This window comes from Mytilus edulis, chromosome 2, assembly GCF_963676685.1.
Source record: "Mytilus edulis chromosome 2, xbMytEdul2.2, whole genome shotgun sequence".
Taxonomy (NCBI): Eukaryota; Metazoa; Mollusca; class Bivalvia; order Mytilida; family Mytilidae; genus Mytilus; species Mytilus edulis.
Genome location: NC_092345.1, coordinates 6723475 through 6792170, shown reverse-complemented (window position 1 = coordinate 6792170; position 68696 = coordinate 6723475). Strand labels below are relative to the sequence as shown.

The following is a 68696-nucleotide window of genomic DNA, read 5'->3' as shown; positions in this document are numbered from 1 at the left end:
GCTGACCACAACATTTTAATTGGTCACTCATAATTTTGTCTTGTCAACCAAGCTGACACTTTAATCTAAATTATTGATTTTCGTATACCTATGTTGCGACAATCTTTGTAATTTTGACAATAGGCCTAATTGCCTACACTCTTTCTTTTATTCAAAATATAGCATGTATGGGTCATTTTCAAAAAATGTCGAATTTTCAGTACACCCATGCTAAAAGTTTTATTTCTAATGGAAATTTCAGTTGTAATGGTTTAAATGAAAGCTTGTCGGATTTGTGATTCAGAACATTAATAATAAACAAACCTTACATCTATTTTGATAAGATTAAACTGCATTTAAGGCCGATTTTGGGGGTATTTGTGTGCGTACATTGTCAGAAAAACACATTTCAAATGATTTTTTTCCGATTTTCTGATCGCCTTGATATCTGCAAAAGAGACTTTTTAAGAACGTTAATTATAATTCTAACGAAAAATCGTAGCTTCTTTATCATTGTATGTAACAGATTATCTACAAACTAAATTTAATCAGCGTACAGGAGGTTCATGTCTATCCTGTTACCGCTACTTAAATCAGTCGTTAAATTATTCTCCCTATGAATATTGAATCAGTCAGTGTTGATTTCAAAAATGCAAAGTAATCTTTACATTTAAAACGCATCGTTTCTTGAACGACAGTGTAGAGAAAAGAAATTTCAAGACATTTAGTGAAAAAAATAGAGCGTACTTTTTTTCATGTCTATGCTGTTACCGACCATTTTGATTAATTACACTAACAGTATGGTTGTAAAAAGTGCAATAACGTGTTGGAAACCAAATTCACAATAGAAAACCATAATCACTTCACCAAAGGGAGTAGTTATTTCACAACAGCAATCAAAAACGAAGAAATTTGTCTATCCTGTTATGTCTATCCTGTTACTATGGTTGCTATGGTTACAGTAACAGGATAGACAATTATAGACAAACACGTCGTTAATTTTTTTATCTTAACATGTAGGTGGAAAACGAATGAAATATTTCATTGTTTGAACTCATCTTAAGGTTATAACGTCTTAATCTTCCCAATTAAGCATTTGCAGGTGCAATACTGATATCGGTAACAGGATAGACAAAAAGGTAACAGGATAGACTTTTATATAGTGATATATCAGAAACGTACGTTCCTGTTACCAACGAAATAAAGAGAAAAGTAAATTAACTTATGAGGGATTTACTTGATGTTGGGTTTATTCGAAAGGGTGGAAAAAGGCCGAACAATATAAATTGCTATCTTAGACTTGCATTACTGGTGGTAATTTTTACAACCTTTGAAAACCAATTTTTAGAGCCATTTTTCAGTACAACCTAGAAAATTGGCAAATAATCTATTATTTTACAGAATGAATATATATAGAAGTTTATTCTCTTGAAAAGCATCTAATTGGTAACGTTAAACAAGCTTAACATTTTATCTAAACCTTTTCTTAATAACCCAAAATTTATTTTGAAAATGGTAACAGGATAGACAAAATATTGTACCACCGATCAAAAAATGTTTCAAGATATTCTTGTATGACATCATTAAGATTGCATCTTTTAATATGTTGTTCTTAAAGTACTGTTTGTTTTGATTTGCTTATGTGGAGGGTTGTTTGAATAAGTAACTTTTAATAAATTTTTCAATTTCAAAATTCGACATTTTTTGAAAATGACCCGTATAATTAATGAATGAATAATTATCAATATTTGTCAAATATCTGTAAAATCTATTTTCTTCTAAATTGTCCACTTTTACAAATTCGTTTTGAGAATAAAAAATAAAATATTTAATAAAAGAAAGTTTGCAAAGCTGTTATATTTCTTATTTTGCAAATTCGGAATTTCAAAATATATCTATAACATCTCCCCTCTGCCTTAATTGGCTTTGACCCCAAAGCCACATAACATCAACTACAAATATAAGACATATAAGATGAGAAAATCAAGTTAATCAATTTTATATACACTCATAAAATATATATACATTGTCACAAATATAATGTTCTATTGTTTTCTGCTAGTGTTGTGTAAGGTAGTATGCTCATTTAGCCACATTAATAGGTGCTGAATAAATGCCATTTATGTTTGAAAAAAATATCGTGAGTTTGCTGAATTTAAGCCAATATATAAGATACTTTAAAAACTCATACTCTGCATTGCTTGACATGGGTATCGTGCAATCTGACATTCGACAGTTTACTCACTTTTGTCAATACAATGTTATAAATACAGTGAGGTTTAATAGTAAAGTCGGATGGACACAGAGGCAGAATAAGGACTGGTACTGTAACACATGTACTATCCACGGAATTTTTGTTTTGTTTTGTGAAAACAAATTTAAATTTGGTTCTACACGCAGTTTGCCAAAAAAAAAAAATCAACCAAACTAAACCAAAATAAAATAGTCAGGTGAATATTAGCATTGTTGCTCAAAATTATAGAACCAATGGCTCGGAAGGAAAAGCCGTCGCGGTTTGAAAAAATAAAAGAAGGTACAAACGCACATGTTGCTTTCTTTTGTACTGTAAAATAACAAGTGTTGAAGTAAATGTTCTTGCTTTGAACCACAAAAATATAAGAAAATTATCATATTATATACAAATAAATTAAACAAAAAACGTACTTCAACATTAGTCATGACTCTATGTAACTCTTCGTAAAAAAAACTGTCCACAATGTGTGTGTACTTTCTCTTTATGCTTTGGCTTTCAGTCTGTATCATTCAAGAAAATATTAACACCATAAAAAAAAACTGTCATCAGTGGAAAGTTTCTAAGTGTTATTTAACCTTAACATGTAAAAATGAAAAAAAAAATGTGTGATGAGTTGTTAGATGAGCATGCGCATACTCTTAGCACTATTAGACAACAGATATAAATCTGTCAAGGGTAACAAAACACCACAATTTTGAATAAATAATTTATGGTTTTTGAAAACAATCTAAAGTTCCTAAAAGATATAATCTCCAGAATAACACTATAAAAACAATTCAAAGACTTCAGCACTGGTGCAAAAGAAAAAAATGTGTATATGCTAATTTGTTTATTATATATTTTTTCTTTTATTTCAAGGAATGAAAAATACTTTAATAGTTTTGTGTGACTAGTTTTGCCGTATGCATGTTTTTCTCTTTCGTTTAGCTCCTGTATTTGTATGTGTGCTGAAATATACTCTGATTAAATGTTCTGAAACATATTCCTCTGGTTCCCATGTGGGTTTTGAGCCGTCCGCCCATTTTACAAGGAAATGTCGTTTACCTTGTAAGCGCTTTAACTTCAAAAGTTTTTCCGCTTTATAAAACTGATGATCTTCTACCTGATCATCATTACCATCAGTGGTTTCATTCTCCCTATTTTGTGCTTGAGGCACATTCTCATCAGTTTGATCCTGCTGATCTACCCTATCAGCATTATTAGCTTGATTTTGTACCACCTCATTGGGTTGCAGCTGATGATCTCTTGGATCCTTGTAAAGGATTATTTCTTTTGCATTGATCATCGATTTTACCTCTTTATTAGTGTTGCACATTCTCAATTTGTATGTGTACTTTGGTCCCAACTCAGTTATGTAATAAGGCCCTTTGTACTTATCTACCAATTTCGGTGAGCGACCGACGGGAACCACATGTTGCCGAAGTAAAACTAAATCCCTTACTTTAAATTGTGGAATTTTTGAATTTCGGTCGTATCGCTCTTTAGATTTTAACTGTTTTTCTAACATATTTTTAGTGGCAAGATCTTGTGTGATCTTTAGATTTGATAGAACTTCTTCCATTTGAAGCTTGGCATCTGATGACAAATTCTGTTTAGGTGTAACAGAAGTGTCAAAAGGTAGATTCATTTCTCTACCAAACAGCAAATGAAAGGGAGAAAACTCAGTTGATTGAGTTGAAGGAGAATTGCGTAAAGCCATTAAAATTCCGGGTAATTTATCGGGCCAATTATTTTGAGCCTTATCACAGTATGCTCTGAAAGACTTTATCAGAGTTGAGTTGCACCTTTCTACTAACCCATTTGTTTGAGGATGGTACGAGCTAGTATGATATCTTGTAACATCAAATATCTCACATAACGACAGAACTAAATTATTCATGAAGCTTTTCCCACGATCACTAACCAAAAACCTTGCTGCGCCAAATCTAGAGAAAACCTCTTTGAACAAGACCTTTGCAACTTCAGAAGCCTCTTGTGTTTTCATAGCAAATGCTTCAACCCACTTACTACAACTATCAACCAAAACGAGCAAGTATGTTTCACCTTTGTTTGTCTTGCTCAGCTTTAAGAAATCCATATGCCATCGATCAAATGGACCTACCACTGGCAAAGGATTTAAAGGTGGATTTTTGCGTGTATGGTCAACCTTAATTCGTTGACACCTGTCACAAGAAAGAACATGGTCTTTGACTGTTTGGTGCATTTTTGGCCAAAAATATTTTTGTCTCAAAGCAGCCAAAACCCTGTCCAATCCTAAGTGTGCACCACCATAATTCAAGTCATGATAAGCTAGCAAAGCATGACGTCTGAGAGCTAATGGAAGACATAATTGTTTAATGTACTTTTCATCTGGACTCGTTTTAAACCTCTTCTGAAACCATTTATACAAAACACCATCACAAACCGAGTAATCTTGAGATTCTGCTAGAACTTTTTGTCGAACCTTTTCACTTTGAGGTAAAACGTCATTTTGCAAGTAATTAAACATATCCTGAAAATCTGGGTCAACTTGTTGTAACTGACCTACAGCAGGAATGTCCAATAACTCACTATTGACGACTTCAGGATCTAGAGGAGCAAGAAGTGTATAGTCTCCATAAAATAATTCGAGCTCTACACTCTCCAAGTCCTCGTCTCCTTTATTGTCTACCTCTAGATCTGTCTCACAAGCATTAACCTCAATTGTATCTGACAGAAACTCATTTTCATTTGCATTTGCAACAAACACTTTCACTGGCGATGTTTTATGTTCATCAGCCACTTCAGTATATGTGCGTCTGCTGAGAGCATCTGCCACCTCATTGTTTTTACCTGGTTTGTGGACGATATCAAAGTCGAAGTCTTGTAATTTAAGATGTTATAGATATATTTTGAAATTCCGAATTTGCAAAATAAGAAATATAACACTAGTATATAGTCCAATGTGGATAACGAATAATTAGAATAAAATCATATATATATATCCCATATTTTTTATATAAGAAGAGAGAAGAATTTACTTGTAAAACAAACTTGGGTAGTGTTTGACTCGTGCATTTTAAGTTAACGTAAAGGATTTTGTCTAGCTGAAAAAGGTACAAATTAAATTATTATGTCTGTAGCTGTCAAAGAGAATTATAGACCTCTTGACAGAAAGTTATCCATATTTTGAGTGAAAGGTGAGAGATTTTTCTATAATGCCCCCAAAGAGTAAAAACACTGTTTTTTGTTTTATTTACGTGAGGGGATCGGGTGTCATAGTGTGCTCCTTTTCCCAAATTTCTCTTTTCTTTTCTTGTCTTGCAAGACTCATTTTTGGATTATAACTAAGCTAAATTTCATTCAGTTAGACCTGCAATTGTAAAGACCTTTTTCAACTACTTCTCCGATCAATTATATATAATTATCTTTTATATTCCATTTTCCTTGTGATTACAATTTTTTATAGTCCTTTTCATAAGATTATACCATTCTTGAAAGTTCATAATATCGTGTTCCATTGTCAAATTCCGAAAACTGCAAAATTTATCACAAATATTTCAGCCATTATCTTAAAATTGAAAAATCAGTGATCAGATTACACGCGCCCCCTTGGTGCTACTGAAGATAGATGTTACACGCACTTCCGAACGCACATTATATGACATGCGCATTACAATGGCCGGACAAATAGCTCTGGCACTATTCGTCCGGCTAGCCGGACAAATAGCCACTCCGAGTTAATATTGACGAAAAGTTCCGGCTTCGCTAATACATGTAGTACAGGAATAACTTCCAGTTATAACATGAATAGCAGGACAAATTGCAAGGTAAAACATTCCGTGGACTTGTATTAAGTCTTTTAATATAATTGGCGAATGCACCTTACTGAAGAGACTACTTTAAAAGATCTATTTCGAAGTCCTTCCGCAACATAAATTAAAATTCGCATTTTACATTTAGAGGATTGTCTTGGTGTTTCCAATTTGTCTTTGCATAAGTTGAACGAAGTTCATGTAATGCGATTTAATTTCCCTTTTCACGATTCTTTTGAATAAATCGATAAAAAGCTATAAACGATCAATAAAAATTGCAAAATTTAACCTGTGTTGAATCTATATCCCGGTCGGAGTCTATACATGTAGCAACATGCACTATTATTTTTTTTCGGCAGCCATCATTATCTTTTTCCAAATTTCACCAAACGATATGTTTTAATTATCAGGAACATTTAATTGAAACTTTAGGACATGTAACGTCGGAAATAAGCGTTTTTCGGATTTTTCGACGTTTTTTGACGTTTGGACAAAATGGCTACCGTGTTGTAATGTGTTGAAAAAAATTATTCCTTAAAGACCCAAATATGTAGTTAATAAGAAAAGAATTTTGGCATTTTGTACTCTTCGTGTATCTAACTTTTGTTTTGATCAATTATAAATAACTTATTGAAATATCAGTTAAAAAATACGCGTTAACTGCTTTGAAAAATGAAATATCAACTTGGACAAAATGGCTACCGCTTGAAAAACGACTGTGTAGAGAAGATTTTATAAAATCTGCAATATTTGAACTCACGAACAATGAGGTAAATATATGTACTTTTGGTAGATGTTGTTATTGTCTTACTCTTTTTATTCGTTTTCCGCTATATCTACTTATAAAATTCACTTTCAGTCGTTAAGTTACCGAAAAACGTCGTTGGACATTTTTCTTATTCAAGCTTAATATGCGGCCACCGAGTCAAATGAAATTTGGCAAAATAACGGCTTTAACGCCACAAAGAACCGACACATACCGTTGTTCCTGCCAAGTTTCCGGAAGATCAGAGAATAAGAAATATGATCACTATACATAAGAGTCAAAACAGTTTTTCATAAATGTAACGTTGGACATCCGTTTTTTCACTTAGCTTTGTTATTTTAATCCTCAAATATACTAGATATTACTTAGTATATGATCAAGAGCTATAAAAACATAATTTAAAACATATATTGAATTTGTTTTATAGTGGTTCGTGTTTGCTAACATTTTTATTTTATTTTGCGGAGGAAATTTTGAAGATTGTGTTACAAATCCTAGGGGTTGTAGGAACAGCATGCGTAACGTTACTAGAAAAATCTCATTTTTTTCTGAATTGGAAAACCATTTTTATCGTTAAAGATTAGACAGTACTTCACATATGAAGGTACAACTCATGTTACGTAGTGGACATTTTGATGCGTTACGTAGTGGACAAAACCGTTTCGTAGTGGACAAAAAGTTTCGTAGTTGACATCAACCCTATTATATGTTAATAAAAACATAATAAAAATTACATGAAACTAACCCTTGTTATTTGTTTTGCACGAATATAATTGAAAAAAGATTAAAAAAAGACTGTATGGTAGTGGTAGTGTCCACTACGTAACGTTTTTCTCCCATACTTGTTTCGTAGGGGACATATTCGCATGTTTTATTTTTTTCCCCACAATCCCTATATTGCAATAGTAACAAGACTGATTGTATTCATCAAAGCATTTATTAAGCTGTACATTGATATTTTTTTTCATAATTTTAAAACCAGATACTGAAGGAGATTTGACCCGTTTCGTAGTGGACATTAACAAAAATACGGAATCACTCTGGTCCATTTGATGTGCTCAATTTTTCTTACCAACAATTTAATTGCCGTTATAAAAGCATCACCTCTTTTGTAAGACCCTCATGTTTATATCTCTTGCAAACAAACATTACATTGATTTTATAAAACTGTTTATTGGCAAATTTTAATGACTTCGTTTCCGGTCAGAGTGGACATTATGTGAGGGACACATCTTCTGAAATTAAAAATCCTATATTGAAAGCTGTTTATTAAAAAATGTTGGCTCTGAACATACTTCTGAATTATTAAAGAACTTATGTAAAGTAAAAATAACATTTATTTCTTTATTTTTTTACGATATTTTAGAGTATGAATGTTGAACAGGCGGTCTAGGGACATGCCATTTTGGTTGTTTTGGACCATTCAGGAGTCAATATCTTATCAATCCCTCTAAAAATAAACTGTTTCTTTGCTTAAAAATGTTAAATCTAATTCAATGTACTGACTGCAGAAAAAATTACTTGCAAAGATCAAACATATTTTTTTTTTAAAGTGGCTGGGACAAGAAAAAACGTTTTTTTGAAAAACGCCCAAATACGTTGTTTTCCCGCAGAGTGAACTTATTATTTTTACGAACCAACGCTTTACCAAAAAGAGAATTCCGAGATATCATAGTTATCATACTTGATCACCGTTACTAATTTTTAATCCGCCCCTGATACATCATATGATTAAATTCGCCCTAACCCGGAAAAGTTCCTAATTTTGGGATATTTTAATGAACATCTAAAACGAGTTTCCTAGATTTAACGTGTGGTCGCTCACATCTATGAACTGGAGTAGATCTGACCAAAAGGTCAATTTTTATATCTGATACTAGCGAAAAAAATGTGTAAAAAGTTCTCTTATAGGGTCCTTTAATGAGTATTTGTTTTATGTTATAACCAAATACATATAAACTGTTAAGGTTAGTGATCTGCTTACCATTTATTGTCATGCATCAACACAATCAAATAATTTGTAATGAATCTTCAAAGACTTTTTAAACACTATGAGAATGATTTTTTTACAGAAATACACACAACACGACATGACAATATGCATATATATTTATGAAGTAAATCAAATATTAAAGGACATAAATATATATTACGGATTACAAATGTGTCGAGGTTTGTGATTGGATAACAACACAGAGATGTCAGTATATATTCAGAAAACTGCCGGGGTATATACGACGTATTTATCCCCAATTGGAACCTCAAAAACGTCATCATAACACCGGTTACTATGTGACGTAGTCAAAAGCTTTCAGACTGTCAGAGGCTCACAGAGGGAAAATAATGACGTGCTTCAGTCAATAATACATTTTTGATACAAAATCACGCATTTTACACTTTTAATACTTAAATTTAATGTTAAAAGTGTTATTATAAATTATCATATACACGATAAAATTATGTTCACAGCAAATTAGAAAATCCTTAACGTATGCCGAACATATCAGGTTGGGTTTTTCAATATATATGTGTTGTCAACAAATATCTGCACTGGAAAATAACATTAAGTCAGGGGTAATCCGTAATATATGTGTAATTCAGGTCTCAGAAAGGGTATATACTGTGACATTCCCGGCTTAGGGCTTATATCCCCTTCGCCTTCGGCTCAGGGGATATAAACTCTAAGCCGGGAATGTCACAGTATATACCCTGTCTGAGACCTGAATAACATATAATATACTCAAGAGAATAAAAATTGTCTATTTTTGGGCTATAGAAAATCAGGTACTGAAGTCAGGAACTATCTAATGTGAGTTTTGATGAATATAAAGACATAATTATTTTTGAAAGAAAAAAAAAGAGTTAGATTATTTTTTTTTTTTTTAGAGGGGGGGGGGACTTATTACTCTTCATAAATATCAAAGCATTATTATCAATAGAAACAGAGTGAGTGACCGGCCATGCAAGACCTTCATGGGTAGTATGGGTAGTCAAGGTCGTTAAAATACCACCACACTCGTCGTGTAACTGTTTAAAAATATAATACTTTCTGGTAACGGCGGGAAACAGTATGAATAGTAAAAGCACCACAGACGTCATCACAATTGATATAACCTCTACGAGTGTAAACGTTGACAAACTGAACATTTTTGCGATCAAAAGAGATTTTTCTTTTTATGTAATGTAGTTTTACAGACATGGCGTGTTCACGTTACTTGGGATTTGATCCAGTTGAGCGTCCCCAATGGCGAAATGCACAACCGAACAACGATTCGATACCAAACGTTTCCACAATGATCGCACAGATTCTGGAATATAAAAGGGCATGGTTGAAGCTAAGAAAGAGAAAGAAGGAAAGGTACGAGACAGTTCAACAAGAGATGTATTTAGAATTCTTGTATCAAATACAAGTTGGAGAAGACATTGGAATTCTTCATAGGAGAACTTTTGATGAGATTGTTAACGATGAGAGTGCAAAAATGACCCCAAAACGAGGACTCAAACGACAACATTCAAACTCTGGAAAAGATAATCAATCTAGATATAAATGTAAAAAATCTGATTCAATCAATTCTTTGGAAGATAGAATGGAAAAATATACATTGTCGAGTTCACAGACGAGTAACAACTCTACTTACGACGATACGATGAATGGCGGGAGTTTGAGTAGTAATGAAAATAGCTTGCCGAGTTCTCAAGATGCCCAGATTTTCATAATGAATTCTCAAAATGACCAGACTAAGGCAACAGAAACAATCAACTTACTGAGAGGATACCATCATTTGAAAAACGAATTGCAGAAGATACCAAAAGAAGAACGACCCGGTTACGTAGGATTAATTGATGTTGAAACCTGTATCAAAAGCTGCCATGAGATTCTGATGTGCAATTTAATTGACAAAAGGAAGACACCTGCTGGAAAATTTAGCGTTTTACCCAGAACAGCTGAATTTGAAGGGAAGCAATACTTTTACCCCTCTTATAAAACAGAGGATGTAGCTTTCGAAGCTTTGCAGGCAGTAGTTGACCAGTATAACACCATGATTTCAGAAGTATCAAAAATAGACGACGAGAAAGAAAAGCTTAAAAATTCTTTCAAATGTGCTTCAGTTTTACTTTTCAGTTTCCTGACATTACATCCGTTTTCGGATGGAAATGGCCGACTAGGTCGTCTGCTTTGTAACCATTGCTTGAAAACATTCTGTCCATTCCCAACGGCTGTTTACAACAACGTCTCCCCAACCACAAGAAGTGATTATTTAAGAGCTCTTATAAATTGTAGAGAAGGACTAAATCTGAGTCCATACCAGATCCAGTTTCCTGATGATTCTATCAGAGAAGCTTTATCAATATTAGAACAAAAACCGGTTGAACTTTGTTCGTTAATCATTGAAAGCAACTGGTTTACATGGCGCTACTTCTTAAGGAAATTAGGAATACACATCCCCTTTATACTTGATTTTGAAGTGGCAGAATAGATATCCGTCTTTTATTATGTTAATACTTGTAAGTAATAAACCGTTGTATTTGTTAAGTTTTAATTCGCTTTCAGCCTTTAATTTTAAAGTTTTATAAATGTCCAAAGACCATTCAGTCATTTTATATTGTATTTAAACATTTACAAGGGGGGGTAGCGTTCATGGTGACAGTCAATCCAGAAAAGCGCTTCTCGCGCAATAATCATGTTGCGGACTTTGATATTCTTGCGAAATACCTTAGTACTTCCAAACGTAAATTTCGTTTCAAGTGATCATGATATTTTTTAATAATCGAAATATCAGACTTTCAATAATTTACCTTTTAAGAATTACAAAAAAAAAATTACAACAGGAAAAAAAAGTAACGTCGTTTGTTGGATTTCCACTATCATCTATGTGTATATAAGGGGTTTTGGTCACGGTTTCGAAAAATAACACAGAAAGCTTCTGATGAGAATGACCAATTCTAGGAACCAGCCACCAAGCAGGCTGATGTTTATTTTATTGATGTTTGTTGATAGATTAAGGAAGATGTGGTATGAATACCAATGAGACAACTCCGCTCCATCCAATAGATATAGGAAAATGTGGTATGAATACCAATGAGACAACTCCGCTCCATCCAATAGATATAGGAAGATGTGGTATGAATACCAATGAGACAACTCTCCATCCAATAGATATAGGAAAATGTGGTATGAATACCAATGAGACAACTATCCATCCAATAGATATAGGAAAATGTGGTATGAATACCAATGAGACAACTCTCCATTCAAGTCACAATTTATAAAAGTAAACCATTATAGGTCAAGGTACGGTCTTCAACACAGAGCGTTTGCTCGCATCAATCAGCAAGCTATAAAGGACCCTAACAAATTACTATTGTATCAACCATTTAAACGGGAAAACCAACGGTCTAATTTATATAAAAAACGAGAAACGAGAAACACGTATGAACCACATCAACAAACGACAACTACTGAACATCATATTCCTGACTTATAACAGGTGCACACACTTGCAGCGGGATTAAACGTTTTAATGGTACCAAACCTTCTCCCTTATCCGAAAAAATAGAAAGACGCCTTTAGATACAACACGATAAGTAAAATAGCCGATGCACTACTTTGTGATACTTGTACCAGACATATTGTGTAGTTATTCGTTGGACCATTTCAATCTTTAATATACATATATATATATAGCTAAATGTGATTCCCGATTAAACTAGAGTAATCTCTAGGCGGACATAAGCTTGCCGATTTGATGTATCAATATTTTGATTTAGAAAAACTGAAAACTTGTTACTGTAAGATGTTATATCGATAATACAAAAACGGGCTACCATTCTTTGGTCTATAAAAGATCTATGATTCCGAAATTTAAGTTGCTCATCGTAAAACTTTGTTTGAATACATGATCCATTTTTTTTTTAATATTCAACAAGTACAACAGAAAAATTGCCTGTTTTTCTTTTGTTTTTCATTAGCTGTAATTCTATTTATATTGATTTTTAATTTAAAATATGTTTGTGTTCCACGTTAATGCAATATCGCCGAATCGTCTTGAAAGCACACCTTGTTTCATAACGCCAAAGGACTTTAAGAAGTGGAACAACTGAGATGTATCGGTTTCTAATTTGACTGGTTAATCACGGTATTGCATTGCAAACAATTAAGGTTATAAGCCCGTATAATTTGTGTGAACATGTAATTTGTTCCTTTCTGGATTCTAGAGCCAATAATTCAGTGATTGTCGTTGGTTGCTTGCCTTTGTTTTTGGTTTTGAAATTTAGCTGAAATTTCGTTTGAATTTCTTTCACATTTTGTCATGTCGGGTTTATATGACTCTACGAAAAGTATGAATACAATTGAGAAAAAGGTATGTTACTACTGTATATATATCGATATAACGATATCTATGTATACTTTGTGTAGTTTATATGTTGTATGCCTATAGTTGTTATGACTTTGGTAAATAAAGATATATACTGAGAAATGTAAAGTAGACACTGGGAAGCTTGCAATTCGTTTGTCATATATCCAATTTTAAAGTTTAAAATCTGTGTCAAATTCAAGAAATTTGAAAAGCAGACAATCTTGTTTTTCGGTCATTTGCTTTATGTCCAGTGAGCAGGACTTTCTTTATGAGCAACAAGGACTGGCTGATATGTTGACTATTAATATTGTTATATTGTGTGTCTGGGAGGGGATGATACAATTGGTAGAGCCAACTGCTTGTTGAAATATTAGACAACCGTTAGCAAACTAGACGAATATTATTGATGCACTGCAAGTGGCCAAGATCTCTCTCTAAATGGTAGAGTCACTCCAAAGTATTTCTAGATAAAATCTGCATCATTTGTTTACATCTTAAAGTACACAATGTCGGTTAACCAAATTCTAAATTCTACAAACCCATTTCAGGACGAAGTAATTTTGTTTTAATGTAATATCAAAAATAAAGTAATTATCTCTCATCATTCAACTTTATCGACATAAAATCTTACTTCGTTTAAAGAAGAAGAGTGTGTGTGAATGCGATAAGCGAATTCGATTCGCATTCGATTCGAATTCCATTCGAATTATATGTACGTGTGAACGAGGCATGAAAACAAATCGCAACAAAAATATATCAATTTTAGTGTGTATCAATTTTAATGTGTATATATTTGGCAAAGCGTAAAACTATTGGCTAATAATGCACTTTCCAAAAGAATTTTTTTTTCTTTTTCAAAACTTGAAACTTACAATTTCATCTAAATTGATGAGTTCCGAAAGATTGTAGGAAAATAAAGTTCAAATCGCCGTTTCAGAATCAAATGCATTCCGGGTAATATTTCCAAAAGCGTACACCAAAACGTTGTTATTGGGTACGAACTATGAGATTACCCATTGTCCTCTTGGTTCTGAAAAGGCGAATTAGTATACCCATTTTTAGTCTGTTTCCCGGCCGTTATTGAAATTCTTTACAACGTTAATATTTGTTTATTCCGAAAGCCTACTGGATAGTTTACGGAGGGGACCAACTTCACTCATTTTGAAACGTTTTATAGCATGAGGTTCCAGAAATGTTAGCCTTACAATATAGGGCTAAAGTTAAATAATTTGGTAAACAAGGACTTATCTGCAGGTAAGACAAATAGCCCGTTATTGTATTAGCATTTCTAAAAACGTGATCCCTCACTTTACTATCTAACACCCTGACCTGTAGACTAGTAGTCTACATGTTTCTGCCCGCATGTGGCAAGTACTTAACAGAGGAGTGTTTTTATGTTCTACTTTGCTGTTCTAATACGAACGGAGATTGTCTTATTACAATGCGTATACTAGTATAAAACAAAAGTGCAACCTGGGATGAGTAATCGCACTGATATGTTTTGTAACAAATTATAAAAAATCCACAAATATGGTCTCCAATGTTACAATAGGAGGTCTACAAATACAAATACAAACTGTTCAACCAGAAAACCAGGGAGGGAAGAAAAGCTGACGAGTAACATTTTTTTCTTCAGCTCTCCTATAAAGAAATAAAATAAAATTTATGTTTCAAATCAGACAATTTGAAAAAAAATGCCACTCCACGACAGGTTGATGTCTATTGGGTTCCGGGCAAGATCATCGGCTATCCAAATTTTGCCTAAAACACTCCATAACTGTCAGCTATTTACTCATATTTACGAGTTTCAGTTTTTGCTTGAAAAAGTGTTGCTGATATCTATATATCAATGACAAGATCTAAAGGCCAGTTGTGTAGTTCTACATCAAATTCAAGATGTTGTATCCCTAAATCAAAGATGAAGGACGGAATAAAAATCAAAGGAGCTAAACCTGATGAGTCGACAGGGTAAGCTTCTCCTACTACGTATCCCCCTTATGTGAATTCACACCCATTTGAAATTTTATAATCGAGAATAGAAAACAGTCAGGAAAATTACAGAGTATACGACTTTTCTGGTCTCTTAAGATCTTAGACTGCGCTAGCCTAATGAGTTGAGACACAGATATATCGTACAGGTCAACCCATTTGTGATGGTGACTGTAAAACTTGTGTTGGATTTGAGACACAGATATATCGTATAGGTCAACCCATTCGTGATGGTGACTGTAAAACTTGTATAAGGATCAAATCCCTGATAATGAAGTCCATACATTGTGAACATGCACTAGCGTAATGTATTAATTGAGATGTAAACGCCATACGAAAAGACAAAGGGTATGTTATTGCTGAAAAATAGGACACTGACATTTGAAAAGTTGAAATCATCACATTTGTCATAAGTGTTAGTTTGAAGTCGTCCCACTGATAAGAATCGACATTGAGGAGAAGTCAAGTTATAAGGCAGACTTACTTTCGTAGGTAGTTGAAAGAACTCACTAATATGTGGGTTATTAAGAAACAGGACATAACCAATATATTTAAAAGTGAAGTAAAAGAATTTTGCAATCATATTTTGTCTTTTAGAAGGTTTTGTATGAGTTCTGCTTCACAAAGACTGAAAAATTGTGAACAGACGAGCTTTTATTTTCGTTATTGTACAAATAAAAATAAAAAAAATCAATTTAAAATACCTACAAGAAAAATGATCAATGAACTTTTTGATGTCATGGATATATGTGTTAAAATACTGGTAAGTGTATTTTTTAGCTTCTTTTTATTTTCTATTCTGGTAAGTGTATTTTTTAGGTTCTTTTTATTTTTTATTCATCTGTCGGTCCAATTAATCTTCCATTACTAAAAATGTGAGTCAAACACATTCAGGTGAAACTGACTTTTTCTAATTATTTACTTTTTTAAGTAAAGACATGAAAATTAATTCAATGTCAAAAATGTCATTAAAACATATTTTTATAACTCATTACTAGTTTAATTTCATTTTCAGACATGAGTGTTTTTATGTATAACTGATCAGATTAAATGTGTTGTTGAATAACATTACAGGAGTGAATATTTGAATAAATCCACAACATCCTTGCACAAAAAGGAATTTCAGCAAATGCAAGAAATGAACATTTTTTCTTCTTTCGCATCTTCATCATCCTCTAGGGTTACATTACATTAGAATTATTCTTTTTTAATTGCCTGTTGATTTTCTAAAACATTTCGTCGCTGGTCTTCTAAAATGTTGTAAATTACAAATTTTTCAAGAAAAAAATATCTCACAAACCGGCTTTGAAAATTTTGGCAAAATGCATGCTTCCAAAATGTCGTATGTGAACTTGGACATTTTTGTAAATAGCAGTGAAATAAAAACTTTGACATTTCTGGATTATCCAAGAACTTAAATTATTTTCACAGAAATAAAGAAATGTACAATTATTTTTTCCCCAAAGCCATTCTACAACGATTTTCAAGTTTCCATACATTTTGGAAGCAAACTTTTACAAACAACTGACATTGGCAATTTGTAATATGTCTTATTTCACACATTTTAATTGGTCTAACTGTATGTTATTTTGTAATACCAAAGATTTCCTCCTGCCCAGACCATTGGTGTCAAAAAATATTTTAAGCCAAAGAAGTCATATACGACATTTTAGAAGCCCAGCGACGATTTGAGAGATTATACACTTGACAAAGGATGCATTAATACATTTTTCTCCAAAATGCAGACAGGTCAGTATATTTGCGATGAAGCTCTTTTCCGTCTTTATAAACAATTATGTTCAGAAACTTTACATGACGTAATGAGGAAACCAATTCTTGTTTTCCAATGTTTTTGCACGTACTCTTTTGTTTTGTATCACCTTGAAAAGAAAGGAGCTGTATCACTTGTAGCCGGAGCCTTTCAACAGTCGGGAAAAATAATGGTTCATGATTGAAACTTTTTACAAATATCTGAATTAGTAATATTCTGGCTGAACATAAATCAAACCAAATGATATTCCATGGAACACACACATCAAATGCTAGTAGAGTGTTTCGTGTAGCAGAAGAGGACCTTGATAATTCGGGCGACGTTACTGGGTTGTTCTTTGTATTCATGTATTCATCATGTATAAAGTTACCAAGTTAATGATGCCTTCGGGGAATAATCCAACAGCAGCCTGACCGCGGGGAATAATCTAAGAGCAGTAAAGTTTGACATCGACAAAGGTGGTTTTTGTCATAATACCGTCGCAAAATTTGAGCCACATGAAAGTAAAGATAACCTCCATTTGTTGTGTCTTCGCGCGTCTGGCGTTTTTACAAAATTTAGTCCTGGTATCTATGATGATTTTTAATATCTTTTGATTATGAAGTTCCACAATAGAAGTAAATATGTTATTTTATATACCAAACATTTGATTTTGAAAATTATTAATGACGGGTTATAATTCTAATACGTCATACCATTAGTATATACTTGGTATGATTCTTCGCTCATCGGTTGACCTTCTTTTATTACTTTTTTTTAATTTCACTTTTATTTGAAACATTTTTCCCAAATAAGTGCAACAGTAGTATAACGCTGTCCAATAGTCATAATTTGATTGAGCATAAACAATTCCTGGTAACAAACTAAAACCGAGGAAAACACATCAACTATAAAAAGAAAACAACGGAACAAAGCTTGATTTAATAAAAAATAAAATGAATTCTTTATTTGTAATTAAATATAACAATTGAAGCTAAATGATAACAATGAAGATGGCAAAATTTATCAATACAAATTAACTTTTGCAATGAAATGGAAGATTTAAAATTAAATTACAATCATGTTTTTACAATAAAAAACACAAGACCTGCTTGTGTTATATATACACACAATAATCATATCAAGATATAATGATAGCTATGCAGATGAAAATATAATCCATATATATATATATGTAGGACTCTAAAGTGCGATGGGGACGCTAAAGTACGATGGTCACGCTAAAGTGCGATGGTCTACGCTAAAGCACGATTCCTCCATACGCTAAAGTGCGATGGTCCGCGAAAGTATAGACGAGAGAATTGTACTTGGATTATGACGTTAACAGTCGTTTATACAAACCAAAAATGTATATGCCGGAACATAAATTAAGAACATTTGATTCACAACTTTTAAACCAAATGTCCATGTTTTAATTTCAGACCTAACCGTGCTTCGTCGGCTGAAGCAACTGTGTTGATTTATTTCGGATGCTGGAAGAAGGACTTGTGTCCTGCAGTCAACCATTTTACTTTATAGATGCTAAATAGGTTGAAAATAGTATACGCATATAGGTATCGTAGATCCTGCTTCTATTGGCAGCGAACGGATGCACTGAAATTATTGTTTACAATTCAGTTTACATTGCGGTCCCCTTAAAAATATTTTCGATTTTATTAAAAAGTAACGTCAGTAAAATAAAGGTTCATGTTTTTCAGCGTAAATTATAAATTGTCGGCTAAAACATAGTTTGTACAGTGGAGGAAAATAAAACATGTCTTTTTTACGGAAAAGAGAAAGCTTGACGCATTTAAGAATAAAACACCTTGTACAAATAAATGTTACTTAATGTATTCCGACAATGTGGTCGGTCTTCAAAATAAATTTTAGAAACTATCACTTAAGCTTACCGATAAATCATAAAGCCTGTTACATATGTTACACCTTAGCATTCTAGCTTTTGCAAATAGACCAGTTTTTTTTTTAAATCCATGTATTTTAATGTTCTAAACCGTCGACCTTATCATATTGGTCCATCGCACTTTAGCGTGATATACCATCGTACTTTAGCAAACAAACAACCATCGCACTTTAGCGTGAGACAACATCGTACTTTAGCGTAGACCATCGCACTTTAGCGTGACCATCGCACTTTAGAGTACCATCGCACTTTAGAGTCCTACATATATATATATATTTAGTTTTAACAATAATTGTGGAAACATAAGCCTTTTTTAATCTGAATAAATGAATAACAACGAGTTGGCTGGTGAAATAAATATTATAGTCACTTTACTAAAACAAATAGTATGGGAATGTATTATCGTTTTAAATGAAGATACATTTACTGTAATAACAACTGTATCGCAAAAATCTTCAAACCGAGGCAATTTAATAACTGATGGCCACCCACAAACTTTGCTAGATTTTTATTTATAATTAAGAGACGATTTCTTATTAAAGAATGACGGTTTTATGTCTTGTTTATACTAACTAAGTCAATATTTTCAACCTTCACCCTTTTCAAAGTTCGATTATTAAAGAGACTGCATTTTATATCATATGATATGAAGTTCTTTCGTCTCATTAACAGTCAAAATTAATTATTTACTTAACGTCTAACTTTGGAGGTATTATGCATTAACGCTTCAATTACCAAGTTAATTTGTTCAAGTACAAAAAACTAGTAGCTCTTTTTCAGTGTAAAATTTATCGTAAGTCTAAAATATTCCTTAACAATTCAACCAAATATTTTTATCGTAAGATTAATTTTACACTTAAGATTTTTTTGTGAAAAGGGCTACAGGTCTGCTGCGCAAACACTGAACTTTTTATATATAAAGTATAATATTACGCAACACTTTTACATTTAAATAAATCTATTCATCATACAGTTAGATTATTCTTATTCGAAAAGTTGATACCTTTAAAATACAGAAAAAATCTAAAACTGAAAGATATTCATACGAAAAATTTACTTTTATGAAAGAATTACCATATTGAATCCGAGATTCAAACGACCTCAGTGATCCAATTATTTTTTTTCTGCTGTCTTAGTTTTATAAAAGAATAACTTCTCATATTTTACATCTGTGTCATTAAATACATCTTTATGAGCTTATCTCGTGTATGATTTTTAAAAGATAACAACAAACTTTTTCAGAGCATGAAGCTACAAAAAGCTCACATGTATTTGTGTATTATTAAGATTGTCACAATATCATATGAAACTATTTGGTAAAGTATATAAAATCCATATCATAAATATATATTTATATATTAAAAGTTCACAATAGTAAATTACTTAACATGAGATTAACTTTCGATTTTGATATATATTACAATTTAATCATAATTTTCTTTTTGCAAAAACAACTTGTGAGGAAAATACAGTCTATTTAACATAGATACACGTAAAACTGCTTTGTTTTTCATTTGTCCATGTACAAGAAATCAATCTTACATGTACTGATGATTGATTAAATGCTGTTTTATAGATGTCCAAAGACAAAATGCACTGATTAACTTTTACGATTTTAAATAGAATGATCCAATAACATTTCAACCTAAGTATTTTTCCAATTGAATAATAAAAGGAAATTTGCATAATGTGTGTCGTATCCTTTTGCCGTAAATTTATTACTCTAAGATTCAAAATTCTTAGGAAAAGTTCCAGTCCGAAACATTTGACCAATATTAAAATGTTTGACATACGTCGTTACCATGTCAGTCCAAATGCCTGATACACGTAATTAGAATAATGAAAATGTATTTGGACGGACAAATTTTCAAGCAGTGTCAGTTTTAATGTTCAATAAGACGAATTCTTATTGAAAACTCACAACGCAATGGAAGCAATAATAAACATGCTAACAGTTTACGAAATGACCGATTATTTTGCTATTATGCAGTGTATTTGATACTTATAGTACGTTTATTTTCGGACGTTTTGACAAACAATGTATATACGACATTAAAACATAAAGGTTTCCAGCGGTAATTCAACTATTATAATATTCTAAATACATTATCATTAGAAACATTTCAGTAATGATATGTGAAACAAAATATGCTCTAAGAGTACACAAAAATATAGAAATCATTCAATGTTTAATGAAGTATACATTTGAAAACAAGTTAGCACCCATATATTTCTGCTCTGTCTTCAGGTTTAGAGAAAACTCTCCACTGGAAAGTTTTTGACAATATGTTGCTTATCTTTGGTATATGTTGAAGTGCGCTTAATATGTTCTGGTTAGCAAACTAAAATAAATAAATAAACATCATTAATATACAATAAAATCAAAACATATTTAATTCGAAAAGTTTTGTGATGCTTTTGGATCAATTTAAGCAGAAAAAGATTTTTTCTTTTGAATCAACGATGTTAACCACTCCAATGTTTGATAGGGTTCACATTGCTATACTCCTCAACTTTACAGTACAAGTTTTTGGCAAACTCTATTGTCCTTACGTCTTGTGTTTTTCATCATGTGGTATGTCCTACTTATATATATGATTATGTGTACCCGATTGTATGTCCTCTCATTTGATTTCAATTTAAGCCAGCTTCATAGTCACCACTTTTCAGTTGACATTAAATATCATTGATATGCTATTTATTTGTAAATAACGGTTTTATTAAATATTGGAGTATTTGAAACACTTATGTTTTTTTACTCACATGGATAGATTGCCAAAGCACTTTTTGTTACATTTTTTTTTAGATTTAGGTTGTAATGCTCTTCAACTTTGTATTTGATTTTGCCTTGAGTTTTATGTAGACGAAACGCACGTTTGGCTCATAAAATTATAAGCATGAAGTCTGGCGTTGTTAATTATTTTTATTAGATTTTTAAATGTGTGCACAACATTAGTATTGAACCAGTAAAATAAACCGTACTTACCTCTTTAATCAAATCTTAATCTGCTCTTCATACACAGACAAGAGAAATAATATCAATGCTCCAATAAGTATTCCTATGTTGTTGTAGATCATACCAACAATTTTGGTTGAATTACTTCCAATATGACCATTTATCAACTCGGGGAGCTGCGAGAAAAGCACGTAAAACATATTAAACATGACAGAAAAGGAATACATATAATATATAGACTCTTAGAATTTAAAGAAAACAAAAATATATTACAAAGGCAATAAACAAGTTATTTTTCATGCCTTCAACAATAATGAATATTAACAACATTAGACAAAGATAATACCCAGTGCCCTTATTCAACTGAAAATATATATCAAAGTTGGACTTAAGAAATAGATAAAACACACTTAATCTATGTCAAATATATGGGCTTTGCTACAAAAATTCAGATTTTGTTCATATGTTTAGATCATGAGATTAATCATGCTGTAAAGACACTTATATATTGTTACAAATAATTCGTAATGTATACTTTTATAAGACTCCATCGAGGGTTACCTGCTCTAAGATGTTTAACTCCAGTATATATAATTTTTTATCACTGCAGATACTTTTTGGTTTAAAAAAAATTAAAGATACATACCATATCAACTAAAGATATGTACAAGAAAAGTCCTCCAGTTATAGCAAATATCCATTGTCGTATTGATTCGTCAGTTGAAACAGCCAGTCCAACATACAATCCAATGAATGCAGTTAATGCTGATAAAAAGTTCAATAACATTGCCTTCTTTATACTCAATCCGCTTTTTAACAAAATAGCAAAGTCACCTGAAACAGATTTTAATTGAAACAATAAAAGGTGGTATAATGCTAATATTAAGTGAGTGTTTACAATTTACACAAAAATATGACCATGTTTTTCATTAACTTTTATCTTTTTTATTCAAACAAAGAAATTGGTTATTTTGTTTTTCATCAATTTCAGTGGGATCTTTTCTTGGGTCTTTCTGGAATGCAGGGATGTAACCAATGTGAAAGTATTCTCAATGATAATATACACTTTGATAATCATATTACAAATTTTTAGTTTCAGTTAAAAGTAAAATACCCCCCCCCCCCCCCAATAAAAAGCTGAACTCACAAGAAAAATTAAAAACAGAAAGCCCCTCATCAAATTACAAAATCTAAATCTCCAATACATCAAACGAAATGTGGATAACAACTGTCACATTCCTAACGATGTACCCACTTAGGTAGAAAGTGTTGTATCTAACCTGGTTTTATAGCTAGCTAAACCTCTCACTAGTATTATAGCCGGATCAAATTTCATTATTTTATCATTTTTGTGTGAACAAAAAAAATACACACAGAATTTTTTACTCCTGCAATAAATATATATAATATGTTCATGATTTTTACAAATATCAAATTAGCACCAACATCTAACAATCAATACCTAGTTCATGTGGCAATTCATGGCAAAGGACAGTTATGCTGGTAGCAATTCCGACTGCACTGCCTTGAGTGAATGCAGCTCCTATGGCAAGACCATCAGCAAAATTATGAATACCATCTCCAATTAACACCATCAAAGATAATGATGATAGACCTGAAAATATAAAAGTGAACAAACTATGGATGCTGTTTATTTCCTTTTTTGATATTTCAAACAGTACATGCATGTATATCAATAACGAAGTAAAATTGTCGACAGTTTTCCAAATTGTTATACGTGTTTTCGCCACTTTGTTACCAGTATCTAAAATCAGATTATAAGGCTGATCCGCCAGGAGGATATCATTCTCAAAATAGACAGAGCTCTAGCATGAATTATGCCCATGTTTTATATAATGTGATGACTCTGCAATGATTTTCCTTTCACAAAGGCAAGTTTGTCTTAAAAAGTTGGTTGTTCACTTTTCATTTTTGTCGATTCCACTTGTACTATATGAGAAATATCCTTGATTAGCTACTAAAGTCAAATTTAGATTTTTTTAACAAATAGACCGCCCCTCCCACATTATAGGTTGTATAACTGTTTTTTTTTTTTTTGTTAATGTTAGTTTCTTTGTACACTATTTGTATTTATAACATTTTTAACATTCTAACAATAATAACATTTACCTTTGTTACTGAATTCTGTTTCAAACTGTAGAGAATTATTCATATCATTCTGACTGTTATACAAATCTTTTTTTGATTCCGTCACATTACCATTTGGCATCTGAAAGAATTTTATTAATGCTTTACATTCTTTCATTTTATTTAACAAAGGGCGTTGAAAACGTTAACAGCAATACAAAAGAAAATTGTCACAAAATCCTATATTTTTACGCTTCATTTTAGGCGTTTTGTCTTTGAAAATATTGTTTGATATAGATATTTAATACACAAATGCAGAGTTGTTAAAGATATAAAGCTTATGAAAAAAACATTTATACTATTCAGTTTTTAAAGTCTGATGAAAATAATATTGAAAGTATATGATCTCTGAATACTAGCATAAGTTTTTCTGTATTATATGTAGAGGAAATTCATTGTAAATTTGATATTTTATAGTGTGTCTTTCTATGTTGTGATGTTAAACTATTGTTTCAGAAAAGGGATAAGGTTTGGTACCATTACAACATTTAATCCGACTGCAATTGTGTGCACCTGTCCTAAGTCAGGAATCAAATGTTCAGTGGTTGTCGTCTGTTTATGTGGTTCATAAGTGTTTCTCGTTTCTAGTTTTTATGTAGATTAGACTGGGTTTTTTTTCTTTGAATGGTTTTACACTAGTAATTTTTGGGGCCCTGTAGAGCTTGCAAAAGCTCCACGTTGAAGGCCGTACCTTGACCTATAATGGGTTGCTTTTATAAATTGTTACTTTGGATGGCGGGTTGTCTCATTGGCACTCATAATACATCTTCCTATATTTATATAAAGAAGATATTCTTATTAGATTTTTTTAGTCTACTTGTTTTTTTTAAAATATTATGTGAAAAAATACAAGGACTCAAATTGTTGTAGTATCTTACATTTATATCTAATTCATATTGTAGATGTGAATGTCCATGTGCGGAGTTTGGATTTTTTCTGTAGAACGACATTACTAACTCCAGCAAGTAAAATCCATATATACCTGTAATAAATAGAAAAAAGAATGTCATATACTTAAATGCGTAAATAATTATCAATGGTACCAGGCTTATAATCTAGTACGCCAGACGCGCGTTTACATTTAGATTAAAAAAAATAAATAAAAAAAACATTGAAAACTTCTAATGTTATTATTTGAGAAGCTAAATAATCAGAACATTAGTATAATCTGAAGAATAACTGCCAATAGGCCAACATGGTCCGATTTTACTCTCACATTTCCATATTCAGTGGTCAGAAAAAACGAATTCCCTGTTATGGATATTAATACCATTAGGTTGACATCAGTGCTGTGCTGAAGGACTGCAAATCCAACAGGATATTACATCTACTAGTTTGATGACAATATTGGTATTATATGGATATTGCAATCATTATGGCATTATTGTTTATACTTTGTAAGTGATATTACTTTAATATTGAGACCTACTAAAAACAAGAGGCTCTCAAGAGCCTGAATCGCTCACCTGATTTTTTTTGGTTTAATCTCATATCAATGATTATTTTGGATTTTCAATTTATTTAAATGTTCTTTGAATCGTCCTATTTTCTTCAAAAGCAAAAAAAAATCATTTTCTCCTATGTTCTATTTTAGCCATAGGAGCTATGTTTCTTGAAATACAAGGAAATGAAATATAAAATTTATACTAGATACTCTGAAACTCTAAAACTCATTTAGCCTAAGTTTGGCTGAAATTGATACAGCAGTTTCAAAGGAGAAGATTTTTTAAAGTAAGTCAACATGATGAACAAATTGTGAAAAAAGACTTTAAAGGGCAATAACTCCTTAAGAGGTCAATTGACAATTTTGGTCAAATTGACTTATTTGTAGATCTTACTTTGCTCAACATTTTTGCTATTAACAGTTTATCTGTATCTATAATAATATTCAAGATAATGACCAAAAACTGCAAAATTTCCTTAAAATTACCAATTAAGTGGCAGCAACCCAACAATGGTTTGTTTGATTCATCTGAAAATTTCAGGGCTGATAGATCTTGACCTAATGAACATTTTTATCCCATGTCAGATTTGCTCTAAATGCTTTCGTTTTTGAGATATAAGCCAAAAACTGCATTTGACCCCTATGTTCTATTTTAAGTAACGGCGGCCATGTTTTTTGACAGATCAAAAATCGAAGCACACACTTTGTGCAGGATAATCTAAGGAACAATCATGCTAAGTTTCATCTAAATCCATTCAGCAGTTTCAGAGGAGAAGATTTTTTAAAGTTAGCAAATATGATGAACAAATTGTGAAAAATTGTCATTAAAGGACAATAACCCCTTACGGGGTCAATTGACAATTTTGGTCATATAAACTTATTTGTAGATCTTACTTTGCTGATCATTTTTGCTGTTTACAGTTTATCTTTATCTATAATAATATTCAAGATAATGACCAAAAACTGCAAAATTTCCTTAAAATTACCAATTAAGTGGCAGCAACCCAACAATAGTTTGTTTGATTCATCTGAAAATTTCAGGGCTGATAGATCTTGACCTAATGAACATTTTTACCCCATGTCAGATTTGCTCTTAATGCTTTCATTTTTGAGATATAAGCCAAAAACTGCATTTGACCCCTATGTTCTATTTTAAGTAACGGCGGCCATGTTTTTTGACGGATCAAAAATCGAAGCACACACTTTGTCCAGGATACTCTAAGGAACAATCATGCTAAGTTTCATTCAAATCCATTCAGTAGTTTCAGAGGAGAAGATGTTTGAAAAATTGTTAACGACGACGACGACGTCGACGACGACGACGACGGACGCCAAGTGATGAGAAAAGCTCACATGGCCTTTTAGGCCAGGTGAGCTAAAAATTACTAATTTTTTTTGTTAGTTAAACCCGTGTTTAGGGTTTGTTAAAGTTTTGACTTTCTTTCTTTATTGTTTTTTTTTAATTGTTTAATCAACCAATTTAGTGTTATATGTTTCGTATCGACGTCCTTTGGCGCCTTTTCAGGTTTTTACGTCAGAGTCCCCTATGAATCATCAATATTTTTTTTTTATCACGACTGATTGGAAATGTATTTAAAAAAAAATTATGATGTACAAAAACAAATTTTGGTATTACCAAAAACATAATTACTCCAAATATTTCATCAATCTCAATTTGCTATCATAACCGACAGTCACATAAAAAGTATCCGGTTAAAATCATGACAAAATATAATACAAACATAAATTGTATATCAAAAATAGCTTGTCCTTTGACGGCAATCTGTTCATGTAAAGTAATTTTGGAAAGCTGACAAAATATGTCACTTTCAGGATGTCTATTGTGCAAGTAAATTAGGTAAATACCATATCAAGTCAAAGTCATTAAATATAAACACGAAACAGCTTGTCCGTAAGGTATAGATGACATTGATGATGAGAACAGGTGCATTGGACTAGCACTGATCGTGAATTTTATTACCTGATTGATCTTTGGCCGATTAACGTGCGGTGGCAATATCGCATGCGTTTTCGTTAATAACATATTTAATAAAATATAATTCGGACTAGAACAAAATGTTTCATATGACAGCTGACAAAATGACGATGACCTATAGTTGTAAACATCCAAGTCATTTTAGCTCTGGTAGATAGTTTTCTCATTGGTGTCCTACCACATCCCATTTTATTTAATTTGAAAGCCTCATCGGACTTATGTAATTTTATAACTGTTACTCCGTGCTAACATGCCGTTAGCGACCCCTTAATATTACTTACAGTTTCTAAGTATTATTCTTGAATAAAGCAGTTGGTTGATTTTCTTACATTTTAACGTTGTTTCTTACTTTATGAGTATATCATTGTATATGTTGTTATTTGTTAAAGAGCAACAACTTATAACTGAAGATATCCGCTCGCAAATTGTGGTCCTGAATGGAAAGTTTTTATATTGTCAACCATATCTCAATTGCAATTTGAAAGTGAAGCTTATTTAAATGGTTTGGCACAAGGTTCTCAAAAATTAAAAGATATCAAAGCATTTGTGAATTCTCTTATTTCATTTGTTAGATGTATTACAAAGAAAAACGTGAATACACATATATACATCCGTTTTGTGACGCCCTGATACACAGGCGAAATATGTTTTTAGAAAAGTTTGCATATTACTAGTATTATTGAGATTTGATTTCAAGATAGAGAGGCGAAAAATACCATAGGGGTAATCAATCTCATATGTCGAATACAAAGCGACATTGCCATAGAAAACAGATTAAAGACAAACGGCATGCAAGTAGTGAGTAAGTAAAATATTCATTATAGTGACATTTGTAAAACATGTGTAAATGTGTACACGATAAAGATAAAATAAACGATATATATAAAAATACATAACCCAATGAACAATAAGTCACTACAAATAATAAAAATATCACGTTTTTGCTAAACACAAATTGTTCATGTGTGTACCTTTCTGTTGATTAGCGTTGCATATGTTAAAAATATATTTGTAGGTAATACATTAACTTGATTAAGTAACACATGATGTTTTCCTCTTATGAATAAGATTTAATCACTTTTTAATATCATCAAAGTGCAAAAATTATTTAACATTTGAAAAGGTAAATGGTCATGCTTTTCAGTATGTAAAAGGTATATTTGTACTTTTGCGTTGCTCTGATTGGAGTTTATAAAAGTCATCAAATGGTAAATGATGAATGGATAAATTGAATTAACACAAGTGCTTTAATGCAATACATGAATTGCGAATTATCTGTCGACATTTCATAATTTATCAAAATCGGTTTTAATACTTTTGAATAGCGGTTTACTACTGTTGCCTTTAAGAAAATTTATATAACCTATGCTCTATTTCGTCATGATCTTTTAGAAAGAAAAGCAAACGTAAAAAAAATATCATAACTTTAGAGTATACACTTCACCCTTCTATAATTCATGTTCTATTGAATGATCCACCATATGACATTTAACATTGCCTTTTAATCCCCCCAAAAACCTAGTTGATTCGCCTATTTTGTCTAAGATAATGAAATACCTTACTTTGTAATTTTAAATTGACACTAAACCCAGTCTGTACATTTTGTTTGGTGTCATATGAAGCAGAATTCATAGACCTTCTCACGGGATTAAATTGAAAATGTCCTAACAAGGTCTTTAATTTTAAGTGACATGTAGTGATAAACAGCCAAAATTTCAGTAATTTCATAGACAAGACAAGATAATTTATTACAACTTAGGCACACGTATGAGGCTACAAGAGAATAATAATTTTCTCTTGGTGTATTTTTCCACCGACCAACTTCGATAGGGATTTTGGTATTTGAACATATAAATTTACTGTAGATGTATCGATCTGCCACTTTAAGATTGAGTAAATATGGCTCTAAACAAATATTGTTTTGTATGAAGCATAAAACACACCTCTAGATGAGTTTGTCATATCAGCAGATAGACTCTGTCCGAATTGACCAACCAATTCTGTTTTATTTCTTTTTTAATATCCGACCTTTTGATATCACCCTGCGCATTCCAGACAAAAGAAAATCCTGTATCATCTAAAATTTGTTTCAGGGAAGATGACCATTTAAATGAGTTTTGGCCTGAGTTATGTAAGTTATACATTAACTGATACAAGATCCCAGATAATTTGTTACTACTTCTTTGCACTAGCTTTGACCAAAAGCAAAGTAGTTTAGTTTTGATATTAATTTTTAATGGAAATCTGCCAGTTTCCCCATAGACCATATAGTTTGGTGTTGTTGATCTAACATTCAAGACTCTTTTTAGGAAACTCAAGTGCACTTTGAAATTTCAATCATGTCAACATTTTCATGACCCCAGATTTCCGACCCATAAAGTAAAATTGGACTGACCATACAATCAAATAGTCGAAACTGCAGTGATACTACTACAACACGAGGTCTACTTCAAAGCTAGATATTTTTCTTGCATTTGACACAAATGGACGACTACAAATTAGAATTCATAATAAAAGACGATTTCAGTTTCCTTTAAATTATAATTCACAAATGTTTTCGCGGTCTCATGTCAAAAAAGAGAGAAAAAAAACGTAAATTAACCGAATTTGTCTGATATCCTGCATTTACATTTTAATAGTATGATTTTAATGTCAGTTAATACATGCATATCATACAAGTAAAATCTTATTCGGTTGAAAAACTCTGTTTGGGTGTTTTTTTCTCTTGAATGCATATTCAATCGAAATTTAATCGTCAGTAATTTACTTTTGACAAGAAAACGAAACTATGTCGTATGATTTGCTGTATAGTTTCTTCCAAAGATTGTCACACATAATAAACTACGAGGTTTGTTTGAAGACAGTTTTGTCAGTATAAATTCTATATGTAAATTTTATATTCAAAACATTTAACTTTGTAATTTCAGGGGAGCAGATTTAAAAAGATTGGCAAATTAAAATCTAACACAATTCTAATGGCCAAGTTTAACTGAAAGAATATAATTAGTAGAAACAACCTTCAATGAGGTCTTCAATGCACTACTTAGCAATGTGTTATTTTTTTCAGAGGATATGATAAAACTTTGAATTGTCGATTGAAAAACAGGTCAACGTTCTACCATCAAATATCAAATAAAGTGTTGGGTAAGGCATATCTGACAAAATCATGTTTATAATTGACTTTATAATAAGAACTAGAAAAAGTATATGATCCTAAATGACTCTTTCAGAATCACTTCTAGTAAATCATTTATCAATCAAAATGGGCACAACCAAATTTCTGGACATAATATGTTGATTAGGACTTTGCATAAAGTGAAAGTTCTTTTTAATATAAAATATGTAAATTATTACACAGTTATAAAGACATTGCGACTTCATTGGAATGAGAGAGTGTAACAACATTTAAAATGAACGAAATCAAGTAATTGATATCCGTTTAACAAAACAAAAACATATTCATATTTACCTGCTAAGGCTGCTAATCCAAATCCTATATATTTTTCCATGAAATCCTCTCCATGTGCATGTTCTTCTTCATTATGACCATGGAGTCCAAATGCCTGAAAAAATACGAAATTTCAAATGCTTTGCGAACATGAAATATACATAAATTGGAGATCAAATTTCGTTAATTAAGAAAACTTCAAAAATGAAAACAGAAGCATTAAAAAGGAAACAAAATGTAGATGTTTTCTACTTTTTCAGATCTTGATAATAACCAGATGGATGTTTTTGCGAGGCATGACTTTTTTTAATCCATTGTGTGTCTGTGGTTTTTCTGTATGTAACAGAGAAACATTTAAAGAAAGTGATCATAGATAACTTGTAACAGTATATACTCATCTATAAGAACAATATAAATATCTACTGCATATAATCTAACAATTTGTATATAATTACACAATCAAACAAACAAGTGTAAATAAAACTGAACACTGCATACCGTTGGTAAAAGATGGAGCAAAGCATCGGTGGTCAATGTTCCGACAGCCAATCCTAAGAACAGGTTCATCACAGCACGGAAACAGGTCTTTGAACTTTTGGCTAATGGCAAAACCAGGACGGCGAGCACAGAACAAAGACAAATCAGAAATACAGCAAACGAGCCATATCCATATCCTGGAAGCAGAATGAAACATTAGGTAAACAATTAGTATTCGATTTGTATATTCTTTTTCTTTTATAATGTTTCAAAATAATGTTTACATATTTGTTCACTTAAAAGCCTTTTTTACCTTAGTATTTACATTGATGTTTTAATTTCACCATTAACTTGTATCACGGGCACTTGTTATTTACCTTAGTATTTATATTGATGTTTTAATTTCACCATTAACTTGTATCACAGGCACTTGTTATTTACCTTAGTATTTACATTGATGTTTTAATTTCACCATTAACTTGTATCACGGGCACTTGTTATTGAATTTTTGTTTAACCTTTATTTTTTAATGCATATATAAAAGTTATAATTTTACAGAGACAAATGCTAGTGACTTATATGATAAAATAAATGTTTCCTGTGTTTATAGTTTTCTAAATTGACCATGTTCTTCTCAATATTTCATTTACGTTTCTAAATATTTGTTTTAAATCTTTAAACTTTTGGGTAGATCTCCGTTAGCTTCGACTTATCAATATAACATTTCCAAGTATTATACAGGTCTAGAAAAGAAGTGTATTTATTCAACATAGTGCTCCGGTTTGTCAAGACTGGAAAAGGTCATATATCAGCATTTCTTAATTACAATATAAATTAAAAAGAACCCTAAATCCAATATCACGTGATAAGAACTTACTTTCTGCATCACCAATTGCTTTTGTTACTGGAGCACTTGACAAACCAGAACAGGAACCAGATACTTGTTGATAAAGTAGAGACGGGCATAATTCCATGAACTTTTGTTTAGAAACTGTATTTCCAGTTTGTGAGTTGTAAATAGCAAGAAGCTGGTTTGGAGAATAGCAGGTTTTCTGAAATAAAACCACATCATTATTTAATGCTCTTTGGCCATTGTAAGATAGTATTCTGACAATAAGCATAATAATTCAATCTAAACTTTTTTGTATTTTTTTAAATTTTAAAACGTTTTAATGAATTAAACTCAATTCACGTATCAAAATTGTGTATTTCTAAATAAAAATATATGAAAAAGAAATACAGTCGTGCAATGTACTAATTTTAAGCTCTGCCAGTGCAAGAATTAAAGTGTGTATACCTGGGCGCTTGTTGTGGCTCTCTTTGACCTTCTATGTATTAATGACTGATCAATCACGTTTGTCAAGTCTCGTTTTCTTCTGCTGTGCAAGTGATCGTCATGTGATTCTTCCATTCCAGAAGCAATTTTGAGGGTGACCATCAATTTTACGAATTCCTCTTTGGGAATGCTATCATTGACGGCATCCATATACGTGAGTAAATTATTCCTAAAATAGGATTTTCTCGGGAAAATTCGACAGTCCTTCTGAATTCGGGCACCTGTAGTAGAAAGAAAAGGAAATTTACAACCAAAACATGAAATCGATAAATAAATAAAAAAATATCTCCACTGTAAATTTCATTCGAATGATACAAATACAGGAGAATTTCGTTAAAAACACACACACAAAATTAACCACATGTTGTCGGCTTTTCTTTATGGAGCATCTTAATGTAATCACAAAAAAAACCTTATTCAAAATAGAAAGGAGTACGAAATCATAGCCCAGTATAGCACGGATACATATGGATATATCAATATATAATTGTGTGAATTTCTAACATTCCTATGAAATATTTGCAATTCTTTCAAATTTTGATTTAAAGTAGCACAATACAAAGATTTTACAACTCCAACTCCCAAGTTTAAAATGCTTTAACTTTCTTAATAATGCTTGAAATTTATAAAAGTGGTAGTTTTGGATAGCTAACAGATTACTCTTTCAAATTAATGCAATATTAGTATTATGCAACAATTATGTAACCAATTATAATGTTAACTGTATCTAAAATATTTTTCACTAAATTTCCACCTTCAAATGAAATTAGCTTCTGCATAGGTATCCCTAGAGGGTTGATTTTATTATATGTTGTTCCTATGGCCATTATCTACAAAAGGGTGTCTCAGATTTCAGATAAAATGTATAGAACAAATTTTACACCTAATTAAACATTATCATCTTTTATGTGGTTAGGATGTTTACACTAATAGAGGTTTATGAGAGAATGGAATACCATAGAGACAATCTGAGACACCCTTTTGAAGCCCATGATGTGTTGATTAAGATTTCGTTAAATTTTTCTGTATAGTTAAAGAGATGATAGAGCTAAATTCATTCAAGTGAACTTACCAAGATTTTGCCACTTATTACATAAGAATTGATTACATAATGATTGCATAATAAAAATATTGCATTCATTTAATAGATTAATCTTTTACCTATCTATGTATACCTCTTTTATTATTTTCTATGCATTCATAAGAAAGTTACAGCACTTCAAAGGTTAGTGATTGGAAGTAAAAAAATCTTTGTATTGTGCTACCTTAAACATAAGGATAAAGCCAATACCTGTCATGAAATGATAGACCAATAACTGTGATATTTTATCCACAGTGTCGATATCAAGGACATCTTCTTCTGGATCCAAATCCAATTCATCAAATATTGTACCGGCACTCACACACTATAAATACAATAATAAGAGGAAATAATTACAAGAATACAGAAAATGTCTCATACACACTATTTGCTATTAGATAGTTGTTTGATAGTTCTGTTCATTTTATTTCTGTTTCAATTATGTAATATGATTCATTTAGTGCATCACAATTAATCCACCATTTTCTGCATTTGAAAATGCCTGTACCAAGTCAGGAATATGACAGTTCTTGTCCATTCGTTTTTGATGCGTTTTGTTATTTGATTTTGCCATGTGATTATGGACTTTCCCAATTGATCTTCCTCTAAGTTCAGTATTTTTGTGATTTTACTTTTCACAAATGAATGAAATGAAATTTAATGCCCAAATTATAAGAATATTCAAAACCCAATACAAATATCGAACAGCTGATAAATATCGTAATACGCCAGTTATAAGCATTGGAATCTGTTTCTCAAATGATTTTTAGCATTCCTTTTCAAGGTAAAGTTGTATTCTTTATATGTGACGTCATCAGGCAGTGTCGCCTTTTTTCATTACATCACAATAGGAAAATTCAGAAGAAAACAAGAAAGTCTGATGTCATAATTTAATTTTGACCAATCACTTGCCGAGAACAGATTTTTCACAAGAGATAAGTAAATAAAGGCAACAGTAGTATACCGCTGTTCAAAACTCATATGGACAAAAAACAAAATCGGAGTAACATGCTAAAACTGAGGGAAACGCATTAAATATTAGAGGAGAACAACGACACAACATTAAAATGTAACACACACAGCAACGGACTAAGCATTAGACAAAATCCGATGAGAATAACCAATATAACATCAAAACCAAATACATTAATTTGGGATAGAAAAGTACCGTGACACGTCTTATAGTAATGTGAATTCACACTCAAATATAGGAGAAAACAATCGACATAACGGAAACACAACGTAAAAATGTTACACACACAGAAACGAACTATGATATAACAATGGCCATTTTCCTGACTTGGTACAGGACATTTTTAAAGAAAAAAATGGTGGTTGAACCTGGTTTTGTGGCATGCCAAACCTCGCACTGTGATGGCATTATTAAATATAACATTAAAATGACAACATAATAATACAGAACTATAATACAAATAAATAGGAGAACGTATTAGGCAAAGAAGCACATGAATAATAGATAACAAAAGGCATCAGGTTTAAAATACATTACGTCAAAAACGCGCCTCGTCCAAACAAGAATTACCAGTGACGCCCAGATATAAAAGTTTGAAAGTCAAAAAAGGGGGGGGGGGGTGTACAAAGTTGTACAGCGTTGAGGATCAATAGTTGAAAAAAGTTGTGCCACAAACGGCTTGGGTTTTCTGCTTGTGATAAGAACAGTCTTAATATATAGAACAATTTATGTAAAATAGCAATAAACAGATTATCATTGGTCTTCTCAATTCTATTGCTTTTCTCTCTTTCGACGATTAGGCTCAAGCAAGAAAAATTGAAAAAAAAACAACGAAAATCTATAATTACACATAAAGATATATTTAAAACAGGATAATATTGTTTTTAAAACTCTTATACGTTAAATGTTTAACCGTTACTCCATCGCCGTCATGTTATGACAATATTCATGGTCTTTATTCATCATGAACTTACCTTAGTCTTGATAACCTTGACTTCATCGTCGTCATCTTCATGACTATCATCGTGGTCGTCATGGTGGTCACTCTCATCGCTTTCATGTGATTCATTAGGATCAGAATCGTTATCATGAACGTTGGTCTTCATCGTTGACGATTCTTCACTATCGGTGTGATCGTCATCATGATCATCGATATGACCATGACTATCGCCACCATGACCATGATCATCTGTGACATGCTCTTCGCTCTCGTGGCTGTCATCGTCATGTTTTTCCTCGTCAGATTCGTACTGATCGTCGATGTCCTCTAGAGCTTTTTGTAAGGCATTTGCTCTGATATTCTGCTGAGTTTGGCCGAGTGTATTGAATAATTGTCTTTTGTAATAGTCTATGTCTGGATTTACACTTGCATTTTGGTGGCAGAAATGGTTTATATTCAATAAATGATAGGTTAAGATTATTGATAGTTTGCCAAAATTTCCTTCTAGTAGATCTTCTCCCTCGTTTATTGCCAAAGCTTTGAAAATATCCTTACTTTGAAGGCACTGTAAATAAAAAGAAAACATTTTCAGCAAAAAATCTTGATTTTTCAAAAACATACTAGAAACAACAGTGAACATATCTTAGCATTATGTTAAGAAGTTTTGTATTTACCAAAACATGGAAAAATTTCCATGTTACGAATTGACTAGCGTTCTATATTCCTATATATACACGAACTTTTCTACCCTTATAATAAATTTAGGTGACTTTCCAGTACTGATATTTATTTCATGTTCTTGCATGAACCGTTTGTAAGTACACTCAGAGACAAATAATACGTCTCTGGTATATTGGTCGATTTTAAATGGGACTTGACAATTGAAATCCTCAAATTAAACAGGTTGTCATTTATTAGAAACATCTTCAGTTGTTGTTGTTGTCATTTCTAAATAAAAGTTTTGTCATTTATAAATGTTGGTAAAGATGGCAGATTTTTTTTATATTCATTATTTTTGATAATGTTCAATGCGATAATTATAATTTTCATAACGAGTGTGAACTGGATATCATCTGATATCAACTTTCAAGAGTTTATTATTACTATTTACATTGAATACATAATTAAACATTACTATTCTTATGTTGAAGATCAACATGTTAACTGGTCCTAGTGTGTAATAAATTCATTGGAAATTGTTGTCTACTCTTTTGAGCTGAATACACTTCTTTGATAGTCTCTGTTCACATCAATAAAAACCCCAAAAACTAGTAAAAGCAATACGTAGATTTATGAAGATATATGAAATGTGCATAAACATTCTAAGTTAAGGATATAGTGACTTTAACAAGTTTTGACAACTTTTAGTTTTGGTTCCTGTTGGTGAAACCAATATAGGAGTAATCGGTCCTACCTCTTTCCTAAATAGCAAACGATTTTTTTACAAAGTTCATGTTTCAGACAGACGCATGTCACTATATGTATTAAGTATATATATATTTATATGCATTTTATATTATTTGTGAAGTAACGCTAAGAAAGTGCATTATTCAAATGGGGAAAACAAAATATTTTTGTTTTGATCTGATTGGATACTTTATCTTTAAAAATAACAGATCTTCCGTTTACGTATAATTAAAAACTTGTTTAATAGCCACACCACAGAGAAGTAATGTAGGTTTAGGAAGGTTCACATCGTTGACATTCAGTACCCATATAATAATATAATAATAATAAATTCTTTATTTAAAGAGGGTAACTCAATTAGAGTTAATGCATATAAATATATATATACTTAATACATATAGTGACATGCGTCTGTCTGAAACATGAACTTTGTAAAAAAAATCGTTTGCTATTTAGGAAAGAGGTAGGACCGATTACTCCTATATTTGTTTCACCAACAGGAACCATAAGTCAGTGTGAATCAGTTATAGTGATGCACCTTATTTCTAAGCAAAACAAAATGTTAAAATAAACAAATTAAGAATTGTCATGTTTGTTCATAATTAATATATACATTTTTATCTATAAAGCACCAGAACGTACGTGCTTTCACAAAATTAGCACTCTCACCACATCTTCCTATATCTTTTCACAAAAGTTCTTATTGCGGACAGTCAAATTGTCTGGCATGTTTTTCTTTCTCTCGTAACAAAAGTTTTATTCGAGTTTAACCAAAACAAAAACATTTTTTTTACAATGACAAATGTTTGTACACCCGATGTTGTGTTTATATTATTACCTTATTTTCCATGGCAACAAGATATTTTATCACATCCCTTCCAAAAAAAATACCCCCAAGAAATTAAGAATCAAACAGATTTAAAAAGTGCCCCGACTCCTCCACTCACACAAGATGAATGGTCCATGTCTTACTGAACACCGTATAAGACAAATTTTTAAGCTAAACACGAAAACATAAATCCTTCAGATTTAAATAAAAGTAGATGTGGGGTTAAACGTCAACGAGACGATAAATCCATAATAATTGCTTGTTAATGGTCCATACGTCGGTTATTTTTCATCAAATGATGGGTTATTTATTTCTAAATTTGGTCAATGATCTTTATGCACAGAACACACCAAGATTTCAGTTGAATAACCTACTGGTCATCTATACGTATTTATCGTCCGCTTTCCTTGACTTCGTAAAGTTTAAAGTAATATTTTTTGTTTGTTTGAAGGCTTTTATGCAAGTCATAAAATATTTATACTTATATTGTCTTATTTTTTTTGGGGGGGGGGGGGATTGATTATTTAAATTCAAGTTTATTGAAGCAAAGCAAAGATTGTTTCAGAAGGGAATAACACAATGAATTTTGTTGCTATTCAAGATTAGCGAAGAAACAAAATAGCAACACTGGTTGGGTGTTCTAAATTCTTGTTCCTGTTTGTTTGAAGCAAGTCTGTTTGAAAGGGAAAAAAAAACACCTTTAAAAAGTTGAATGGTCGGTCAATACATTTATATTTTTCGTATCAGTTTATTGATTTTTTTCTTTATTAATTGCATTAAGGGGACAATTTTTAGAATAAACTTCAAGTTAATAAAAAAATATTGTTCGTTTTATCGCAATTTTTCGATACGTCATAATTAATAAATCCTATTGGAAGAAATAAAACAAGGATTATTTTATAGCATAGCCTTAGGAAGTTGATTCACGTATGTTCGTCAATTCAACAACTATATTTGGCAGTTTATGATCTTTTTGACAACCAATTTGATATTATGTTGTACTTACAAAACATATCGTCTAGCTAAAATGTATTTAATAACTAGTCAAAATTATTAATTTTGTGTGTGGTAAAAAAATACTTGTCTTTCAAATATAAAAGACCTCTGTTCAAGCTTTTCAGGCCAAAAAAAAAAATAATTCAAAAATGAAATTTAAATAAAAAGAAATTTCAATCGAATAAATTTTTATATATAGGTTTTTGTTTCTTTGCCACAATATTGCTACTTTGCCGCTTTAGACAGAGGTAATTAATTAGACAGAGGTAATAAAATCAAGTCAGTATCAACAACAGAAATACAGCATAATATAAATATCTCTATAAAACTAGTCAGTTACTTTACAGCGGTCGCTGATTCATCCAAGGCGCTACGGTTTCATTTATTTGTGCTTCCCACCACAATGAAACAGGGTGATAGAAGACTCATAGAAGGGTTTTACAATTTTTTTTAACTTTAAATGACTTGTAATTTATGGAAATGCTAACAACATTTGGTCTAATGACTTATATTAGGCCGACTATAAACAAGCATTGTATAAATTAATATAATCAGTGACCGAAAGCAACGCGAGCATGGTGGGTTTCGTTTGCTCCATTTTACTAGCAGTAAAAACAGATTTGAGCTATTGTCCTTATTGTGAATAAATTCGGACCAAGAACGTTTTTATTACTTTTTAAGCTTGTAAATTACTTTTTCACTTTTATATATATTATCTAAGAATTTTTTTTTTTTAACATTTAATATACTGTTTTCTGCTTATTTTAAAAATATGATTAATATCATAGAGATATTGCATACGCCAGGAACATCAACTTAATGACCTGTATATTTTTCAGGAGTCATGTCATAGTGTTACAAGCTCTATATTTCCCTTTGTACTATTACAAGTATTTCAGTCGTTTGCAACGGAAATGGCATGTCACTAAATAATATAAAGAAGGAAGGGTCAATGTCCTTTGTTGTACTGGGAAGTTGTTCAAACATACTTTTACTCTAAAGTTTAAACTGTATAATATTCTCTCTAAAAAAATCAACAATTTTCCCTTTTTTCATTTATAAGACTAAAACAATATTTCAGCATTGTATATGTTTGCTTTTGCATGTTTTACCGTACATTTTGTCAGAAATGTGTTGGGAATAAAATGATAATCATACTACAGACGAGATATTACCAATGTCTATTTCTGACAACTATACTTTGTTGCATAAACGGCGGAGAACGTATAAAAATAATCAATTTTCCAATTTTGTTGTGAAAAATGGAATGGAAATGGGGAATGTGCCAAAGAGACAACAACCCGACCAAAGAACGGAAAACATTCTTTTGCTAGAACCATTCAATAAAATACTTTACTAATATTATAACTAGACAGAATGATATCCAGATAGACATCGCACACGAACTCGTCAACTTGTATCTTTTATGTTAAACCTACTGTGAAGTACAGCCGTCCGACAATTGCGGCATACTTTATAAATTATCAGCTGAAGTACGTTTACCATGCTCAGAGGAACTACGAGCATTCTCTGATACGGTATTTATTGTTTTATTTTTTATTTTTCACAAACTGATATTAAAACAAGCTGTTGGCCTTGTGATGTCTTATTTTGTATCGTTTGGTTCCTTTCTCATTTTATCTATAATTTTAAAGAGCATCTGAAATAAGTCAATTTATTGGACAAACTGATTTATTATATTTAATGATTATAATTTAGCCCGGAGGACTCTGGTTTATGTCTAATATTGAACAGTTACAACTTAATATGACATTATATGATCCATCTTTATCTCATATCGATACATGTATATGTCATTATTAGGTATGTTATGTAAAAATTATACCATCAGGGATAGCTCACTGTTTGGAAAGTGTAGGTCTAGAAAACGATTTTCCAAGAGATAGATATCAGGAAATAAAGCATCATTTGTCAACCATTTTGTCGACTACCCACTATGCTACATTTGTATTTGCAAGCAATTGGGAAAAATAAATGATAATATTTTTTTCTCAAAAAACACTCTAAAAATTTATGCTAATGACTTTCTCCCGTTTTTTCATATCTTCTACCGAACAACTGTACAGAACTTTTTCCTTTTACGTTTTCAAAAACACACGGCTACCATTAGTATCTTCAAATAGAAATTTATGTAAAATGAAGACGGCTACCGTTAGTGTCTTCTCATAGACATGTATAAAATAAAAAGGCGGTATCCATTGGTGTCTTCTCATAGACATGTATAAAATAAAAAGGCGGTATCCATTGGTGTCTTCTCATAGACATGTATAAAATAAAAAGGCGGTATCCATTGGTGTCTTCTCATAGACATGTATAAAATAAAAAGGCGGTATCCATTGGTGTCTTCTCATAGACATGCATGTATGAAACAATAAGACGGCAACCGTTCTTGTCTTATCATAGACATGCATGTATGAAACAATAAGACGGCAACCGTTCTTGTCTTATCATAGACATGTATTAAACAATAAGACGGCAACCGTTCTTGTCTTCTCATAGACATGTATGAAATGAAAATATGGCTGCTTTATGTGTCTATACATAGACATGAATTAAATAAAAAAAAAAAAACTAACGACTGTGTCTTCACATTTACTTGTGTGGAAATAAAAATGGCTACCGTTTTGTCTTGACATAGACCTGGATGAAAATAAAGAGGACACCGTTCGTGTCAGGATTGCCGCTTGAGCCTTGCCATAGACATGAATAAAACAATTAGTGGGTTCACTAAGATATATATCAAATTTAATATATATAAAATACAAAATACCATTAATGTCTATACAAACAAAATTCTGAAAAAAAATATTGTAGTTCTGACAATTGCTTTCGAAAATGAAGAAGAATTTTCATTTAAACTGCTTTATTAGTAATCCTACTGAATTCTGAAGGAATTTTAAGTAATTCCTATTTCAATATAAAACTTACCACTGCAGTTCGGCACATACGTAAGTGATGAGATCCTTTGGGTAAACACTTAAGTTTTCCAAAAAATGTTTCTAATATGTCATCTAATTGAAACATAGACACACTTTTCGTTGGGATTTTTAATTCGTCCAAAACTTCATGATATGGGTCTATAAGCATATCACCAATATCATCCACTATTCCATATGTTCCATAATAAGTTAGAAAAAGAGAAATCCAGAGGACTTTTAGCACAACCATATTGTTACTGATCTTTTTGTTGTTATGAAGCAGGCTTGATATATAATAACATAATATTTTGACAATGATGGATGGAATTTACATGTCATACGTGACGAAACCGGCGGTGATTCAAAATTTAGTCTCCATCAATGGACGACAATGCAAAAGGAATGTCATGTCCAAGAAAAAACGTCACTAATTTACTATGACAAATTTTAGGTAACGATAAATGTCGTTGCAAAACAATTTTGTTGATAAACGTGTTTTATGTCATTCAGAAGACAATCGTGTTGACCAGATTGTTTGTCTTGTTGAAACGATATATTTCATCTGGACAAAAATACTGGTCAAAGGTAATATAAAACACGTTTTTATAATTAAACAACAGTTGTATCAGTCGATTACATTTATTATATCTAGTGATGAACATAAGAGTTTGACAGAACCACATCCTTTGAAAGAAATTAAACTAGTTCATGATTTCTGTTCAATGTGACATATTTTGGAAAGAAGCATTTATCTTAATATCTCTATACATATTAAAACAGGTATTATACGCAATTTTTCAAAAACAATTATTAAACAAGCCTGTTTGGTTTTTGTACGTTTGTCTCAACCTTTGTATTTTTCATTTGATGTACAACCACTAGAAGTTTAGCATCTCAGGAGTTTAAGCCTTTACGTAACTGTCTGTCATCCGATGATGCTCTGAGTATATAGATCTAAGAAGATGTGGTGTGAGTGCGAATGAGACAACTTTCCATACAGTAACTGCTCAAGCAATTAACGAAAAACAATTATGGCAAACGACAGCTGCTGAATTACAGCATCGGACTTCTAACAGGCAAATATAGAAAACACGCATTCCCGTTTGAATGGTTTTACACTAGTAATTTTGGGGCCCTTTATAGCTTGTTGTTCGGTGTGAGCCAAGGCTCCGTGTTGAAGGCCGTACATTGACCTATAATGGTTTACTTTTTTTTAAATGTTATTTGGATGGAGAGTTGTCTCATTGGCACTCACACCACATCTTCCGATATCTATGTGTGCGCTTAACCGTCCTTGTAGCCATAGGCACATGTTAACACTCTATATTTTATGTTAAATACCGACTACATCAACAATTCAAAAACATACCATAGCAAACTAATGCAACGATTTGTTGTTATTAGTCATCGTAACCAAATGTTTGGCAAAATTTATTCGTTTTCATTGGATTCCGGTTTTTACAGATGTGCCGAAAAATCAATTAAGGATTTCAAAAAGGCAGCACTAAGTCGGTATACAGTTTTTAATAAGAATTCTTTACATTGTTTAAGTAAGACTGTAAATGGACAAGATGATTTAACACATCAATATTATTAAATATTTTTTTACTCCAGACCAGATAAAATAAGCATTTTGAAGTATGTTTGTGTATATTGATTGATAAATATGGGTTTCACTATATTTCGTATACAAAGGTTGTTGGTTTGAAAGAGCAATTGATTTTGCATGTTTAAGTTTTCCCCCCAATTTTTTGTATAATATCATTATGCGAAATTATTCTTATAATTCCAGTTTAACTAAAATATTACTGTTTCAATCAATATACATCTTGTCTTTCAAATATTCGGCCTTGAACGTTTCTGATGAAGATATCACAAACTAGTCAAAACATTAACTAAATTTTATCATCGGTATAAAGACATCATTCGTAAATATTATATGTTATTCAGGTCTCAGACAGGGTATATACTGTGACATTCCCGGCTTAGAGTTTATATCCCCTGAGCCGAAGGCGAAGGGGATATAAGCCCTAAGCCGGGAATGTCACAGTATATACCCTTTCTGAGACCTGAATTACACATATATTACGGATTACCCCTGACTTAATGTTATTTTCCAGTTCAGGTATTTGTTGACAACACATATATATTGAAAAACCCAACCTAATATGTTCGGCATACGTGAAGGATTTTCTAATTTGCTGTGAACATAACTATACAGCCCTTGCACGGTCGGCCGTCGTATATACCCGGCAGTTTCCTGATTATATACTGACATCTCTGTGTTGTTATCCAATCAAAAACCTCGACACATTTGTAATCCGTAATTTAGCTCAACATGCAGACTTCTAATACGTTCAGGTATTTCACATCCAATTTTTTTATGGAAATATTCTTTATAAAACTCAAAGGTGTCAGTATTCACCTGAGAAACTTACAAAACCTTTGAATAGACTTATTAAGAAGGGATATAATTACGATACTGTTGTCAAGTCATTAAAGATTACATATTTTGGCGTTAATATTGAGTCACTGATAAGGTCTTTGCATCGGAACTAAACACATTTATTCTAAAAACAGTTGTTGGCATGACACGGGTTATGTTCTTCTCATATATGTTATGATGGTATGATACTAAACCCCTAACGGGAAGGATTCTGCCTGATGTTCATATGATGAAATCATAATCATTCAGTCAGTTTAATTGAAGTCTGGAGCTGGCATGTCAGTTAACTGCTAGTAGTCTGTTGTTATTTATGTATTATTGTCATTTTGTTTATTTTGTTTATTTTCTTTGGTTACATCTTCTGACATCAGACTCGGACTTCTCTTGAACTGAATTTTAATGTGCGTATTGTTATGCGTTTACTTTTCTACATTGGTTAGAGGTATAGGGGGAGGGTTGAGATCTCACAAACATGTTTAACCCCGCCGCATTTTTGCGCCTGTCCCAAGTCAGGAGCCTCTGGCTTTTGTTAGTCTTGTATTATTTTAATTTTAGTTTCTTGTGTACAATTTGAAAATTAGTATGGCGTTCATTATCACTGGACTAGTATATATTTGTTTAGTCATGCGCGTAGCTACGTTTACGTCAAAACGCCCGGGCGTACACTTGAATTTGGTAAAACAAAATATTTTCATCTAGATATTATTAAAAGAATTGGTTAACAGTACATCAACCTTCTAAGTCTTTCTTCAATTGCTTGTCATTTGGAATATATAAAAGAGGGACGAAAGATACCAAAGGGACAGTCAAACTCATAAATCTAAAACAAACTGACAACGCCATGGCTAAAAATGAAAAAGACAAACAAACAACAGCACACACGACACAACATAGAAAACTTAAGAAATACTTCTATCCTGCCATGCTCTATGCTCATTTTAACATGGGTAGGCATTATATTTGTTTATATATTAATACCGAGCGTTAGTGAGGTATTAAATGTTTACAAATATAATGCCTACCCATGTTAAAATGAGCATAGAGCATGGCAGGATAGAATTATTTCGATTCTAATAGGAATATTTGAACGTTTTCACTTCGAAGCGGATCGTTTTCACTTCGAAGCGGATCTATAGTAGTCACCATTTTGATTTCATGAACCAAAAACGTTATAGAAAATCAGCAGTTTATCAATAAAAAAAACCCAGAAACATTTAAACTTACTTTTAGAATGTTTTATTTAATTTCCTAGCTAGCAACACCAACCAAAATGTCACTTTTTATCTCTGGCGTTGTTCAAAAATTCATCTGACGTTGCAAATTCAATTATGACGTCAATCACGTGCAGCCCATGTTCTATTTGAATTAGAACATGGCTTTGTACCCAAAGCTTAAGAAGAACGTCATATTAGAATAAAGAATAAACAACACGAACCCCACTTATAACTTGACCTTCATATTTTGTCATGAAACTTGTGCAGAAATTAAATGAAAATATTTCTTTTGTTTAATCCTGTAATGGACTGATAAATTAATAAACTTTTCGCGGGGAGAAATTTCAGGCGAGAACCAGGGTTATATTTACACACTTTAATATTGCACCTGAACAACTCAGAAAATTAATCATTTCATGTTCATTTACGCGGATTCTAACTTGATAAACAATGAATAGATTAAACATAAAAAAGTAACCATTTTGAATCTAAAGAATGTTGTTATTGATATGAGTTTTCAATGACCAGGAATGGTATGTCATTCTCAATAACTTTAAAACTTCCGGAGGCTTAGCACCCGCTCATCTACATTGGCCTGGATCCAATAGGGCCTAAAGGCCCTGACCGAGGTTCGGGTGTACACTTGAAAATGACCTAGCTACGCCACTGTTAGGGGCCAGCTGAAGGACGCGTCCGGGTGCGGGAATTTCTCGCTACATTGAAGACCTGTTGGTGACCCTCTGCTGTTGTTTTTTATTTGGTCGGGTTGTTGTCTCTTTGACACATTCCCCATTTCCATTCTCAATTTTATTTTAAATCCTAAAAAGCGCTTCGGACGCAGGCAATTCATAACGTGTTGTTTTCAAATCATTTTTTTCTAATGCAATTAATTCGATCTTCAACATAAGAATAGTAAATCATCACGTATTTGCATTTATATATCTAATAACACAATTTGAACAATTGATTTCTATAAAATGTATGATTTTTGTATAAAAATAAATTTTAATCAGTATCGTAATCGTCATTGTTTGACTGTATTTGACTTTGTCACACGAAGAGTTACTGTTCTCGCGTCATCGGTTTTCCCACTGTTAAGTCGCTTGACAGGTCATTGACGAAGCCTCGTTTATGATGGTGACAAGTTGTACAAGTGACTACACAAATGGTTATTTTTTGACATTTTTGTCGTACAGACCAAAGGAAGTAGGTTCTTAATATAGAAGACAGGACATTAGTTTAAAATACACATGTTCCTGAGAGTCGTTAAGATTTGGTTCCACAGTGTGCTAGTGACCTAATACGATATATATGGGATCAAAATGTACTTCGCTCTCACCCGCAATATAGAATTTACTGACTCCATATATTTATATCGTATCAGGTCATTGTCAGGCGTGACACACATACAATTCTTAATGTAAAAATCAAATTTCCTTTTTGTCACTTCGATTACAGATGAAGTAAGTTGTTTGTTAAGCGTTATGCCTAAATTTACGACAAAGTCTGACTAATAAAATAAATGCAAAACTTAAATATACTTTAAACAATTGAAATACTAAAATGTTGTTAAAAAACTATTTTCAAAATGCACAGTCCAAATAATCTGATCATATAGCCGGGTGAATTGGCGTTCCGGCTAAATGTAAATCAAGAAGGAATATTTCGCTCCATAAAGTTTTATTTTAGCAGTCCGACAAGACCGAATAACTCCCAAACTAAATGTAAGTAAGATACAAACAATAAAAATATATATAAACACAAGCAATTAAATGATTAAGAAGATTAGCAGATGCCAAATAGAAATAACAGTTATAGATTAAAAGAGTAATTAGTGTCCGACACGTATTTGTAAATTATAGGGGCCGAATTATAGTCATAACTGTCACAGAGAATAAATAGAGTAAATGCATTGAAGACCTTTGTCCAAGATTATGACACATAATCCGTATAAAACACTTAAGCCTAAATTTACCACTCAGTCTAGAATAATAAAATCAATGCAAAACCTAAATATACATTAAAACAATTGAAATACTAAAATGTTGTTTCAAAACTATTTTCACATTGCACAGTCCAAATAGTCCGGTCATAGCATGGTCATCCATTCAACCGAAAAATTATATAATTTGGTTTACAAATTTGAATTTTGTGAACGGAGTTACACTTACCTGATAGGTTTACATAATTGGATATTCTCTCCGGTATTTGGTCTTATCTCGCTCAAGCGCTTAGCTGATCTTTTAAAAATCATCTACATCTATATCAATTAAGCGCGTAGAACCTCAGTCTTCTTTCCGGCGAAAATCCAGCTGAATTCACCAAAAGAAATTACCGAGGGGAGGAGGTGGGTAGTATATCAGGTAAGTGTAACTCCGTTCACAAAATTCAAATTTGTGAACCAAATTATATAATTTTATATTCACTCCGTTACACTTACCTGATAGGTTTACATAATTGGATACATCCAGAATTCAAAGCAGTACTTTGTTCTGTGGTTGGTAGTAATTTCTTGTTCAATTTATATATATACACTGTACATTTTTAAAACAATAAAATCACTCCTCCTCTTCTCCATGTAAAACATCATCCATTATTTACACAATATTAAAATGAATATTCTGTTTTTCTATCATTCAAACACTTTTTAGTCTATATTCATCATCTAAAATTCCATCGCATCTCGTCGGAAATGAGGATTTCAATATCTATATATTATATACATGAATGTACAATATTTTTTTAATGTTTATTTTTATATATTTTTTCTTTCTTTTTTCTTATTCAACAATTAAGATAAAACGCTTGGTTCTAGATTTCTCAAATATAATTTCGTTAAAGTAGACTCTCTACTCCAGTCTGCTGCCTCCATGATGGATTTCATAGATGAACCATTAAATAGGGCCCATGAAGGACCAATAGCTCTTGTACTATGCGCCTTGACAGACTTATTTTTGTCCTTATATGCCATTTGGATGGTTTGGACAATCCAATTCGAAATTGTCTGACTAGAGACCGGGTTGTGCGGGCTATTTACACTTAAAAACAGTTTACTGTTACTTCTGTCACAATTACGGAAGTTATCTGTCATTTTCATATAATAAAACAATGACCTTTTCGGATTCAATAATTTGTTGTCCTTAAAACTTGGAACAAATATTTTCGAACCATTATGTCCAGGACGATCCTGCTTTGAAAGGCCTTCTCTAATGAAAAACACACCAGTACTATGTACACTAATATTACCATCTCCTATTCTCAATGCTTGAAGATCACTACAGCGTCTGAAAGTAGTAATAGCAAATAAGAAAATAGTTTTCCAAGTAACATATTTTAAAACACTGTTTTTCATTGGTTCAAACGGACTTTTTTGTAACATGTTTAAAACTTACAGAAGATCCCATTCTGGTAAAGTTTAATTTTAGGTGGTCTTGAATTGAATACACCTTTTAACAGTCTTATTATGTATGGATGTTGGCCTACAGGAATTTTTTTCTATAGGGGGGAAGACTGTAGATAACATGGACCAATATCCAGCTATTGTTCTATATTGAAGTCCCCTAGTAAACAGACCTGTCAACAAATCTGCTACCTCTGTCAAAGAGGCAGTATAGGGATCAATTTCCCTTTCATTACACCAGCTACAGAATTTTTTGAATTTGCCAGAATAATCTTTTTGAGTGCCTGCCCTCCATGAGGCAGACAATAATTGTCTAGTGTCCTTAGAAAAGCCTCTCTTTTTAAAGAGACTGTTGATAGTAGAGGTCATACAGTTAGATTGAATATCTCTGGATTTGGATGATAAATCCTTGATTCTGGCTGGTGTAAAAGATTGCTTTTGATTGGAATTTTTAAAGGGTAGTTCTACTAGTAATTTCAACAGGTCTGGGTACCAAGGTCTTCTTGGCCAATGTGGTGCTATTAGAAGAATTTGACACCTGTACTGGGACATGTGTTGTAGAATTTTTGGTATTAGGCATATTGGAGGATATGCATACCCGAATAGGTTCTGTCATGGAATTGACAGTGCGTCTAGAGCATAAGCTTGATTGTGAGGAAACCATGTGCAAAAAATCTGAGTTTGTTTGTTGTGGATTGATGCAAACAGATCTATTTTTGGTGAACCTAGCTTTAGGAATATTTTTTGTACTATAGATTTTTCTAGTGTCCATTCCGTGTGTCTTATTTTGTTTCTTGACAATAAATCCGCTAGAATGTTTGCTTTGCCCGCAATGTGGGCTGCTTTCAATTGAATCTGATGATCGATTGCCAAATTCCATAATTCCCAAGTTTTTAGACAAAGAATCATTGATTTGGTCCCCCCTTGACGATTGATGTATTGTACCACCGTTGAGTTATCGCAACGAATTAATACATTTTTTCCCCTCAGTTGGGATAAGAAGTGTTTTATCGTTCTTATCACTGCTTCCATTTTTAAGCAGTTGATATGGAGTTTTTTCTCCGATAGGTTCCAGGTTCCTTGTGCTATCTGAGTCCCCATGTGACCCCCCAAACCCACTGATGTTGAGGCATCCGTTGTCACAGTGGCATGGGTTTCCCAATGTTTCAAAGATCTCCCCTTTTTTTATGTTGGTTTGATCTAACCACCATTTTAGATGGCTTCTTAGATATGCAGTAATTGGGACTTTGAACTCCAGATTCTGAGAAACTGGTTTCCAAAATTTCAACAGATGTATTTGAACAGGTCTCATGTGTAATCTTGCATTGAGAATTATTTCTAAGCAGGATGACATTATCCCTAGAAGGTGAAGAAAATCTCTGGCTATAACTTGATTTTGAAGGTCATTGCCTGGGCTGAAGTTATTAATTTGGACGTTCTTTCCACTGTTGGCAAAACGATCCCCAGATCCAAGAGAAACATTGCCCCTAAGTATGTTATCTGTTGTGATGGATCCAAAGTGGACTTTTTATAGTTTATTATGAATCCTAGTTCGACCAGGAGATTGAGTACTAATTCTCGATCTAATATTATTTGACTTTTTTTCCTGATTCAGAAGGAACCAGTCGTCTAGGTAGACAACCAGTCTTATGCTCCTTGACCTTAGATGGGCATCTACTACTGCAACAATTTTCGTAAACACTCTTGGGGCTGAGGTTGGACCGAAAGGTAGAGCCTTGAACTGAAGAGCTCTCCCGTTTTTAGACAAAACCTCAGAAATTTCTAGTGCGTTTTGTAAATTGGGACGTGTAAATATGCGTCCTTTAAGTCCAGACTGATTCCCCAATCTCCTTGTTTCACCAGATTGAGAACCATAGAAAGGGAATCCATTTTGAAATGTTGTTTTCGGAGATACTTGTTGAGGGGTTTTAAATTTATTACTGATCTCATGTCCCCTGTTTTTTGGGGACAAGAAAACATGTGCTGTAAAAAACGTTTTCTATTTCGTTCAGAGGTACATATTCTACAACTTCTTTTTGTACTAGCTCTCTTACTTCTGTATCTAAAATATCTAGATCTTTTGTAGATACACAGGTGTATTTTATTCCTGTGTTCTTTGGAATCTCTACGAATTCCAGTTTGTAATCCTCTTTTATAACAGAAAGCACCCATTGATCGTCTGTTATTTGTTCCCATTTTTCAGAAAATAAATTAGACGTCCCCCAACAGGTATCTCCGGATGACAAGCCATGATATTGCTTACCTTTAAATAGTCATTTTCTTTGTTGGTTTTTTCCCTGGTTGCCCCATGAGGGACGAAAATTAGTTCCAGTTTTCTCAAACTTATTGTCATTCTTGTCAGGTCTCGAAACAGTGCTTGTTCTCTGAAAAGAACGCCGAGTACTTGGAGTAGATTTAAAACTGTTCTGATTAACATTTTGCTTTACACGTTTTGCATCCCAATCACTAGAAGCAGTGTTTTTTCTTTTACCCAGAAAAGACCCAGGTTTATTTCCAATATGTAACTCAGGAAGCAATTCCTGAAGTTGTTGGTCTTTTTCTATCCTATCTTTCAAAGTTTGTTCAAACTTGTCACCAAACACTCCACTGCTTGAAAGTGGTAAAGAAATTAAAGAATTTTTAAGTTCTTTTATATCATTTAACCCATTATCTTCCATTACTAGTTTTCTTCTAATAAGGTGATGAAAAGCACTTGCTCTTGCAACCTGATCAACACTTTTTGTTGACATAGCAAAGATATCACGGACTTGTTGTACTGCCCTATCAATATTCACCTCTTTGTCTAATAATGTTTCTAATAATGTACCTACTGCCTGTTGCATGTAAGACGATGAAACAATACCCATTTTTGCAGCAGCTTGTCCTTGATAAGCCAATTTTTCTACTGATTTTAAATAAGGTGTATATAAAGTCTGTTTCTTATTAGAAACTGTAAAAGCTTTTGGACCATGTTTTTAACTAGTAGGTGTGATGTAAAGCTATCTAGACTACATTTTTGTAGGTATATCCAAATGTTTTTCAGAACTTTCATGTACTGGGAAACACAACTTATATTGCTCATTGTATGCAGTTATCTTTTCTGGTTTTTCACAATGCCATGATCCAGAAAGAATATCAATCTGACTTTTGTCTAAAACAAGTCCAACTGACTTAGAAACTGATTTAGTTTTGACGTCGTCAACAAATAACTGTTTAAGATTGTCAATACCAGAGTCTGTTTCCTCAGTTTATTGACACTTTAAATATTTACTGAACCTAGCTACAGTATTATGGTTTTCATTGTCACTTCTCATTGAAGTCCCATCTTCTTCATCTGAGAATAACCCAATGTTAAGTCTCTCTGAACGACCTGGTACCAGAGACATAACATCTCCATGTAAATTTTCCTCTGCCTCATTATCTGTAGGCAAATTTACATCAAGAGTTTGTGTTTCTTGTAAAGGTCTGCGCGCTGCCGAAGAGCCGCTATCCTGTTGATTACAAGTAGAAACATTTTGTACCTGCTCACCCGAAGTGCCAGGGTTTTGACTAAATTCCATAAAATTACATATTTCATCTAACCTTGAATCAAATTGGGCAAACCTGCTTTCCCATTTCTGTTCTAAGGCGTCTAGCTGGTCGTCCTTTTTCTTAGCAGACCTGCTTTTGCTCTTCTTAGACGAAGAAGAAGAACGAGTACGAGCCACCATCTTTGTCGTTTCGTTCGCGTCAGTTGACAAACTGGGACGTTCCTGCAAAACGTCGTCTTCGCTATTTGAACCGTTCATAGCGACTTCTGCCATAATGTCAATTATTTTAAGACTTCTAAACTCATAAACTAATTATTTCAATATATTTTCTCAGAGCGAAAACACGACCGGCTGGATTTTCGCCGTAAGAAGACTGAGGTTCTAAACGCTTAACTGATATAGATGTAGATGATTTTAAAAAAGATCAGCTAAGCGCTTGAGCGAGATAAGACCAAATACCGGAGAGAATATCCAATTATGTAAACCTATCAGGTAAGTGTAACGGATTGAATATAAAATTATATTTATTTAGCAATTTTAGTGGCTTAGTTATTAGTCCAAGACATGCTGCATTGGTTTAAGGAGAAATTCCTGGAACACTCTCTTATCTGGTTGCAAATAAATGATACAGACAGGCAATGTCCGCATGCACTGGATGTATACGTCGAGTATAGGAACGAGTAATTTAAATTCAATGTCTAAACATCATGTCACCCTCTCGGCACCTTTGGAACTCTTCGAGGGTTTATGCGTGGCCAACTATAAGACGAAATGTTCCCCTATCTCACATACCCTGATTGCCCTTTTTAGTTTAAACATATTTATTTATAGTTGATTGGGAAACAAGTTTTGCAAATCTGATCCTTTCCATTTTGCGGGTGGGAGTGCTGCCTTGTTGCGGCATTAGCCTGCTGTTTTTCGAAATCTACAAGGGTGTCTTTAACGTGCAAGAGATATGGCTCTCTCTTAACACGGGTCAGCTATTTATAGTCCTCTTCCGACGGACTGTCATCGTTTCCTCAAGACCATACTCGCATATAGTGTCAAGGGAGAGCCGAAAATTCAGTCCATGAAATTTACATCCCAAACGGAAATCGAACCAGGAACCTTTGTATTAGTAGTAAGATGCACTTACCACTACACCACGGCTCTCTGATTGTCCTGTAGCAACCCAAATATCCCAGACTTTATTCCAGTCGAACAAATCATTAGAACTTGCATTTTATATAAATGAAGAATATTGAGTTTATTTACCAATTGACACTATAAAAGTACTAAGGTCTATCAATCCTACAATACGAACTGATAATATGAGAGAAACAAGGGAAAACAATTGAGATATACATAGGTAACTACAAGTAAACGTAGGAAAGGGTCAGCAGTTAAGCGAATATTTGAAAGCCAATGATAGATATCATCAAAATATTTAAAGAGTTATAGGACCAAATGCGTCATAAATTTAATAGTCAAATCGAACTATGGTGAACTTTGCCCGAGGGAGTAAAAACCTCAGTTTATCAATAATTTATAAATTAAGAAAAGAAAGGTATTTTATAAACCATGTATTTCATAAACCATGTGAGTACAAAAGGAGTAACTACTGATCTGAAGAAGATATCCTCGGGAACTGATAGTCCACCAGCAGCGGTATAGACTCGGTGCCGTAAAATATAAAAACAACATTTTATAAATATCCAGCGTCAGAATAACTTTTCTGGATTTACTACATCATGAACGCTCAACGACGCATATGTTGAAAGCCATGTGTGTTTAAGAACCGTAGTAACAGTTCACAAAATGTCAAATTTCGAAAAGATAAACTGTCTTTTTTTTTTTTGAGATTACTTGTTGAGAAAACAATTGTATAAGTATTTAATGTCTGAAACTTCCAAAATACACCACTGTATACAATTATAATCTAAAATTAATCTAAAATAATTCAATGATATTTACTGTACAGAACACATGCAAGGTGAGTCTTCCGATAAAAGAAGCCATAGATAACAAGGGGACTTTCAAATTCATAAGTAAAAAAAATCCAAACCCGAACAAGTGACAAACAACAGTATGCAAAACACGATATAGAAAGCTACACTGAGCATCACGACCCCCCGTGAAAAATAGAAAATAATCTCATGCAGACTCCCCGAAAAGGTAAGTAGATCTTGATCCAAATGTGGCACCCGTCGTGTTGATCATTCAAGAACAAATCCAATGATAAGTCTGATTTGAAAGGTCACATTTGAGGGATTGGGGTTACAACAATTGCAAATGTATTCATAAAAAAATATCCAGGATTTAATTTGTGTTAAAGAATCCAAGAGATTTTTGTACTTTCTGATCACGGATTAAATAAGTTATCAAAATTTGTAAATTTTCACAAATTTTTAAACAGATTAAATTCGTTGTCAGACCCAATATTTAAACACAATATCAACTTACCAATGGTTCCGAACAAAGGATCGTACTATTTGAACTGGTGCAGGTGAACGTTCCTACTAATGTATCAATTATAAGACTAACAGTAGTTTCATTTAATCCGTCAGAATTCACATGAAGCATGTTGGTAACACCATGAAAGGGATCCGTGTAAATAAATTCTTTTTCACATATTACTAGTCCAAATAAAAAAGATGTGAAAATCAAATATCGAATCGAATTCATAGTGTTAACGTCTATCTACACAGATCCCGAACTGTATTTGAGTACACTTCCAGATAAAAGCTCTACAGAGCTTATGTTGTATTGTTATATGTATAACCGACTTTAAATAAATCTTTTATGCTTTATGCTTTATGCTTCCGTGAATACATGAATATCATGCTAGGTATGTGAATCCAACCAAATATAGTCACGTGATGAGTTTTTTTTCACATTTTTTTGTGACTCGACAGAATGGGAAACCAAAACTGTATTTATGAGATATTTGTTAGATACACATGAACACACGCATTGTATTTAACCCAGATTTTAAAGCTTTTTCAATAGGAATGTACTTAAAAACCCATTTTTTCAACTTTCTGGTAAATCGCTTTATCTTTACATAAACTTTAAAATATCAACAACTGTTCTGTAATTAACAGTAGAGGATAATGAGTGGTGTTTTTTTAGCGATTTTTATATTGAACATTTTAGAATTTAAGATTGAACTTTAATAGCTGAATTGACAACAATACAAGTATTCAGAACTATTCTCTCCGCCATGTATGACAAAGTCTAATCTTCTAATATATGCCTTCACATTGTCTTTTCATTAATTAACGTGTTTATATTGATGTTTCCATTTTCGCTTTTTTTCATTTCGAATGTTGTGATAGTAAAAATAAATACCTAGACAATAACAAATAGCAAAATAAACGAAAACGAAAATATGAGAAATAGCCAGAAGTAGTAAAGAATGTCCCGAGGTCACATGTTATAGAACTTACTAAGTCATTCCATTATCAATTTAAATGTTTATTTCAATACAACAATACACAAAGTACTATTCAAATAGAGTATATAAACACATACAAAAATAGTTTTATGTATCTAAACGTGAAACAAATCTTTAATCTGGTGAAAGAAACATACCGGGCGTTATTGTTATTCTAAACTTGAGAATGGATTAGCTTGACGATATTCAATTTGGCAAACATTCTATACATTTGTTGTGCAAGATGTCCAATATTCCCCAATATTCATGCAATAACCCATTTAGTGTATAGAAATATAATATTTGAAAGTAAAAATTGGTTTAAAGGCATAAGAAACTTCAAATTAAAAAAAATAATGCATATGTTTTTTTATAACTCAATGGATAGTTTTCAATATAAAACACTGGACACTTTTAATTTGCAAAACACTCATTTGCAAATCCGCCGCCGCCTCAAACAAGAGCTACAATATCATGTATATAACCAAAATGTGCGGAATTACATGGGATTCAATAATTTCATTGGTTTTATACTGTTACTTTCATATTTATTTTGCAATTTGAATTATAAAAACATGGGATTTTCAATATCCCATGGGACAGGGCAAAATCCCATGGGATTTACCATTATCCCATGGGATTTTGGTTAAATCCCATGGGATTTTTTTTGGTCCCATGGGATTATTGTAGTCCCATGGGATATTTGTTGTCCCATGGGACAAAAAAAATCCCATGGGACTATAATTATCCCATGGGATTTTTAATATCCCATGGGACAAAATAAAATCCTATGGGATTAAAATTATAAATATATATATATATAAATATAAAGTTATGTGTATGTTACAATGAATGCTGTTTGGTAGTAAAATGTTTTAAATGTATACGAGTTTTTTTTATATTTTTTTATATATATACATATATATAATTTTTTTTAAATTTTGTCACAAACATGTTTTTTATTTGTTTATATGACAATAAAGATTATTCTTATTTTGGAATGTATAATAATAATATTTTACAGTCAAAGAATAAAATCCTTTCACTGAAACAAAATGATGAAATTTCTAAATAAATGAAAAAATATTGTTTTGAAATCTTTGTCTTGTTTATTCTATTATGAAAAATAGAACTGAAAAAATATTTCATATTCTGACTGAATAGTTCACTCTTTTCATGAGGTAAGATTTTCTTTGTTATAGGTTCATTGCAATACTTGTATAGGCAAACGATTTGAATTATAATATATAACTTTGTGGTGTACATAATAGTATGCTTATATTTGCAAATTTATAATATAAACACTTTTTGTTAAAGTTTTTGCTTTCTTTATTCACAACTTGCTATGTACAATTATTTAGTCCACTATATAAGAGTGAAGTCAATAAATAATTTCATTCACTAGAATATTCCTGCAATTCTTAGACAAAACATTTTTTCAATCTGTTCTTCAAAGATCTTCCTCTGTACATCTTTATTGAATCGAGAGATTCAAATGAGAAGACAAAGCAAGTTTATTTGGACAACAACATTCTAATATCTTGTTCATTCGTTCCATCTTTCAATTGATAATTACATTGTTGTATTTATATGATCAAGTTCTTGTGCATCAATGATCGTGATGATATGACTCCTTTTTGTTTATAGTCATCATGTTGAAATTTCCTCTTTCAAATAAATGTAGGAAAAAACATGTTCCATTTCAAATTAATAAAAAAGTCGCACTATGGAGAAAAATATCAGCTTTAAGTTTTCCGTTCAGTATTGATCTGTGAATGATGACCATGAAAATCCAGATTTCTGACCTACAAATACACAAACTCAAAAATTATCAGTGAAGAGATCAATAAAATGGCTATTTTATCATGTTTATGATTAATATGATAAACTTTCATTTAAATATTCAAGTACTAAATTACAGAAATCGCTTAAATTTTATAATAGTTTAGTTAAAGTACAGCTTATTTAAAATTATAATAAAAAATATAGGCCACCGTTGAGTTAAATAAGATATTACTTTTTAATGCCAAAAAATGGCATTTTTGCACCAAAGGGAGATAATTTGGAGCTTTTTAAATGATATATGCATTTTAAAAGTCATCTGGGGCCAAACCGAATTGATTGTTTTGAATGATTTGGTGTACCATATGATAAAGATATAAATAAATTGAGTTATGAAAAAAAAATATTAAAACATTTTTCTGAAATTGTTATACCCTAGAGCCTCCTTAAATGTCATTTGATCTCTATTGGAGAAATGTCTCATTGGAAATCAGACTGCTAAGTGTTTCTTATTTTTATATCAACCCAGCCATATTATACCTGTCTAATATCAGGAGCTTGTACATAGTTCAGTGGTTGATGTTGGTTCATACCCGTCATTTTTATTTTTCATAATTTTTTGTTTTTATAAATTAGTCTGGTATATTTGACGTTTGAATTGATGCTCTGTTTCAAATTTGGTTAGTGTTGACTTTTATAGATTACTATAACATGTATAGGGTATGGGTTTTCTCATTACTTACAGGTCATCAATGGCCTCTAATAAGTAATTACAATGCTTACATCCACTAAATTGAACTCTGATGGATAGTTTTCTCTTTAATCATACCACATCTTATTTTAATAAATATTTAATTATTATTCAAGGACAAAATTTTTTATAACAGTGGACTTACCATTTAGGCTTTGTTGACCTCTGTAAATCTTATTTTGTTGATAATTTCTTCTGTTTATAGTTTCCCCTTTATCTTTCATGTTCTTGCCCTACACATAAAAGGGTAAACATCATTTAATGACAAAAATAACTACTACATGTATTACATAATTAGTAGGCAACTGAAAATTTTGTCTTATTTGTATATAACATCAACTTACTCATCATTCTTGCTGTTCAATATCATGAATATTATCATTATTCTATGTATATGAGGTCACAGTAAAATTAACCTTGGCAGGCAGACATCTTTTTTTATTTGATACCTTGTAGTCATTCCATACAACAAGTAGACCTATGCTTAAAAAATCTAAGGCCAAAATTAAAAATATGTTTGTTTCCCCTCCCCCCACACGGGTCAAAAATAAGTGCCCGGGTCAAAAAATTATTTTCCACAAAAAAAATCGAAATTATTTTTTTCCTGAAAATAATTTGTTTCCATTTTTGGAAAGTGCTTGAAAGCAGAAGGATTGATAATCTAAATAAATACACTCAAATTGAGCACAAACAACTGATAAGTGGCCTGGACTGGACAAGTCAAACCATTCATGTGACCATGCTATGACAATCACATCCAGTTAAAAAAAACTAGAGGCTCTCAAGAGCCTGTGTCGCTCACCTGTTAATGTGTTTACTGATGTCGGCCATCTTCGTTGGTAGGCGGGGTCATTAGACACTTTTTTTTTAAATAGATACCCTAGTATTATGATTGTGGCCAAGTTTGGTTAAATTTGGCCAAGTAGTTTTAGAAATGATTTTTATACAAGTTACAAAAATGACGAAAAGTTGTTCAATATTGACTATAAAGGGCAATAACTCCTTAAGGGGTCCTCTAACAATTTTGATCATGCTGACTTATTTGTAGATCTTACTTTGCTGAACATTATTGCTGTCTACATTTTATCTCTATCTATAATAGTATTCAAGATAATAACCAAAAACTGCAAAATTACCTTAAAATCACCAATTTTAGGGCAGCAACCCAACAACAGGTTGTCCAATTCAACTGAAAATTTGTGAGGGGATATATCTTATTCTGATGGACATTTAAATCTTGAAAGATTTGCCCTAAATGTCTTAGTTTCAAAGATATAAAGCAAAACCTGCATTTTACCTCTATGTTCTAATTTTAGCCATGTCGGCCATTTTGTTTGGTAGGCTGGGTCAGCGGACACATTTTTTAAACTACAAACCACAATGATAATTGTGGCCAAGTTTGGTTAAATTTGGCAAAGAAGTTTCAGAGAAGAAGATTTTTAAAAAAGTTACAAAAAATGATGAAAAGTTGTTAAAAATTGACTATAAAGGGCAATAACTCCTTAAGGGGTCGACTGACAATTTTGGTCATGTTGACTTATTTGTAGGTCTTACTTTGCTGAACATTATTGCTTTTACAGTTTATCTCTATCTATAATAGTATTCAAGATAATAACCAAAAACTGCAAAATTTCCTTAAAATAACCATTTCACAGGCAGCAACCCATCAACAGGTTGTCCGATTCGTCTGAAAATTTCAGGGCAGATAGATCTTGACCTGATCAACAATTTTACCCCATGTCAGATTTGCTCTAAATGCTTTGGTTTTTGAGTTATAAGCCAAAAACTGCATTTTACCCCTATGTTCTATTTTTAGCCATGGCGGCCATCTTGGTTGGTTTGACAGGTCACGCCACACATTTTTTAAACTAGATACCCAAAGGATGATTGTGGCCAAGTTTGGTAGAATTTGGCCAAGTAGTTTCAGAGGAGAAGATTTTTGTAAAAGTTTACGGACGACGGACGCAGGACGACAGACGACGAACGCCAAGTGATGAGAAAAGCTCACTTGACCTTTCAGGTCAGGTGAGCTAAAAAAAACCTGCCTTCCTGGTCTGTTTACAAAGGGTAGACCCGGGGAGGGGAAACAGACATTCTTTTAAATGTGGCCTGATAAAATGACAAAACCAAGAAAACTTATCATTGACCAAAGAACAATAAAATGCGGTCATGGTTTATATATGAATCTGCCATTCAGACATGCACACCTTACAATTGTTTCATATCTACCAAATATAATCTACCTGTAACTTTAAACATATGATAAACTGACAAAACAATGCAGTGTTTCATTGACCAATGAACCATGCATGAAAATGAGGTCAAGTTCATATAAAATATGACAGACAGCTAAGTGCATCTTACAATTATTTCATTCACTAAATAAAGGGGCCTTATTGCTTACAGTATCCGGAAAATAGACCAAACCACAAAAACTAAATATTTTCAAAGTTCCTTATACCCTGCCACTTTGTTATGGTTGTGCCTGTTCCAAGTCAGGATCCGATAATTCAGTGATTGTCGTTTGTTTATGTGTAACATATCTGTTTTTCAATTTTTTTGTACATAAATTAAAGCACAATACATTTGTACATGAAACACAAAGCTCATCACTGAGATAGTAGTCTCAGATAGAGGGAGGCGGGGTCAACCAAACTCCCCTATTCAATCTGAACAGGGGCGGATGCAGGAATTTTCGAAAGGGGGGGTGCTAACCCAGGGCAAAGGGGGGGTGCAGGGGGGGTGCAAAACATATGTCCCGATACAAATGGATTGATCGGCAAAAATAAAGGGGGGTGCGCACCCCCGGAACCCCCCCCCCCCCCCCCCACCCCTGGATCCGCCACTGCTGAATGCAGGACAGAAAGTCACAGTCAAAAAGTCACACACTGTCACAGGACAAAAAGTCACAATTTAGTTTTGGGATTATTTTTCTTTGAACAAGAAAACACTCTTTTTGTATTTTTCTTGGAAGTTTTATACATGAACATGATGTAGCAACTTTTAAATTAAAATTTATTAAAAAAAAATAAATCAGTGCATTAGGTTTGCGCACATTACCATTACATTTGCACACAAAAATCATTACGTTTGTGTGCAGCTTTTGATTACATTTGCACGCATTTTTTAACATGTAAATATAAAAAAAAAGATATAGTATGATTGCCTTTTACAGCTGACTATGCGGTATGGGCTTTACCTCGGGCTTTGCTCATTGTTGAAGGCTGTTTGGTGACCTATGGTTGTTAATGTCTGTGTCATTTTGGTCTCTTGTGGACAGTTGTCTCATTATTTATATTATGAACAATTTCCTAAAATTAAAAATGAATATATGTAATAAAAAGAAGATATTTCAAAATCTTTTTATATTTATATTCAATCAATTGTCAACAAATTGTTTGTGACTTTTTGTCCTATCAACTTTGTTACTTTATGCCTGAGTTTGACATGTGTTTGACTTTTTGTCCTGTGACTTTTTGTCGGAATGTCCTCTGACTTTCTGTTCGTTTACCTTCCATCTAAATCAGTGAACTGAATAATTGTTTTTTGCAGAAGTCCGGGGAGTGTTAAAAAATCACATGTGCAAGTTGAGAGTCAACACTTACACAGGGACTACACAATACTTTTTCAGAATGTCAGCAAAAAAGAATCACTGGTGACAGGGGAGTGTAACCGATGAATTGATCCTGAATCAGATAAGATTTTCCCGGTACGTCTAAACACCGCTCAGGAGGACCTCCTGGGTGCACACATGCAGGACATACAAAGTGCACTCATGGCAGACCCTATATAGTCGCCGTCGTATCTGCACACATGATGGATGTATGTATTCGTTATAGATCGTCATACACTTCTCATTTTAGAGTTAAATTTGCAAGCAACCTCTTAAGATTTAAAATGCTACTAAAAATATATTATTTCCCCCAATTTTCGCAATTTTTTCGCCATATAAAATATTTAGGCGACTGTGCTTTTAGTGAATATAAACGATTACGAGGCCTCACGAATAAATATAAATATGAAATATACTGGAACATCGATTAGCATAGATCGAGCAGCAGAGTAAACTTCCACATAAATCTCGAAGTTATTTACGCCGGATAATATAGACTGTGCTCCTGAATAAAGTTGTCAAATACATTAATTTGTGTTTTTTACTTCTACAAGAAATTTGATTCAAATGCTAATTACGCACCATTTGCTGAGCAGAGAATCATTCTAAGCCAGGAACCGTCTATACTAACTGATAACAGTAAGAATAGAACTTGAAGTCTCTGTAAAAAGGCAGTCAATCCTAACAGAACTGTATTAACTTAATGATACATGTACATCAAGTTCCAGCACCTCACCAAGCACCCTTGCCTTGCATACTGAGATGGCAAACTGGTGTGTGTCAGTATTTTAATATAAAACTGCGTAGGTTCATATCGTTTGATTCAACGTTTGTTTGGTTATTTTTTAAGGATCGTTGTAAAATTATATCTAAATCTTTGTTAAAATACGATTTTAAATTGTTCAATTCTTTCTATTTCATAATTTTGTCAAAGTCTACTTTTTAAAGTTTTAAATTTTACAGAAAAAATGAATATTCCATTTTGATTTGAAGAAAATCTTTTTGAACTGTCATGACATGGTGTTGCAAAGCTGATTACAGGTAACTATAACATACAGTAATTTTCCATTTCGACAGTGCGTGTATTCTCGGGTGTGTATAACGTATAGTTTTCTAGAGAACATCCTGTCTACGTGTAATACAGATTGATGACATTATACAACATTTATTTGGTTAAATGTGATAAGGTATCTGTGTCCATTCCCTATTTCAACCCCACTAATTTTTCGAAGAAAAAAAAAAAAAAAAAAATTTATATGAAATTAAGAAGAAAAGTAGCAAATATAAACTTCAGTAATTGCGCATTGAGTAAACATAATTCCAATATTGCATGAACAAATCCGTGAGAAAACGTATATATACATGTATGAATAAAGATGTGTTTTAAAAGACCTATTGGCATTATTTCACACTAGGACCTAAGATAACTAGAACTAAGCAATGGTTGATCCAGAAATTTTCATAAGTGGGGACTCATTGACTGCCTTAGAGTGTTCACGTCCAGTCATGCTTCCCTATATAATCTACCATTTGTTTCCAAAGATTTAGGAGGGGGGCTGGTACACACATATATATATATATATATAAATATACCTCTGCGGCGGAGCCAGCCATTTGAAAAGGAGGGGGGTCTCAACCCAGGACAAAAGGGGGAGGGGGTGGTTCCAACCATATGTCCCCATTCAAATGCATTGATCGTTCAAAAAAAGGGGAGGTTCCAACCCCCGAAACCCTCCCCCTGGATCCGCCACTGATACCTAGTATGCATATAATTAAGAACAGCTTTGAATATATGCATATAAAATAATGGTACGTTTAAAAACCGTTCAGGATCTCCTGGTTGCACACAGGACATTAAGTAACTTAGGACATATATATATAATAGTAAGAGTTCAGGGTATACATTCGATAACTAACATATTTTATAATTTTGTTATTTTTGTTTTGATAAAATCAGAGACATATAATATATATATGTGTGTCTCTGAAAAAATCAAACCATCTTTAAAGAAGTTATTTCAGTTTGAATCGACTGTCTTTTGCATTAGAATTCCAAAACGTTAATGTTATTTACAAATGCCAAAACCTGCAAGAAAGAAACATTTATATTCGGTGATTTTTACACTAAACGTTTTCGTAATTTGTTTTAAAAAATATTAAAAAGTACATGTACATCGTTTTTTCAAGATTTGTATAGTATCTGGTTTAATTAAGTCCCCTTGATGAAATTTAGCGAGACGCTAATTAATAAACTATGATCTATAATCTATCGGCATGCGTCGTTATTTGGGATACGTCACGGATGACCGATGATCATATTCAATACGATATACCAAGGAATTGTATATTTAAATATACAATTCCTTGGATATACCAATCATCATTTGAATTTGGTCAGTTGATCTTTAATAATTAGGACTAATTGGTGATGGCAGAGAATAAGTCGCTGGTGATGGTTAAAAACACATAGAAGTAAACTTTGCAAAAAAAAAAGGTTTCCTCGGAAAAAAATATGAAAATATATGAATATGCTAAATATTTTTTTTCCGAAATAATAATTAAAGACGTTTAGAAATAACAAATTTTCACAGTTGGGAAATTTTCAATTCAAGTTATTTCATTTTGAAAACGTTGAGAAATATAGATCTTATTATATGTTAAATGTGGGCCGCTTGGAGATCAACTTGTGAAACCCTGCATAATTAGGGTTTGTCTACTTTCGTCTTTTTCAATGACAGACAGACAGAATATTTTATTATAGTGTCACATACCAATACTGAACAATATCATACATAATAATATAAGTATAAAAATACAAATAAGAATTTAAATCGGAGTTAAAATATCGGTATCCAGCCATGACTGACTTATGAGACACTTTTGCTTTAAAACTTATTCTAACATTCATTTACAAATGAATAAATAAAACTTTTACATCACATTTAAAAAATCAAAAAAATCTGTTATACACAATATTTTCTGCGGTTAAACATAAAATATAAAGATTTTGCTAAAAAGGCTTGTATACAGTCACGTGACATCAGAAAGATAAATTTGTCATCATGATTAAAATCGTAAAAATTTGGGTTAATTGCACTTGCTTTCATAAAAAGATCATATCGCAGATCTGAATAAAATTCACAATGCATTAAAAAATGTTTTTCGTCTTCTACACAATCAACTGTACAATATTTACATTTTCTGTCATTAAGAAGAGTTTTTGGCTTGGTGTAACGACCTGTCTCTATAGCTAAAGGTAGAGATCCATTTCTAAAATTAGATAAAATACGTCTATGTTGTCTATCATTTACATTTTTGAGATATGAACTTGTTTCTAATACATTTTTATAAAGTCTATAAGTACGTAACTTGTTACCATTTGGTTCATTTCGATCTTGATACAATTTTTCAACCCATTCTTGTTTTTCAATTTCATACAATTTTGTTTTAATATCATACATTTTATGTCTGTTGGAATATTGGCTATCAATGATATCATATATACCAAGTTTATGAGCTATTTTACAACATTTCTTGTCCCACGATCGAGAAATATTCATACCCCACATATGGACCTTGTGTGTAATTCTATAGTCATAAGTATATCGCACTCTCAAAAATAGACGGTACGTTTCTAACAGTTCGGCTGATTTTGTTGTTATAAAACCCATATCACCTAACACCGCTATATTCGACGCATTTGATGAACTTCCCATAAAAAGTCTACATGCCTTGTTCTGAATTGTTTGAACTTCTCTCCAGTTGTTGTGTCCCCATAATCCGGCTCCATGTAATAGCACGGGTTCAATAAGAGTTTTATAAAGTTTTGTATAAACATCAAATGACATCCCTCCACATGATAAAAATTTAGTGTATACTGCAGAAAGCGCCCGGCTTGCTGATTTTGTTATCTCTCGGATCGTATATTTGTGTTCCATAAATTCGTTTATATGTAATCCTAAATATCTGTACGCATTGTCAAAGCTAATAGGCATATCACCGCATTTAAAATTGAAGGCTGATCTCGGAGCCTTTTTGTTACGAAAATGTATAATTTTGGTCTTGGTCTCATTTAAAGTCATTCTCCATTTCATACACCAAGAATTAATACAGTTTAACATATTTTGAAGACTCTCTTCGTCTGGCGCGATAAGTGCAATATCATCAGCATATAGCAAAATTGAAACATTCAAAACATCAATGTCTACACCAATATTTAGAGCACGTATGTCTTCAGCTAGGTCATTCACATAAATAGAAAATAATGAAGGCGACATTTTACAGCCTTGTTTCACACCAAAATTAACAGGAAAAATACCAGTCAAATAATGTCCCAGCTTCACTGCACTTTTAGTAGCATCATATAAAGATTGTATAGCCTTTAGAAATATCCCATTTATGCCTATACTCATTAATTTATGCCATAACATATCACGGTTCACATTGTCAAATGCCCTCTTTGCATCTATGAAACAAACAAATGTGTCTTTCTTTTTAAGTTTTCTGTTCTTTATAATAGATTGTAACACATAGAGATGATCTAGACAACTTCTTTTTTTCCGGAAACCGTTTTGTTCTTCCGCTAAAATGTCATTCTGTTCGAGCCAAAAACTAAGTCTTTTATTTAATATATCTGCATATATTTTGCATGGTACGGATATAATTGAAATGGGACGATATTCTAACGGGTTCAACGGATCCATTTTGGGTTTGGGAATCGGAGTAATTATACTTGTGAGCCATTCTTCCGGCACTTGTCCTTCGGTAAAACAAAAATTAACAAGTTTATGTAACAAATTAATACAATTATCATTCCGCAATATTTCACTGGGTATTTCGTCTATACCAATGGCTTTACCTAGCTTTGCTTTATACACTGCATCCTTAATTTCTTCTCTACTAATTTCACGGTTTAATCCACTAACATCAATATCGTTTCTGTAGTTATTTTCATTTCGCACTCTGTTTTTGATATCTGCTAAAAACGTATCATCATAATTATTGCACGAGTCGACGCTATTGAATGCCGATTCATATTCTGTTTTCCACTTTTCGAGCACGGTGTCAGTGTCATTTGTAACTTCACCGTTTTCCGTTCGAACCTGATATAAACGTTGCGTTTTACGTTCATTTGCTAGTCCTAGCTTCCCTATAGATTTCCAGAAATCTTTCGTGTTATGTCCCTCGAGATAATGTAACTGGTTTTGCTGTTCTATTTGATACCTACGTTTTGATTTACGGTTAAATGTATCAAAGTTTTTCCGTCTTTGCACGTATGTACTGCGTAGCGTTGATTTAGCGTTTGTTTTGCAACTCGTCCATTCCTTTTCAGCCTTGCATGCTTTGTCCCATAAATCTTGAAGCTCTTCATTCCAGTATGGCTTTCGGTTATTTTTATGATGACGTTTATTTGGAATATTTTGCTTTTGTTCTTTACAGGTAAGTTCAATTTCAGTTACCAATAAATGTTTTAGTTCTTTAAAGGCCGAATCAACGTCACGTCGCTGATCTAAAGCATGTTCTAATCTTAAAATAGTATCTTGTAAAAGTTTTTGCATAGGTTCATCTGAAAAAAGTTCGTTACGTAAACCATCATATCTAAACCTTCTCGGCGCTTTTAATGGTTCATTGCCACTTAATTGTTCAACTGAATCGGTGTTTTCGGCATATGTTGATATCGTGCATTCTAACAATGAATGATCCGGAATAGATTCGTAACCAGCTAAATCGAATCGAGATATAATATTTGACATTGTATGAACTTGGAAATCTATGACATCATTTATTTGGTCATGTGGGGTAAGAATATAATCTACCACTGATTTTCCTTTCGAGGAAATATTTGTATAATCATGTTTACCAATACGACCATTTAACATACATAAATTACAATCGACTAGAAATTCAATAAGCATTTCCCCATTCCTATTTAAAACATCATCAATGACATCTCTTATTTGCACATCATCAACACCTTCAATAAAATCTTGCATATCACCACATCGAGCATTAAAGTCACCACATATATATAGTTTTCCAATATTTTGATACATATATACTTGCTCAATTGCCAAACATTCTATAATCAAGGATTTGTACAAGGCCTTGTTATAATGAATATTATCGCCAATATCACCATAATTAAATAAAGAACAGATACAATATTCGCCTAAAGAGTTTGCCATCTAACAATTCAAAATGAAATGTTGAGTCGAAACTGAGGTACCAAATCTATAAAAAGAATCACTATTTTAGTCGAAATTAAACTGTATATATTCTTTTTTTCAAAACTCCTGAAATAATTTAACATTATCTATAGAGAGCTTACATATGCAAATCTGTTTAGAAGTATGTGAGCGTAAATAAAATTTGTTTATCACCCCCCCCCTTTTTCCTTCTATAAAACTTAATTGTAAACGATTTTCGTTCTTAATTTGTGTTTGCTCATTAACTGGGGTTCATGCTGTCAAAAAACAAAAATGTCTCCTTGTGTAAAAGTTATTGATAAAAAAAAATTGAAGCTTCCAGAAGAATAACGGTACGTCTAAACACCGCTGGAAGGACCTCCTGATTGCACTCATGACATACGAAGTGCACTCAGGACCCTTTATAGTCATCGCACACAGGATGGATGCATATATTCTTTATACGCTTCTTATTTTAGAGTTAAATTTGGTAGAATTTGAAATCGAACTTAGATAGATATGTTACATTTGTAATTCTTAGAAAATAATGAGGGCACGTGTCACTGATTACACAACTACTGAGCCATGAATTATCCAAT

General features: G+C 32.4%; 1 protein-coding gene and 1 long non-coding RNA gene across 3 annotated transcripts; both read right to left on the bottom strand.

Annotated features, from left to right (window-relative positions):
- Positions 1 to 17808: 17808 nt before the first annotated feature.
- Positions 17809 to 55182, bottom strand: LOC139511312 (zinc transporter ZIP4-like). 2 transcript variants are annotated; one of them, XM_071297948.1, is made up of 14 exons: positions 54794 to 55182; positions 35625 to 36155; positions 33888 to 34002; positions 32558 to 32817; positions 32138 to 32312; positions 31282 to 31457; positions 30805 to 30898; positions 24774 to 24877; positions 23878 to 23977; positions 23210 to 23362; positions 22394 to 22581; positions 21778 to 21923; positions 19068 to 21133; positions 17809 to 18065 (listed from the first exon to the last, which is right to left on the bottom strand). In XM_071297948.1, exons 1-12 carry the CDS (start codon positions 55013 to 55015, stop codon positions 21786 to 21788), a joined length of 2256 nt encoding a protein of 751 aa, XP_071154049.1. In that variant the 5' UTR covers positions 55016 to 55182; the 3' UTR covers positions 17809 to 18065; positions 19068 to 21133; positions 21778 to 21785. The 2 variants fall into 2 exon arrangements, with proteins under 2 accessions (XP_071154049.1, XP_071154048.1); XM_071297947.1 differs by lacking the exon at positions 54794 to 55182 and adding an exon at positions 41772 to 42058.
- Positions 55183 to 56844: 1662 nt separating this feature from the next.
- LOC139511311 (uncharacterized) lies at positions 56845 to 62091 on the bottom strand. Its single transcript, XR_011661996.1, has 3 exons — positions 61811 to 62091; positions 58445 to 58532; positions 56845 to 57571 (listed from the first exon to the last, which is right to left on the bottom strand). It is a non-coding gene; the product is annotated as an uncharacterized lncRNA (long non-coding RNA).
- Between the last annotated feature and the right edge of the window lie 6605 nt (positions 62092 to 68696).

What these genes read in the sequence shown, in the direction of transcription:
- LOC139511312 (XM_071297947.1), bottom strand. Translation starts at nt 42,011, where the DNA reads ATGGTTGTGCTAAAAGTCCTCTGGATTTCTCTTTTTCTAACTTATTAT. An exon ending in GTATGTGCCGAACTGCAGTG is followed by an intron (nt 36,156 to 41,771) that starts GTAAGTTTTATA and finishes TTTTATTTACAG; the next exon opens with TGCCTTCAAAGTAAGGATAT. An exon ending in AGCAATTGGTGATGCAGAAA is followed by an intron (nt 31,458 to 32,137) that starts GTAAGTTCTTAT and finishes TTCTGCTTCCAG; the next exon opens with GATATGGATATGGCTCGTTT.